Source organism: Lampris incognitus, chromosome 6 (assembly GCF_029633865.1).
Source record: "Lampris incognitus isolate fLamInc1 chromosome 6, fLamInc1.hap2, whole genome shotgun sequence".
NCBI classification, from domain to species: Eukaryota; Metazoa; Chordata; class Actinopteri; order Lampriformes; family Lampridae; genus Lampris; species Lampris incognitus.
Window position 1 is genome coordinate 3,407,912 of NC_079216.1, and position 72,089 is coordinate 3,480,000.

A 72,089-nucleotide genomic window follows, 5' to 3' on the forward strand; every position below is an offset into this window, starting at 1 on the left:
ATATATTGTACATACGTATATTTATATCCATTCCATCTTCCATTCATTATCTGAACCGCTAATCCTGCTCTCAGGGTCGCGGGGATGCTGGAGCCTATTCCAGCAATCATTGGGTGGCAGAAGGGGAGACACCCTGGACAGGCCGCCGGGCCATCTATCTGTCTATCTATCTATATATAAAATACTCTATAGTATATATTGTATTGTATATATCAATATACTCGTAGACTTAAAATATGACGGGAAATAAAAAAAATAGGTTATATCTACAAAATGGTATGTGCAAGGCTCAGCGTTTTCGGTTTTTACCGATTTTCACCGAAAAATACCCAGATTTTTAAACTGGTTTTCACCCGGATTTTATGTTTCCACGGATCCAAAAGTTGTTCCTGTTCGTGGGAGGTTATGTAACAGTGTCCTCTTGTGGTGAAATTCGGCATGCTGGATGGCTTTGAAAAATAAAAACCGAAAACGCTGAGCCTTGGGTATGTGATAGGAAAATTTTAAGGTGATTTTCATGATCAGCTTCTCAAAATCCATAAAATACATCCAAAAGTGTTCAGGAAGCAAAATCTTCGTTGGCCTCAGACTTGGAGGTGCTGACTCTCATCCCGCCCATTTCACACTCAACTGCAAACCGTCCCAGTGCACGCTGGAGGTCGCGTTCTGATGAAGCCAACAAAACTGCATCATCTATGAAGAGCAGAGATGCAATTCTGAGGTTCCGAAAACGGACACACTCCTCACCTTGGCTGCGCCGTGGGAGCCTGTCCATGAATATCACAAACAGAATCAGACACAAGGGACAACCTTGGCGGAGTCCAACACCCACCGAAAACATGTTTGATTTTGTGCCGAGAATGCGGACACAGCTCTCACTTTGGTTATGCAAGGACCGGATGGCTTGTAGCAACTGCCCCTGTACCCCATACTCCCACAGTAACCCCCACAGAGTGCCTCGGGGTACACATTCATAAGCCTTCTCCAAGTCCACAAAACACATATAGACTGGCTGGTCAAACTCCCATGCCTCCCTCAGCACTTCCTAAAGGGTAAAGAGTTGGTTCATTGTTCCACAGCCAGGACAGAATCCACATTGTTCCTCCTGGATCCGAGGTTCGACCATCGGTCGGAGCCTCCTTTCCAGCACCCTAGAGTAGACTTTCCCAGGGAAGCTGAGCAATGTGATGCCCTGATAATTGGAGCACACCCTCCGGTCCCCCTTTTTAAATATGTCCAGAGCCTTCAGCATCTCAGGGTGAATCTCAACCACACCCGGCACCTTGCCACCAAGGAGCTTCTTAACTACCTCAGAGACCTCTTCCAGGAATATGGATGAGGCTTCCCCCGAGTCTTCCGATTCTATCTCCTCCACTGAAGACGTGTTAGCCGGGTTCAGGAGCTCCTCAAAGTGTTCTTTCCACCGCCTGACAATATCCCCAGTCCGGGTCAGCAGTTCCCCTCCCCGGCTGAACACAGCCTGAGTCAGGCCCTGCTTCCCCTTCCTGAGTCACTGGATGGTCTGCCAGATCCTCGTTGAAGCCAACTAAATTCCTCCTCCATAGCCTCGCCGAATTCCTCCCACACCCGAGCTTTTGCTTCCGTGACTGCTGAAGCCACAGCCCTTCTGGCCTCCCGGTACCTGTCTGCTGCTTCAGGAGACCCCTGGGCCAACCAAGCCTGAAAGGCCTCCTTCTTTCAGCTTGACGACTTCCCTCACTCCCGGTGTCCACCAGCGGGTTCTTTGGTTGCCACCTCAATAGGCACCAATGACCTTATGACCACAGCTCCTGCCTGCCGCATCTGCAGTAAAGGCTTTGAACACGGCCCACTCAGACTCCATCTCCCAAGCCTTCCTCGGAATACATGAGAACTTCTTCCGGAGGGGGAGAGTTGAAGACCTAAGACAGGGGCCTCTGCCAGACGTTCCCAGTTCACCCTCACTACACGTTTGAGTTTGCCAGGTCTGTCCAGCAGCCTTCCCCACCATCTGATCCAACTCACCATCAGGTGGTGATCAGTTGACAGCTCTGCTCCTCTCTTCACCCGAGTGTCCAAAACATATGGCCGCAGTTCTGATGATACGACCACAAAGTCTATCATTGATCCTCGGCGTAAGGTGTTCTGGTACCAAGTACACTTATGAACTACCTTATGTTTGAACATGGTGTTTGTTATGGCCAGTCCATGACTCGCACAGAAGTCCAATAACAAGGCACCGCTACGGTTCTGATCGGGGAGGCCGTTCCTCCCAGTCACGCCCCTCCAGGTTTCTCCATCGTTGCGGACGTGAGCGTTGAGGTCCCCCAACACAGCTCCCAAGATCACCAGGACACCCAAACCCCTCCAACACGTTAAGGTGGCGATTCTCAGATGGGTGAACAGGCACTCCTTTATTAATAATCTCAATAATTAAAGGCGTGAAATTCAGTAGATGCCAGTTAGGTATTTCAAAGCAAATTAAGGTAACTTAACAGCTCAACAGAATACCAATAAAAACTATTGACTTTAATGTAGAGATATGCGATAGGCGATATGTGAAATTAAATACCTCCAGGAGAGATCATTGACGTCAGTCAATAATGTTATTGTGCTGAATGGGAATTTCTTGTGTAGTCAGGATTTAAACATGCAGTACAAGAGACGATAAAAGTTAATAGTAAGAGCAGCTCACACTTAAACCCACATGTAAACAACGTGTATACCTTTACGTATGAAGGTATACGTATATAAATGAAGAGATGCCATTGCATATAACTCGTTGCAAAATTCATTAGTACAAAAAATGCTGTATTACATGCAGAGGGTCAAGACGGTAATAAGAATTGAATGAGCCAATTTGCTGCTGTACATTTTTCAACTTAAAAACAAATCAACCTAGTCAGCGTTTCCAAGAGCTTTTTTACATCTTTCTAATTACACACCGGTCACAACATCCGTCCATTATCTAAACCGCTTATCCTACACAGGGTCGCGGGGATGCTGGAGCCTATCCCAGCAGTCATTGGGCGGCAGGCGGGGAGACACCCTGGACAGGCCGCCAGCCAGCCAGACCACCACAGTATAACTACTTAATATCCCAGGAGTGATGGATGCTTGGGAAGATACGTATTAAAGGCTTGGTGAGGCGATGTATCACCAGTTTACGCTCAAACAGAGGTAAGAAGTCATTTGCACTTGGAGAATAAGGTCGTGAGGCCGGAGGGGTGAGTTCTTACTCGGTGGATGGAGACTCCGCTGCCACACCGCAGCCCTCCGTTTTAGCGGGTGATATTTAAATGGAAATGACGTAGTGGGTAGTCTGCGCCAATACTGACGGAGAGGGGGGGCGTTTCCAACTATTTTGTTACAAACACGAATCCGGAGTGAGGAGTCTTTTTCCTGGGTATGTAACAGCTGCTTAACTCAAGTAATTTATCTCGATTTCCAACCCGTCGCGTAACAGTAGTCGTTAATACCGCGCGTTACGCGTCGCCCTGTCTTATCGCAGATTTGTGGCAGATTTGCACGTAGAAGCCAAAGAAACAGGCGCAACAGACCACGGGTGATCGCCAAAGCCAAGCTGTGTCGTATATCGGTTTAATAAAAAAGACTACATGTGGCGTGTGAAATAACACATATGGAGTAACGCTGCCTTCCGGGAGTCCAAACGTCTGTCTGCAGTGTGCAGTGTGTGTGCAGTGTGTGTGTGTGTGTGTGTGTGTGCATGTAGCGTGCTTGCAAATGGATCGGTAGGGGGAGGGAGTTGTTGTGCTGAGACGGGTTTACAGACATTTTACTCGCAATATTCATGTAAACAAAAGAACAGCGTTTGTAACCCGTGTGCGCGCCGCCCGGCTCGCCGGAACGGGGCTTCGTCCGCCGCTGCGTTGCGGGCCGTTCTGAATGGCGTGGTCGCTCCCGGTCCTGCAGACGCGATAGTTCCGTTCGGTTTGACTTTGGCATTGTTTAGTAAGGGCACCCGGATCGGGTCGTGCCGCTGAGCGAAAGATGCGATGCGAGCCGCCCGGGCCTACTTCGCCGTGTGCACTCGTGTTTGTACACAACTGGCGTCCCGGCGATATGAACCTATTTGTTTGGCCAGCTTCTTTTACATGGAGAGAGAGAGATGAGAACAGGTCGGACGACGGGTGATCTCTGCAGCCCTTGGCGCGTTTTGTTTCTTCGTGCTTTTTCATAAAACTTACAACAACGTCTTAACATTGACCACCGGACCGAGCTGATACTCTGCGGCGTTCAGTGTGTTTATAGTCGGTTGCAGAGCCGCTCGCTTCGGCATGTAACGAGTCCAAGCGGAGGAATATAGTGTTGAACCTACGCCGAAGGAGTGTGGATGGAGGGTTCGTGCATAACCGGAGCCGCGGCTGACCCGTCGCTGCCGAATGCGAGTCCTGCGCTGTGGGGCTGGAAGGAGGAATCCCGGGTTTGGGTTTCAGCTCCGCCTCTCGTGGGCGACGGTTTATTTCGGAGGGTCCTCCTTGTGGGGCTTTGTAAGAGGAGTCTAAGGCGCTGAATGGCTGCAGCGCAGAGGAGAAGGAGGGGCGTACGTCTCTCTAGAATCCCGCCCACAAAGTCACGTGGTCGCTAAACTCCAGGAAGTGGGGAAAGCTGCAAAATGCAGGATAAAAGTGACAAAACGAACGCCAAGATGTTCTCCGTTTAAACAAGTCTGAGCACAGAACGAGTGATTTTACACCGCTCTTAAACAAGGGATCGCTGCAAAGGTGTACTTGTGTGTTGGGGTATAACGCGCTGGCTTCGCGTGTTTTACCTCCTCAACTTTAGACGGAGCCGTCTCCCGTCCGTTACTAATAAAAGGTTCGGCTCAGTAAACCCAAGTCGTTGTTTGGTTCGTCGTGCTGCTGCGGATCCGCTCGGTTTCACCGCTATTGTCGCGCTTCAACTCAAATGGGTGTGCAAGTGGGCCGTCCGGGAAATCCGTGACTGGCATTTGGTGTGCGCAATCCGATTATTGCGGAACGCCCCTTTACGGCTCCTCTCCTCACAGCGGCCAATAGGATCTCAAATGGGGCGGGGTCAAGTAGTGAAGCCACGCCTCTCGTATCCAGCTCGTTGATTGTTTTCCTCTCAGAGATTTTCACTTTACTGTCCGGATCACGGCTTATCATTTTTAAAATTGATATAAAAAACAAAAAACCACAGATAAGTGGTTAATCACACACACATCTTCAATATATTCGATGCGGATCGGTTGGTTGAGAACTTAACTGAGGTGAAAATCAGGGAATAATCTTCGGAGTTCAGCTGGTTGGAGGGGGTGAGTCCAGCTAGACCCATTCAGAGGGCTAACTCTAGCTAGCCACTGTTAGCTTTAGGTTTTTCTTTTTTTTTTTCAAAAACAAAGAGGGCTCTCTCCATTCATTTCCATCTTCTCCAGTCGTAACTAGCCCCAGTATGATAAGTAGGTAGGTAGCGTTGGGTAAAATCGTGCGCACCGGCAGCCGCGGACTGGAGTGCTAGCGCGTTTAGCAGCATGTGCTGCGGCGATAGACTCGTGTTGTTTACATGAGCTAGCGGCTAATGCTAACGCTAACCTGCCATCAGCAAACAAGTCAGTCGGCAAGGTAACCAGCATCTCTGTCTGATTAATTCTTGGGGAGGGCTACTAAACCAGCTAAACGGCAAACCAGCGCTAGTTCACACTTGCATAATCTGTTGCTATGAAACAGTGAAGTGTAATTGGCAGCCCACCTGCGTCCCGCCGCTCTGAATGGCGGCCGGGGAGACTGCGGCGTGTCGGAACTCGAGGTCGGTGCGCAGTAGGCCGCTCGACCAACTGGGGACAGTACTAGTCCTGTGGGTAAAGAAAGCTGCACATACAAAGCTGGATAGATAAAGAAGTATAAATACAAGGACTGATCGCTAAAGATAAATACAAAGATGGATAGATAAAGGAAGATAAATATACAAATATAGATAGATAATAAAACGCCGTTGCTACCCGGGGAGGGTTTATTTTGCACGGCAGCAGGACGGTATACAGTAATAGAGCTAGAGTACGAAACCTGAACTGAGATACGGCAATAGAAACATTAACCATTTGCAAGTTTAAAAGACTCGCCAAACGTTCCAAACAATATTGGTCTGCTCAACATGCACTTTGTTGTGATAGAATGTAATAAATAGGAAGAGTTGTCGTATAAACGAGGCATCAACTAACATATGTAAATGTTAGTAATAAGACATGTGCATGGTAAAACCGGAAAGTGATACCTGCTTTGAGGCTGAAAACCTTTAAGTGACAAAATGCATTTAGAGTCAAGCCACTGATTGTTGACTACTAGCAAACCACGTCGGTCTCAACAGCACTACGCTGAGCAGGAGGGAATAAGTAAATTGCAGCGGTTTCGCTCTCCAGCGTTGTAATTAGTTGACTTTAAGCTGACATAACACTGGATGCAACTCCTTTGTACTGGAAGTGTTGGAAGCACTCATGTTGGTGAATATGGGAGTTTCAGTTCGAAGTGTTTGAAATGTCAAACATGGTTATTGTCTTTTTGTAATTTAAGGCTTTATGTTCTCTTGCTGGACAGCTTTGCACTCTCATTCATTCAGTGCCTCAATAGTTGTTGCTGGCAGGAGGAGTTGGAGTGACAGGTGTCCACGTTTCACCAGCATCTGTAGTGGTAATTGAGAGTCTGTAGATTAATTTAGGGTTTACATGTTGTGCATATTAAATTTGAAATATTATGTAGTGATAAGTAGCGTTTCTAATGTGCTGGAAGAGGTTATAATGTTACATCTTTAATTTTTAAGGTGACCTGCTTGCTTTAGCAACAGCATGATACTGTCAAGTAAGTTAGTTATACGAACTTTGATGAGAAGTGATTACAGGTGAGCAATAAAGTGTTTATCCACATAACTATTCCTTATCCAATTCTGTTATTACTATCCACAGTCTGATTATTTCTTAATCACAAATCCAGCTCCATCACAATAACTTCCTAACTCGCAAGATTCCAGTGCTAAAATCTAATTGGTCCCTTATAAATTGACTTCTTTCTTCTCCCTGGCTTCCATACATGAGTTAGTATGTCATACTTTTGCTGTCTGCTCAAGTTAACTGATCCTTCTCAATGCAGTAGCTCTCTGGGTGTCTGTGAATGAAAACATTCTCAGACATCTCTCTGGGTAACATTACATTCATAAAGGTTCACGCTAATGAAAAAAAGAATTTCAAGATTGTCAGATATTTTCTATGAAATGATTGCCTCCCACCAACAAGCTGATTTTTTTTTTTTTTTTGTGGATGATTCCTCAGAAAAATCGGTGTTGAATGAGCTGTTTCTCCATAGGTCTCTCATCTTTCATGAATATGAGTTCATAATGAAGCGCCGGCTGGAGGAACAGGAAACGGTATTTGCATCTCAGCAGCGGCGTCTCCCGGGCAACGCCGAGGCTTTCCAGCATCGTGTCTTGGCCCCGGCCCCTGCCCCAGCCCCGGCCCCGGCACCAACCGTGTTTGAGCCGGTGTCAGACAACATGCAGCCCACGGCAGGCGTTCAGTACTCCGTCCCCCAAGGATATCAGGTAAACAAAGGTCAACATCGAATGAGGTCTTGTGTGTGCTTTAACTCTGTTCTGGGAAGTTGTGGGTGTTTGATTAGTTTAGGTCACTTGGAAATGAGACGACAATTTTAAAACAGTCACAGCTCTATGCTATGGTTGAAGGTCGCTTTCTCTCACTTCACTAAGTGACTGACTCTTTGGAGACCAGATAAGTCCACTTGGCATACTTTGGGTGGCTCTTAAAGTGGCTCTTATTTTTAACATTTTGAAAGATCAGTCAGGTTTTTGCTCTAAATGTTTTGAATCCTAAAGCAAGATGGCATGTCTGAGTCATGAATTTACTCAATGGGGAAAAATTAATAGGTTTTTCCACAACAAATCATATAGCTTAAGGTCTGTAGTCTGCGAACGCCTATTAGATTTCGTCATTTTATCTTGTGATATAAAATCACATACTTAACCTTTATTTTGTAAATTCTGAACTATAAATGGAGGATAACAAAGCCAAGTTTATAATAAATGGATAACTTGCACATATGCACTGTTACAAAGATTTGCTTCATGTTAGTTTTTCCACTTTTATCAATTACGCACTGGAATGATTAATACAACGCTATGATTAATAAAAAAAAAACTGAAAATCAGTGATATTTCCCTTTTTAAACAAAGCCGCATTCATAGTTCCCATAGAGGTGAAAACAACAGAACAGAGTGGACCTCGGTGTTGTCCCTGAACTGCTCCATTCATCAGGGTTTGTGTGTTTCATTATGGTCTATGTTCTCTCAGGTCCCCACCGTGACCCAGAACAGTGGGGGACACGGGCACACCTCAGGCCCTGCCATCCACGGAGGGTCCCACCACCACAGCCCGGCAGTCCAGACCCATGGCCCGCCTGTAATGGCAGGGCACAGCCACACGGCAGCGCCCCCATCCTCGGCACAGGGCCAGCAGCAGTTCCAGAGGCTCAAGGTGCGCTTTGATAGATTGCTGTTATTCACTGTAGTTAGCGTCCAAAAAGTAGCCGTGATAGTAAACATTTTTATATTTCTTTATTTTTTTTTTAACTGTGGTATCAAAGCCTTGTTTGTTGTCTACCTAGCTACCTCAGTATCAAGCTCGCAGACACAAGACATCCAAATTAGACACCCAATTTAAGTGACACAAGACAAGACATCCAATTTAAGTGAAAAATTCAATTAAAACATTTCATCATGCAGGGACAAATTTGGTGATGGAATAGTAGTGAAAATGTAAATGAATATCATTACTTATAAACTGTTAGAGCCAGGACAGGAACAGACTTTTCCCACTAACAACAGAGATTGGATCTCTAAATTCAACAACAACTTGGACTATTTTAACAGGTCACACCATGTTTTTATAATGAAATATTAATTTTTTGTAATCCTGAACTCTATCAAAGCATGCAAGACAATGCCAATAGAAAGATAGTGGATACACAGCAGATTTACGGACATCTGCCATTCTCTTAACTCTTCAGAGATGCTTACTGGAAGTTTGATTGAGCATTTTTTCAGACGTACCGCTACTTCCATGACACTTCTTTATGAGCTGTGTCAGTCTTCCTCCCCTAGGGTGAGCAGGGTATAAGTTGACGATGTAGCGCAAACCGTGATGTGATTGGTTGATGTGAATATCGGGGGGGGGGGGGTAAGCTCACTGTTAAATTTGTCTCGATCGATCAACAAATGTGAGCAAATCCACATGATTTGATATTCACAATTGCAGATTCCATCCATCCATCCATTATGCAAACCGCTTATCCTGCTGTCAGGGTCGCAGGGATGCTGGAGCCTATCCCAGCAGTTATTGGGTGACAGGCGGGGAGACATCCTGAACAGACCATCATAAAATGTAAAGATGTTATTTAGAATAATTTGATTTAAATTTAAAAACATTTGTAGAGACGCACCAATCAACTTTTTTTAAGTTCCGATTCTGATACCTTAAATTGGATACCCGCCAATACCAATACTGAACGATACCAAGACCAGAGCTCTTTTTTTTTGAATATTATTGTTGGTGTTGTTGTTGATGTTGGTATTATGTGTAAGGTAACCCGGGGCTGTAGTAAACCACACACCACTTCTTAGTAAAAGAGCAAAATACATACAAAAATGTATTAAATTTAAATTTATTCCAAAGCCGTTTATTTCACCTGTAGTTTAAGTAGGCGTCACATACAAACAGGTGTAGAAGTGCAAATTGCTGTGGCAACTTCTTTAATGTGTTAATTGACTTAAAGAGTCAAACTGCTTTTTTTCCTCCCCAAAATAATTCAATATTTTCTAACTAAAAGACCTATTCTGTAGTCATTCCACATTACAATGCCAGAAAGATTAATATTTTTTTGTTGGTGAAAGACATAGAACAGCATCGACTAAGTGGTAATCTTTAAAACCAACTGGAGATCTGTTGGTCCTGACTGACCTGGTGTTAAGGTATCCGATGATATACATCCTGTCTAGCCCGGCACCACTGACCCTGTTCCATGTGTACTAGAGCTGTGTACTGGGGAGAATCTGTCGATACGCTACGTATCACGATACAGGGGTTATGATTCAATATATCGTGATACTGTGAGAAAGGTGATATATTGTGGTGTCATAGGCCTGTGTTCTTTGTGCTTATGCTACTTCCTGCCTCAGTTTACGTTGTTGGGTTGGAGTGGAAGAGTCAAATTGCTGAAGATAGATTACAACACTGTTATCTAGTGGTCATGGGGTTACACACAACACAACATGTTTGTCATGAACCTTTACATGTAACCCATTAAAAATTAATGTAGTGGTTTTGAGAATCGATATAGTATCACAAAAGATAATATCGCGATATTCCAGTGTATTGATATTTTCTTACACCCCTAACAGTTACTTCGTCATCTACGGCCATTTCGTCTTTTCTGAACTACTATGGAGTTTAAGAGACTCCAGGTTCACATCAGGAGTTCGACGTTAATGTTTTTTTTCCACTTGTCGGGCAAGTGGGTCAGAAATCTACTTGCCTGAAATCAATTCTTACTTGCTCCTATACAAATTGTTTTATTTATTATCCATTCCATCCATCCATTATCCAAGCTGCTTATCCTGCTCTCAGGGTTGCGGGGATGCTGAAGCCTATCTCGGCAGTCACTGGGCGGCAGGCGGGGAGGTACCCCGGACAGGCTGCCAGGCCATCACAGATTATCAAAGAACAACAAAGACTACAGTTAATTGTCATGTTTAATCACACAGTGTGTCATAGATGCGTAGCAACAAACATTTTTGCATATTGAAAATGGTATGATCCGTCCGTCCTTCTCCCCAGAGATGGACTCATTAACTGTGAGTGATTGAGTGAGTGAACTTAAGCGTGTGTGAGTGAGTGAAAGAACAGGCTGTAGCAGATGCTTCGCATCTAAAAACCTAATGAAACCACACAAATACAAATCTTAATTACACCGAAGTGCTCTCTGCCCTACTGACAGCCATCTTTGTACAACACGCTCCGCATCAAAATTGGCAATTGCTGGCCCCTAAATGCTAATGTATAGCAGTTTCCACAATATATCAACTGAAAGGTTACTCCTGTCAATCTGTTTTGCTGCGCTTCATGGCACCGAAGCCACACTCACAGTCAGTGGTGGATAGTGGGACAGGGTTTTTCCTGCATAGAGAATTACGAGGCGGCCGCCTCTGTCAAATCCCGTCCCGCCTCCAGCTCTTAACAGGGGTCTTAATGAAAAACACTGTTTACTACTGAGTGTTGCACTCGGTGGATTTGTCATTTTTAACTGCAGTTGTGGCATTACGCCGTCGCCGACGTGGTGGCGCTGTATCGTAATCAGCACAGTGCACCTGGAAAAGCGCCGCGAAAACTGCCAAAGAGGAAAAAATAGCTGCAATTTTCCCAAGTTTCCAGTTGTGAAAAGTGTAAATTAAAGTAAAGGCTTTTATGTTATTTATGTTCAACTACACTGCAAGAGGGCCCATGTGAACTTTAAATGACAACGATAGCTTATGTTACATTTGATTTAATTTTAAACAACTTTGCTGTTAAGTGTGTAAATTAACACAATACAATTTACGTTGTATTTAATTTAATGTTGAACAGCACACCTTTATTTTATTTTTTTTAATAAAATATGCTTTAATGTGAAAATTGTCATTTTCTTCAATCATAACATTATTAGAACTCCTAAAATATGTTGCTTGTAAAAGAAATTTTTTTTGCTTGAGCCAGTTGAAGGCATGGTACACATGCACGTGTGTGCGCATGATCAGGACAGTACCACCTCCGCCTTAATTTGAACCAGGAAAAATGCTGTGGGAGCACGAGGATCAGCTCAACCTCCATCAACAGGTTGGGGAAGCTCTGCAGCCTATCAGGGTCTATTAAAAAGTCTGCCCATACCTTGCTTTGTTGGACCTGGGGCAGCGTTTTCATCACCACTTTTGCGATTGGCCACTCCTGGTGTCTTGCCTGACCCTTGTCACAACCCACCCTATCCAGTATGTCAGCAAAGTGGTCTGTGATGACATGGAGATGGTCTGCTCCGTAACTGGCCAGGTCTGCCTTCTCTGCAGGCCGCTCCCTTGGGTCCAGCAAACTCGCAGCTGCCGGAAGAATCTTGTCACTCTTCAGGTCCTTGAAACGGCTCCTCATGCTTTTGATGACTGCATCAACTTCCACAGACAAGATGGTGGAAAGTGACTAGGAAGGCAGCCAGTATGAATAAAGCCTCCTACAGACTGTGCGATTTGGGCCGTCTCAGATGAAAGATGACTAAACGTGGCGATATCTTTGGTCGTGGCTCCAAAACGGTGGTCCTACGTCGCACTGTGAGACAGACGGTTCAAAGATGGCCGTTATTATGGTCTCGCGACCGCAGACAACCTGGAACAAAAGTCTGACATTGTCAGAAATTTAGGACGACCATCTCACAATGTGACTGCTGCTACGACCTACGTCTACTAACCAACCAATAGAAATGCAGCACGAAATGACTCGCTATCAACGCCACGCACAATCTTTGCTGGCGCTAAACACAAACAAACACACTGTTAGCTTCTGTGACCCAAATGATTCAACAAAATGAGCAACATCCATCCCAACTGTCAGGGTCGTGGGGATGCTGGAGCCTATCCCAGCAGTCATTGGGCGGCAGGCGAGGAGACACCCTGGACAGGCCGCCAGGCCATGATATTCAACAAAATGCGCTAAAACAAACAACAAAATGAGCTGTGGCGACTATTGAAAGGACTCGATTCCTGCTTGGCATCATGTTGCTCTACCGTAGATTGATTACGCGTGCTAATGCAGCACGCACGCTGATGATCGTACATCATCATCATCAACCTTTATTTTAATAGGCAAGTTAATTAAGAGCAAACTCTTATTTACAATAACGGTCTATGTTGGGGGTAAGTGCCCCCTAGGGGAAGGGGATGGGGAGTAAAATAAAGAGAGGTAAAAACAAAGAACAGCAGTGACATGAAAGGCCAAGTACACAGATGTGGACCTCACAATCAGTACAACAAAACATTCATAGTTGTCATACTTACGTGTGCAGAGGAACAAGGCTGACATATAGCAACAGGTAAGACATAGCACACACGTTCACGCACAGTAGAGCAGTAGCAGCAAATATGGAATAACCCAGGAGTTGGTTAATACATGTAAGCAGTGGTGGCAACATACAACACATCCAATGGCAACATACAACACACACATAAAGCATTAATGGTATTGGCAGCATACAGTATCTGCAGGATTAGACAGTGGACAGTTAATTACAGCAGACAGCACAATTAATGGGACAGTATAGCAGGCAGTACCCTGCAATTCAGTGGGGTTTATCGTCATACAGTCTACATACATCAAACTTGATGTCGTACCCAAGTTTATTAGATCCATATTGCACAGTGTGGCTTGCAATAAACTTATAGGATTGCTGAAACCGCACAGTCTGTAGGAGGCTTACGACTAACGTTGTCCTTTAAAAAAATGCTTGATGTAATGAGCTGCCATCCCAGTGCCCCCAGTCTTACTGGCCGTGTGCTGAGCTGATGTGACGTCAGAGTATTTACACAAGACGTCCAGGAGATTTCGCTGACACCTTAAGGTTCAACGTTGTCATGTGTACTAGAATACAATGAAATGTTTGTGCTCTGGCTCTTTCTGCCTTAACACAAGGGACACAAGGACATCCCAGAAATAGACACACCGACACCATCCCAAAAAAAGACAACGCTACAGACCCACATAGCCTATGTACACAATGAATTTATACATTATATACATATTATACAGTACAGGATAACACAACAATGTAAGGTGCATATGAGTGCATCAGCTGTTCAGCAGCCTGACTGCCTGTTGTGAAAGAAACTATTTCTGAGACGGCTGGTGTGTGATTTGATGCTCCAGTAGTGTTTTTTTAGAGGGAAAGAGTGAGAACAATGTGAGCGGGGTGGCTGGTGTCCTTAATGATGTTTTGGGGTTTCCTTTCACAGCGAGTTGTGTATTATGAAGTTTGGTAGTTCCATGCCAATGATTTTTGCTGCTGTCTTGACAGTCCTTTGCAGCAGTCTGCAGTCCTTCCTGAGCAGTCAGGTTGCCAAACCACACTGTGATACAGCCTGACAAGACACACTCGATGGTACTGCTGTAAAAGTTCATAAGAGTTTTTGTACTCATACCAAAACTCTTGAGATGCCTCAGAAAATACGGTCTCTGCTGTGCCTTCTTCAGGATGCAATACGTGTTGAGAGACCATGTGAGGGTGTCTGTGATGTGTAACCCGAGAAATCTAAAGTCCCATAATTTACATGAGATCCTCCATGATGAGGACAGTCTGACTCAAAACTAACTTTCAGAGATGTATATATCCAGTTTCTAGTTTTATATCCATTTTTATGAGCTCTTTATTTTCACTCATTTACATGAATCATTATTTTTCAGTATCTTCTTTTTCCATGGGTTTACTTTTCATGTAATAAGGCTGAGCGACCAATTTTTATGCCCCCCCCCCCAGTCATTGTCTCAGGCTGGCGAATCTGTCATCAACCTTCTCTCTTTCCCTTGCCTAAAGGTGGAAGATGCTTTGTCTTACTTGGACCAAGTGAAGTTGCAGTTTGGCAACCAGCCTCAAGTCTACAATGACTTTCTGGATATCATGAAAGAGTTCAAGTCTCAAAGGTAAGGTCACTTAAAGTTAGCATGAGGTATTAAGTTTCATGTACAGCTCCTTACCCACATTACAGGTAGGACAGTCAAGGTAGCAGTTATCACACTAATCAAATATAAAGAAATATTTCGCCATCTTTTCTAACTGGTTGCAGATGTATGGGGGCAGTGTTTGACACAGAGGAGCAGTCTCGACCATTTACTGCTTTTAATTTCTAGACAGACCTACAAGATGGTTGTGAAACCAGTTATGTCATATGGTTTAGAGACAGTGGCACTGACGAAAAGACAGGAGGTGGAGCTGGAGGTGACAGAGTTGAAGATGCTAAGATTTTCATTGGGAGTGACGAAGAAGGACAGGATTAGGAACGAGTATATTAGAGGGACAGCTCAGGTTGGATGGTTTGGAGAAAAAGTAAGAGAGGCAAGATTGAGATGGTTTGGACATGAGTGGAAGAGAGATGCTGAATATGGAGCTGCCAGGAAAGCAGAAAAGAGGAAGGCCAAAGAGGAGGTTTATGAATGTGGTGAGGGAGAACATGCAGGTGGCTGGTGTGACAGAGGAAGATGCAGAGGACAGGAAGAAATGGAAACAGATGACCTGCTGTGGCAACCCTTAACGGCAGCAGCCAAAAGTAGTAGTAGTAGAATTTTTAGATAAAACTATTCTTTTGTGAGAAAACCTAAGATTAATTGGCAGTTAAATTAATCTCTGGTAAGCTCTGGTAGCTTTGGATTTTAATTTCCCATCTCTGTCTTTTCTTTTTTCCAGTATTGACACCCCTGGGGTCATCAGCAGGGTGTCACAGCTCTTCAAAGGTCACCCAGACCTCATCATGGGCTTCAATACCTTCCTGCCTCCTGGCTACAAGATCGAGGTTCAGACCAATGACCTGGTCAACGTGACCACGCCAGGTCAGATCCACCACATCACCCCGCACGGGATCTCGGTCCAGAACCTCCCCATCACGGGAGCCCCCACACCGCACCAGGCCCCTCCCACTGCTACCACAACCACCAGCGCCCCGCCCCTTCTCACACAGCCGACTCCACCCAAAATGAGCAAGGTTAGTGCCAAGTGAGCTATTGAAACTTATCAAATGTTGGTAAATTTTGATTGTGGCTTCCTCTCCTGCCAGACACTCAGGTAGATGACTGACCAGGGTCTGTTGTCTGTCCAACTTTGCCCTAATCTTTACTTAAAGAAACAGTTGGCTGTCGAACTTCAGTATTAACCATCCACTGTGATTTATGTTTCACCTTGATGTTGAACTTCCTAGTGTTATAATGTTGATTTAAATAAGTATGGTTAACTTGCCAGATTGTACAATTTCTTATAGTTATTTTATTTAACCAGAAAAAGTGAGACAGTATCACCACAACTCTAAAATAGACTGATGTGTTTCTATCTTTGGATAAGACTTTTTGGTAAAAAATTATTTCCATATATGGAGACTCACTCATGTATGGATTTAGAAAACGTCAGAATATGTATTTTGGGGGCGGATCATCTCTTTAAGTCTTGATGCATGCTCAATAATCCAGGTAAGAAAATCACAGAAAGTTGAATCAGTTCATCAGGACACAACCTTTATGGAGAGAAACGTTTCATCACTCATCTAAGTGACCCCTTCAGTCTCACCTGACTGCAAGTATCCCTACCCCTTTAAACAATACAGTGGACAAACTGGGCGTTTGTCAAAGCCAGAAAGACGTACTGTCTCTTTAAGAGACCTCAGTGCTGATGATGTAATCTCGTGAAGTCTCGCAGGAACAAGGTAATCTCGCGGTAGTTCGCAGTAGAGGATAAGTGAGAGCATGGCAGATCATCTCCTTAAGGCTTCAGTATTCGCCGACATCCTGCTACATTTCAGCCTTTGAGGGTATTGTCGTTTTACTGTTTGGTAACCCTCATGCGCCCTGCATGAGCCAACAGACCGATAACTCCTCCCCCAATCACCACGGTGACGACGACATTCAGTTCAACTTCCTTTAAAGGTGAATTAGAGGTTGGAGTTGTCTGATTCAAATGTCTATGATCATCTCATTTAATTTCCTGGTGTTTCCGTGTTCCTTTGTAGCCCCTGCAGTCTCAGGCCTTGATCCCAAGCAGCCAGAGCAATCCGTCCATCCCAGCATACACTTCTCCACGCTCGCCGCCCCTACAGCTCCATCCCCCGCTTAGTGGCACCCCAGCTGGCCCGCCCATACAGAACAACCAGCCGGTGGAGTTCAACCATGCCATCAACTACGTCAACAAGATCAAGAATCGCTTCCAGGGCCAGCCTGACATCTATAAAGCCTTTCTGGAGATTCTCCACACTTACCAGGTTGGCAGCCTCAACTATGGCCTTGAAATCTTTTTATCTGAAAGACATTTTTAGAGTTTAGGATAACTGGTGTTACTTAGGTAATATATACGTCATTAACCTGCCAGATAGTACAATGTCTTGTACAGTCTGGCAGGGTTGTGATTTAGAATCACATTTCAATACTAAAACACAGTGAATTGAAAGTTTGTGAGGTATAAAGTTTTATGTTCGGGGTTTTGTTTCTTTCCTAAGGTTTGTTTATAGTAGATATTTCCTTTGCTTATTCTTAAAATATGGACTAGAGAAGTACATCAACTCTCTCCTGAAGTTAGCATGTTCGCTCACACTGCTCTTGATGACCCTAGATGGAAAGAATTGGTTACAGACTATAGGTTAATAGTATGTTGTTGTTATTTTTTCAAATACTGACTTACAAGTGACATGGCAGGAATACCCATCATATTTTCAAGTGCCAAGTTTGTCAAATCCAACAGTAATGCACAGTTGCTCTGAATGATGACATTTTAAAAAGAGAGGAAGCCAAAAAAGGAGTGAAAGATGAGATAAAAGTATAATGTAAGCTAAAGATGATGATTTAGAATAAGAGCCAAGTATACTTTCATCCTCTGCAGAAAGAACAGCGGAATGCCAAGGAGGCAGGGGGTAACTACACACCTGCGCTGACGGAGCAGGAGGTGTATGCTCAGGTCGCCAGGCTCTTCAAGAACCAGGAGGACCTGCTCTCAGAGTTTGGCCAGTTCCTCCCTGACGCCAACAGTTCTGTGGTAAGATAACGAAACCAAACGTTATCTATGTTTCCTACTAGTCTTTTTTTTTTTTTTTTTTTGGATACTTTTTGATGGCCTGGGTTCGATACCTCTTCCATTCCCAGAATCCTGAGGTTTATAAATAATAAAATAATCCCGAGATTTATAAATAATCAGGTATTTGTGAAACTGGCTACCGGGGATTGACACAATTTTAATGCTTTAACCTTTCAACCACTGGCTCCAGCTCTACAGCAAGGCACATCATTACTCAGTCAAGTTTGTAAAAATGGCCAATAGTATACCTCTTAAGGCTCTTTTCCATTTCATAAGAAAAAAAGAAGAACCAGCTGCTCAAATGGGAGTTTCGGTAACTGCCACTGTTTTCTAGTTTCTGTTTCCATTGGCTTTGTCTTGACACTGAAAGTGTTCAAAGAATGCAGCGGAAATTGTATCCAGCCAAACATGGTGGTTGCCAACAGTCCCTTGTGTGATGCAACGTACATAACCAATCAAGGATAAACAGTGCTGCTAGTCCCACCCCCAAGGTCCTGTTTGGTACGTTAAGTCCCACACCTCAAACAGGTGCCAAAAATCAACAAGAACTCTGCAGAACAGAACCAGGACTAATTGAAACACTAAAGTACCCATTTTATAATGCCAAAAAGGTGCAGTACCTAAAAAGTTCCAGTAACATTTGCACTGGAAAAAGGGTCTTAAAGACCGCTTCCAGTCATGTTTTAAGACATGTATAATGCTGTGTTTGATATAATAGATAATGATGTGTTTTTTCTGCAAAATAAGTTCAGTTATCCTGTTAAAATCCTTAAAATCAGACCTACTCATTAAAAAAATCCCGAATTTTATGAATATGCAAATTGTCCCTGCCCTCAATTCAAATCTCCCCACCCCTCCACCGCATGGCAAGTGGTAATATAGGAGTAATTCAACCATACTATATGTACGAACCTGAAACCGATTCTGAAGAAGAACAATTTGACAGGCTCGTGTACAAGTGGACCTATCAGAATAGTAATTTATTTTATGTATCACTCCAGACAACGTTAGAAACACAACAATAATCAATAACATGATAACTTGACTACGTTATCAATTAGTTAATCAGTGTGTTGCTAATGTTAGATAAACCTTGGGCCCGCTCACCAGCTCTGACAAGACCTTGTGAAGATCAGATGTTCTGTTAGGAAGAAATGTTTGAACAACATAAAAAGTCTCTGTCACACCCTCCATGTCCACCTAGCCTGCAGCCAGTCTCTGTCTCTCTCGCTCGCTCGACCTACATTCACCTCACTGGCTCGTCCACACACTTGCGTTCCATCAAGCTCATCAACCCCAGCAGTATAAGTATATGTGACGTATGAAATCCTGCCTGACTGAATCTGTTTTTTTGAGTCTTTCACTCAAGTCGTTCACACTGCACTTTCAAAGCAGATGTGCTCAGCCATGGCGTTGACTGCTTATTTTGCTCCGGATATGTCTTGCAACATTATCCTAACACCACATGAACGTGTTAACAAGGATAGAAACTTGATTTTCATTGGAGGGGGTCTTGAAATGACTACATCTCTCTGCAACCCAACCGAGCGATCCTTCCTAGGGCTCATGTTGATGCCACATAACAAGCCTTACTGTTGGGGCTCTACCACAAAAACAAACTGCTTTCTCTTTGTCAGGTTGATTTAGATAAACAGGAGTTTCAATTTCTACATGCATTAATATGATTACAAAAATCTGGTTGGTTAAATAGATTTGTGTATTGACTATAAACATCCTTTGTTGTATGTCCACAGCTGACCACAGCGGAGAAGGCGGAGTCTGTGCGGAATGATCACGGCGGCACAGCCAAAAAGTTACAGCTTAACAACAAACAGAGACCCAATCAAAATGGCTGCCAGATCCGCCGGCACCCAACCCCTGGGACCACTCCTCCAGTCAAGGTATAAAATCTTTTAGTGATGAGTGTGCCTTTTATCTGCATCTCCAGTCAAATACTCTCTACCTACTACTGTAAGCACAGCTTGTCAAATGGCTAATTTTTCTCCCTCCCATTTGGCGACTTTACAGAAGAAGCCGAAGTTACTGAATCTGAAAGATTCTTCAGTGGCAGAAGCTGGCAAACATGGAGTCGGTACAGAATCATTGTTCTTTGAGAAGGTGAGTTCATGTCAACTGAACAGAAATGTTCTCTTTATTCAGTATTTACTTGTTTTTTTGTCCAGTGGACTGTATAAAGAAAATGATAAGAGGGGGAGAAGTTAGCATCAACATAGCCTTGAGATTCAAACTGGCAGTGCAGAAGGTGCCCAATGTGTGTACTGACCAGCTGAGCTGAATGGAAGGTCAAATGTTAACCCTAATGTGTGTGAACAGTTTGTACATTAGTTTATAAAAGACTAAAGCAAAGTCATTAACAACAACCACGAAAAAGACAAAACGCTTAATGTACATGGTAGTTATAAAAATATCTACTACTACTACTTTTGGCTACTCCCGTTAAGGGTCGCCACAGCAGATCATCCGTTTCCATTTCTTCCTGTCTTCTGCGTCTTCCTCTGTCACACCAGCCACCTGCATGTCCTCCCTCACCACATCCATAAACCTCCTCTTTGGCCTTCTTCTTTCCTGGCAGCTCCATATTCAGCATCCTTCTCCCAATATACCCAGCAGTTATAACAATATAAATATGTTTAATAAAAACACCTCACCTCTAAACAAACGTGGCCCTGGGCCTTCATAAGTGACTGTGTTTACATCCACAGTTAAGTCGAGCTACGGTTATAACTCGATTAGGCCATGTAATTGGACTGCTGTCGTTGTCCCAGTATAACAAGAACCGGAGGAGAATTGATTTATTGACGGAAGTATGTCTGACCCCGGTACGTTAGGTGGCGATATGCCCCTTTTCAGCTGGTTGCTGTTGGACCTTCTTCTGGTTGACCTATTGCTTCACATACCATACTCGGGGGTTCTTTTAAATCCATCTTTGTCCAACTTTTCCTCCAGTTTCTCAAATAGTTCGCCATTCCACGTTCTCCTTCCATCCATGTACTTTAGGATATTCAACTCCTTTAGCTGACACAACATAGTTGGTCTCCTCGTCTGTCCAGAAATGTGTGGTTCTCGCTGTAGCACTCTCCATGTTGATACTGTTGATACTACACTGTTCAACTTCCGGGTTGAAAGACCGCCGTGGGAACTATGGATCATGTGCAGAATGCCTAGGCCAGTTCGGGGCCGATTGAAGCGTATACATGCCAGAGTAAATCCATCCCCAACTGCATTAGCTAGGTGTGTTAGTCCCACTTCGAGAAATTTGATTTAGTACGATTTCAGTCAGACTAACACGTTTACATGTATTTTAAAAGTCCAGTTTTAGTCAGACTAACACAATAAATCAGCTTTTTCTAACATCATGTGAACATAGTGTGTTCTCAGTTCAAAGGATAGGTTCATTCTTTTTGAACACACTTGATGAAAACATTGTTGGACACAACATTGTACAGAAAACAAACTTCACTGATGGTGTCAGTCTTCAGAAGTTTTACACTTTACCGAATCTTCTCACTGGGCTTCAACAAAGTCCACTGGGGAGACCTTTTAAGATATCAGAAACCATACTTCTCTTTTTGAAAACATGAACAGAACTTTGAAGCTAAGCTGCTGATCTGTACGTTCAACAACATTTTAATGGAACTCAAAAATGATGAATTTGAAGAGAATACTAATTTACTCCAACCGGCAGCAAGGTTTCTTTCTGCAATCATGACTACAAATACACATAAGAAAAGGGTGTCGAACCTAATTTGACTCTATAAATCATATTTTCAGGTGCTTAGTGGGAGTGGGAGTAAAAATACTGTCAAATTAAAGCAGATGGTGAGTCCTTCAGGGTTTTGAGCTTTGACATTAAGCAGAGTGTTGCTTTGTGCTTAAAGGGGGGAAAAAAATGTTTTTGGACTTCTTTTTTTTTTTACATGTTTTGACATCGAAACATGTTGGTATGGGTCTAGGATGGTGGAACTGATTGGCCTTATGATAAATTCAACAAAAGTTGGACACATCACACCTCCATCACTGTCCTCTACAGCTACACCACCCCCTTTATATCCTTTATACATGAACACCTCCACTGTCATCCACACCCTTTATATATGGACACCTCCATCGCTGTCCTCTACATCTACACCCCGTTATGTTCTTTTACACATGACAGAAGACAGACAGGCGGAAAACAAGTGCTTTCTTTCTCTTTTAAAAAGCTAACTGTCGATGAAGCAAACTGTCGAGTGTGATGTACATGGCAGGGATGGAGATCTGTGGAACCCTGGTTATCTCTGTCAGGCAGTAGCCTGGAGGGGAGATTGCGTTTTTGTGTGTGTGTGTGTCCCCAGCTAATCTCACATACTGCTGGACCTATCAGCCTAGTATTTTTTGTGCAGTTATGACTATGATCAAGAACCTGTCGTGGTTGCAGTGATTCAAAACCTTTGAAAAACGTTTGTTCTCACTATCCCTGCTGCCTGTCTTCATTCACTCTCTAGCTCACTCAACCAACGCTGCTCTCTGTCGCCGCCCGATCTGAGATAACTGCTCAAGTGAGCCGTGCATGTGCACAGTGGGCAGCGACAGTTTCAAAACATTATGTATTTGGGTATGATTCTTAAAAGTAAACGAGTAGTCGATCGTATTTCACAAGTCAGCAAATCACGGCAGGGATCTGCACTATACTGAAGGCACTCTTGTAGTTACTGATTGAGACTGTATCATATTGTATTGGATAACGTAAACCTCTGATAAAACCTGTCATGAACTTGTCTTTGTCTTTTTCATAGGTGCGCAAGGCGTTGCGAAGCGCAGAGGCCTATGACAACTTCCTGCGGTGTCTAGTACTCTTTAACCAGGAAGTAATCTCCAGGGCTGAGCTGGTGCAGTTGGTGCTGCCGTTCCTGGGGTGAGATGATTTGTATCTTCATGCAGATCTTCATCCTGACTTGGTCATATCACAATGTATTTGTAATATGCTCATATTTTCTCGTCCACTTTGAAACCTTCCCAAGACACCTTAGAAGCTCGGATTTACTCATTAAAAACACACCTCAGTCTGTCTGCTTGTCGTGACCCTGCTGCCATTTACTCTCTTCAGTAGCTTCGTTGCATTTTTCTTTTTTTTTTAGTTTTGTTTTATTCCTTTTCTGTTGTTTACCAAGGTTTTTTATTATTATTATTATTATTCTAAAGCATGTTTGTTTGTTTTTTTGTTTTTGTTTTTATTATTATTTTTTTCTCTCCCCAATTGTATCCGGCCAATTATCCCACTCTTCTGAGCAGTCCCGGTTGCTGCGCCACCCCCTCTGCCGATCCGGGGAGGGCTGCAGACTACCACATGCCTCCTCCGACATGTGGAGTCGCCAGCCACTTCTTTTCACCTGACAGTGAGGAGTTTGGCCAGGGGGACGTAGCGCGTGGGAGGATCACACTATTGCCCCCAGTCTCCCCCCCAACAGTCGCCCCAACCAACTGGAAGAGGCGCTATTGCAGTGACCACGACACATACCCACATCCGGCTCCCCACCCGCAGACACGGCCAATTGTGTCTGTAGGGATGCCCCATCAAGCCAGAGGTAACACAGGGAATTGAACTGGCGAGCCCCATGTTAGTAGGCAACGGAATAGACCGCTACACCACCTGGATGTCCTTCTAAAGCATGTTTGAGCATTTTCATGTAGCCAGACTGTAGTATACGGCCCAGGCTAGTTCAGCAGTTCAGCGGATGATGTCCCTCCTGTGTGTGAGCAAGTGTCAAGAGATTTCCGGTTGGGTGAATGCTGGCGTGTTGGCTGCTGCTGCTCATTCAGATCCTATTTTTTCCCCCCCGGCTTGTTTTGTTTTTAATACTGGCTTGTCTTACCAAATACTGGACCTAAGCTTGAAATCATGGTAAACCTCAAAATGCCATCATGGATCACTTTTTCTACCGTGCTATCCTCCCATCGCCACTACTAACCAACTAAGATACTCACTGCATGAACTGTACCAACTTCAGTCACACTACGAACCTCCAAGAGATCTTTGGTTCCATCGAAACATTCTTCTCTCACGTCCAAGGTACATTCACCGTTGGATCTCATCGTAACTTCAGTTTTGGTGGTGGCAACGCTTAGAATGTCAGCTGCTTCTGGTCAGCAGGTTCGCGCTGTCCGAAGAGCTCTGACTGGTGTGTAGCCCACAGTGCGCTAACTCCACTAGCTAAATCAGCTGTTTATATGTGCATGACCTGTCATAAGTTTGGCCTCTACAATATCCGATGTGTCACCAACAAAGCTCCTCTGGTCAATTACTTCATCACAGCATAAACTGGGCTACTTATGTCTCACGGAACCCTGGCAGTCACAATGACTTTCTACAGCCAAATTCAGCAACTCCACCAGGATTTGTTTACATACGCAAACCTCATTCTTTGGGCAGAGAAGGCGGCCTTCTGCTGATCTATTGCGATAGTATAAAACTAACGCCACTTTCTCTACTTGGTCAATCTTCCTTTGAACTGCTGGCTGTTAAGCTCTATGGACCTTCACCCATCATTGTTGCTGCTCTGTACAGACCACCTAAGACATCGAATATTTGTATCACTGAACTCTCGAAAGTTTTAACCACGCTTAGTACACTGTCTCCGGATATAATCCTAATGGGGGATTTAAATATTCATTTTGATAACATTGTAAATGTGTTCACCAATGATTTTAAAGCAATTTTAGATTGTTTTGATCTAACACAATATGTCAGCTTTACAACCCACACCAAGGGTCATATCCTTGACTTCGTTTGCTGTTCCGGCATCGTACCATATAACATCACCTCTGCTGAACTACCCATCTCTGACCATAAAGCTGTGTTATTCAACACCAACCTACTGCTCAGTAAATCAAGGGTGCATCATACCATATCATACTGCAACATTAGATAAATTAATCCAGATGATGTCAGCAGTTTAATTATGTTGAACCCCATTTCTGCCACCACCTCCTCACTCTCTGTCCCTGAAAACACAGGTTGTCGAATTACCCATACTGCTTCCTTGTACACACCTGAACTACCTCAGCTCCAGGCAATAGGTCGGCACCTGGAGAGGCTTTGCACCAAGACTAGCATTGCTGTTCATAAACAAATGTATTCTGATCATGTGCTCATTACAAAAATGGTCTTTCAACATCTAAAACATTCTGTTATGCAAATATCATCAGTACAGGTGAAGGGAATACTAGAACTCTTTTCTCCACAGTGAAAAGATTACTCAACCCACCTGAAGCCAATATGAACAGTAACCTTTCTAATGAACGATGCTGTGCTTTTTGGAAATTTTTCAACTCCAAAATTAGTACAGTTCATGAGCAGCTGGCCTCTGCTAACACCATGCAGATTGACTTACCATCAGCAAGTGCCATGAAACTGTCCCCATCCATTGCCCTATGTCTAAATCACATTTTTGAATTTACAGGTAGTCCCCCGGTTATGAATGCCCGACTTAGGAACACCCATACTTACGAACCGACCTCCATAAAGTCCATTATTTTAAAAAAAATCGAGTTACACACAATGGTTCGTACAAACTGACGGACTACTTTGTGCGACGCTCAAAACACTGCGTGTTTTAGGTGGTTTGTCGGCCTGAGGGAGAACTATGCCATCGTTGCCATTTTAAGTCGGATTGCGTAAACGTTGTGTGCGTTGTGTTTTAATGTACATTTTTTGTGTGTTTACCCTTGTAATCATGGCTTCAAAGTGTAAATCTGATACAGGTGATGGTGGTGCTTCGAAGAATAGGAAAACAATCACGATTGAAATGAAAGTGGACATAATAAAGCGTTCGGAGAGAGGTGAAACACATCGTTTTTTCACTTACCCGGTGAGCCCTGAGCGGGCTCTCCTTTCTGGCATTAAAACAGTCGGCCTCCACTGGTCGTGACCCGTTTTCGGGTTAGTGGCAGGTGGGGAGTTTGAAATGTATGAAATTTTTCTTTAATGTTTTTTTATACATACGTGTGAATGTGAAATGGCCGGGATGAGAGTCGGCACTTCAAGTTTGAGGCCATGGTTCTCTACCCGAAAATGGTGGCTTGCTTACTCCGGGTTGGGGATGAGTTGTTGCCTCAAGTGAAGGAGTTCAAGTATCTCAGGGTCTTGTTCACGAGTGAGGGTAGGATGGAACGGGAGATTGACAGGTGGATTGTTGTAGCATCGCAGTAATGCGGATGTTGCACCAGACCGTGTGGTGAAGAGGGAGCTGAGCCGGGAGGCAAAGCTCTCAATTTACCAGTAAATCTTGGTTCCAACCCTCACCTATGGTCATGAGCTTTGGGTAGTGAACAAAAGGGTGATATTGCGGATACAATATACAATATGAGTTTCCTCCGTAGGGTGTCTGGGCTCAGCCTTAGAGATAGGGTGAGGAGTTCAGACATCCAGAGGGCGCTCAGAGTAGAGCCACTGCTCCTTCGCGTCGAAAGGAGTCAGTTGAGGTGGTTCAGGCATCTGATTAGGATGCCTCCTGGGCACCTTCCTTTGGAGGTTTACCGGGCACGTCCAACAGGGAGGAGACCGCGGGGTAGACCCAGAACTCGCTGGAGTGACTACATGTCCAATCTGGCCTGGGAACGCCTTGGGATCCCCCAGGAGGAGCTGGAGGATGTTGCTGGGGAGAAGGACGTCTTGAGTGCCCTACTTAGCTTGCTGCCACCATGACCCGACCCCGGAGAAGCGGCTGATGATGAGATATGAGATGAGACATTCAAAGCTCTTCATAATCTAGCCCCTGCTTATCTCACAGACCTCCTTCAGACTTACACTCCCCCTGGCTCCCTGTGGTCTTCATCAGCAGGTCTGTTGGCACTACCAGCCATCAAGCTCAGCACAATGAGTTTCAGGGGTTTCTCCTATGCTGCGCCCACTCTCTGGAACTCCCTTCCCTGTCACAGCCGCAAACTTGACTTCATTACGGAATTCAGAACTGCTCTTAAAACCCACCATTTTAAGCTAGCTTACTCACTTTAACTGCATCAACTATATCTTGATTTAACTCCTTGCTGAGCTATGCTCTGTTGCTAATTGTGTGTTTTATTGTTGACTGTACTCATGTTTTTTTTTTTTTTTTACTGCTTTGTTGTTTATTGTATATGATGTAAGCTGACCTTGCATGTCATGAAAGGTGCCATTAAATAAAAAGCATTATTACTTTATTATCTTGATGAACAATTTATATTGAAATTATTATTATTATTATTTGGATGTTTGACAGAGATTTTTGCTTTATTCCACCCTGCAGAAAATTCCCAGAGCTGTTTAACTGGTTTAAAAACTTCCTGGGATATCGAGAGATGCCGGCCCAAATCGAGACATACCCCAAGGAGCGGGCCACTGAGGGAATCGCCATGGAGATCGACTATGCCTCCTGTAAGAGGCTCGGCTCCAGCTACCGGGCCCTTCCCAAGAGCTACCAACAGCCCAAATGCACTGGGAGGACTCCGCTCTGCAAAGAGGTGAGGAGAACTATGAAAATAAGATGGATCACATGACCTGGAAATGTCATGGAGCTTGATGTAAGGTCGTGTAAATTTATCAGTTTGTTTATAATCTGTTTATTTGCTGCAAGTAAGGTATTTTATGTCAATCTGAGGTTCTGGTTAATTTTTAGAATTTCTCCCATTTTCATCCCAGTTTAGCTTGTGTAATTTCCCCTTCTTCATGGTTGGATATCGTTACGGATATCAATATCCCCTATTGATGCTAATGCTTGCTGGTATGGCTATGGTACCTTTTTTCGTGGTGTAAAAATAAAGAAAGGTATTTATTGTTGGGGGTGGTGTAGTGGTTAGCGCGGTCGCCTCACAGCAAGATGGTCCTGGGTTTGAGCCCCGAGGTAGTCCAACCTTGGGGGTCGTCCTCTTTGTGGAGTTTGCATGTTCTCCCCATGTCTGTGTGGGTTTCCTCTGGGTGCTCCGGTTTCCTCCCACAGTCCAAAGACATGTAGTTTAGGTGAATCGGGCGTGCTAAATTGTCCCTAGGTGTGAATGTATGTGTGTGTCAGCCCTGTGATGGCCTGGCGGCCCGTCCAGGGTGCCTCCCCACCTGCCACTTAATGACTGCTGGGATAGGCTCCAGCATCCCCGCGACCCTGAGAGCAGGTTAAGCGGTTTGGATACTGAATGGATAACATTTGCGCAATTACTGATTGTAACTCATTAGTATTCGCCTTCTTGGGTTGTGTCCTGGATAGGGCTCCGCCTCAGGACTCTATAGTTCTGCTGGAGGACTTCAATGCTCACGTGGGCAACGATGGAGAAACCTGGAGGTGCATGATTGGAGGAACAGCCTCCCCACTCTGAACCCGAGCGGTGCCTTGTTATTGGACTTCTGTGCGAGTCATGGATTGGCCATAACAAACACCATGTTTGAACATAAGGTAGTTTATAAGTGTACTTGGTACCAGAACTCCTTAGGCTGAAGATTGATGGTAGACTTTCTGGTCGTATCATCAGATCTGCAGCTGTATGTTTTGGACACTCGGGTGAAGAGAGGAGGAGCGCTGTCAACTGATCACCACCTGGTGGTGAATTGGATCAGATGGTGGGGAAGGCTGCCGGACAGACCTGGCAAACCCAAACGTGTAGTGAGGGTGAACTGGGAACGTCTGGCAGAGGCCCCTGTCTGTGAGTTCTTCAACTCCCACCTCCAGAGGAAGTTATTGTATATCCTGAGGGAAGCTGGGGGCATGGAGTCAGGCCATGTTCAAAGCCTCTATTGCAGGTGCGGCAGGCAGGAGCTGTGGTCATAAGGTCATTGGTGCCTGTCGAGGCAGCAACCTAAGAACCCGCTGGTGGACACCAGCACTGTCAGGCTGAAGAAGGAGGCCTTTTGGACTTGGTTGGCCCAGAGGTCTCCTGAAGCAGCCGATAGGTACCGGGAGGCCAGATGGGCTGCCACTTCGGCGGTCGCAGGAGCAAAAACTCGGGTGTGGGAGGAGTTCGGCAAGGCTATGGAGGAGGACTTTCGGTTGGCCTCAAGGAAGTTCTGGCAAACCATCCGGCGACTCCGGAAGGGGAAGCAGGGCTTGACTCAGGCTGTGTTCAGCCGGGGAGGGGAACTGTTGGCCCGGACTGGGGATGTTGTCAAGCGGTGGAAAGAACACTTTGAGGAGCTCCTGAACCTGGCTAACACATCCTCAGTGGAGGAGATAGAGTCTGAAGACTCAGGGGAAGCCCCACCCATATCCCTGGCAGAGGTCTCTGAGGTAGTTAAAAAGCTCCTCGGTGGCAAGGCGCCGGCTGGGTGTGGATGAGATTCGCCCTGAGATGCTGGAGGCTCTGGACATTGTTGGGCTGTCTTGGTTGACACACATCTTCAATGTTGTGTGGAGATTGGGGACAGTACCTGTGGAGTGGCAGGCTGGGGTGGTGGTTCCCAAGAAAAAGGGATCCCCCAGAAGGAGCTGGAGGGGCGTTGCTGGGGAGAGGGACATCTGGAGTAGCCTACCTAGCTTGCTGCCTATGCGACCCTACCCTGGAGAAGTGGATGAAGATGGATGAATGAATGAATGAATGAATGAATGAATGAATGAATGAATAGTATTAGTCAGTTTTCTCAGCTCAGCATCAGCCACTTCTTCAGGGTCTGGTCGCAGACAAAACACATGTAGACTGGCTGGTCAAACTCTCATGCCCCCCTCAGCACATCCGCAAGGGTAAAGAGTTGGTCCATTGTTCCACGGCCAGGACAAAATCCACATTGTTCCTCCTGGATCCGAGGTTCGACAGTCGGTCGGAGCCTCCTTTCCAGCACCCTAGAGTGGACTTTCCCAGGGAGGCTGAACAGTGTGATGCCCCAGTAATTGGGAACACACCCTCCGGTCACCCTCCTACTCCGATATTAGTCAATTTTCTTTTTTTTGATTGATCTAACACATTGTTGTCATTGAAGTAAGTCATTGTCCTTCCTGTTTTGTTACAGTACTCACTGATTCCATCCTCTGTCAACTTAAGTAGTACATTTGGTGTAACATTCCATTAACTTGAATGGTTATATAACTACTGAACACCAAATTAATGGTTGATACATTTGAGACTCATTTTATGAGACTGATTTGTGTGATTGATTTGATTACTTCATCATTTTTAGTAGTTTAATTAAACACCAAAATAAATGTTAAGAAAATTGGCTCTGATTTTATGAGACTGTGTTTATAACCCTTTTGCACTCACAACACGCATATAACCTACATATGTCGAAACATAAGACCTAACTTACATACACTGGCCCATATACTTTATTGTATCTACATTTTTAGACATATTCATCTACATGTGTTCACATATCATACCAATACTCTACCAACCTACTCACAATACAATAATGTGATAACCGTATTTGAATCTTAAAATTTTGCAATCAACATTCCAACTGATGTCTGTTCTTAATTGAGTTATTGTAGTGAATTTCATAATTTGATAGTTGTAAAAATGAAAGTCCGTCTTCCCATTTCAGTTTTTTTTTTTTTTGTTGGTTGTACATGATTTTCGTCTCTTGATACTTGATGTATTTCACGTACCAATAACAGTTTGTCCTTAACGCTAACTGGCTTTTTACTCTTTAGAATTTTTGAAATTAGTGCAATAGAATGTGGTCTCACATGCTGTACTACTGTGGGCCATCACTCACTCGTTTTTCAAACCCGCACCTTAAGACCATTCTTGCTGCCATGTTTAGTGTGATCTGCAGTCTCCTCCTGTCTCTGTGAGTTGTACTGCCCCACACGGCACAGCAATACATAATGTGACCGTAAATTAGACTATGAGATATTACCTTAAGGATGTCTTTTGGTTGGTTCTGCATTTAGGCCCTGAATGACACCTGGGTTTCCTTCCCCTCCTGGTCTGAGGATTCCACGTTTGTCAGCTCCAAGAAGACTCAGTATGAGGAGCACATCTACAGATGTGAGGATGAACGCTTCGAGGTGAGCCCAACCATTCGGAGACTATGAAGTGACTGGTGATTCTTAGTTGCAGAGCTGGTGGTGAACAGACTGCAATCAGGACTTACCCTGAATATGTGGACAAGTTTACATTTCCAAAGGAAAATGCATAGACTTAATTAATGCATTTTTTTTGTTTTGTTTCACTTTTGGATTCAACCTGTCTATTTCAGTCTGCATCAACCAGCTTATACAGTCTGTCATGGTGCACAAACATTGGTTATTGTCATTTATTGTAGTGAATGTTAATCGGAAGACTTGTTTTAAATGGGCATCACTGGTATCCAGTCTGCTTGTTTATTTGAAAAAGTGTTGAATAAGATTCAGTTTTACATGTTCTAAAACCTTGAACCAGGCAGGAAAACCGAACAAGTCATGCACTTGCCTTCTTGAACAACTAGTATTATGAAGTAACTGAGATATGGGTTTACCCCCAAATACTCTTGTTAGATTTAGTGGCCAAAAATACAAACCCCAATTCCAATGAAGTTGGGTCATTGTGTAAAACGTAAATAAAAACAGAACACAATGATTTGCAAATCCTTTTCGACCTATATTCAATTGAATACACTACAAAGACGAGATATTTGATGTTCAAACTGATAAACTTTATTGTTGTTTTTTTTTGCAAATATTCGCTCATTTTGAATTTGATGCCTGCAACACGTTCCAAAGAAGCTGGGACAGGGGCATGTTTACCACTGTGTTACATCACCTTTCCTTTTAACAACACTCAATAAGCATTTGGGAACTGAGGACACTAATTGTTGAAGCTTTGTAGGTGGAATTCTTTCCCATTCTTGCTTGATGTACGACTTCAGTTGCTCAACAGTCCGGGGTCTCCATTGTCGTATTTTGCGCTTCATAATGCACCACACATTTTCAATGGGAGACAGGTCTGGACTGCAGGCAGGCCAGTCCAGTACCCTCACTCTTTTACTACAAAGCCCCGCTGTTGGAACACGTGCAGAATGTGGCTTGGCATTGTCTTGCTGAAATAAGCAGGGACGTCCCTGAAAAAGACGTCGCTTGGATGGCAGCACATGTTGCTCCAAAGCCTGTATGTACCTTTCAGCATTAATGGTGCCTTCACAGATGTGCAACTTACCCATGATGCCATGGGCACTAACACACCCCCATACCATCACAGATGCTGGCTTTTGGACTCTGGGCTGATAACAATCTGGATGGTCCTTTTCCTCTTTAGCCCGGAGGACACGACGTCCATGATTTCCAAAAACAATTTGAAATGTGGACTCGTCAGACCACAGCACACTTGTCCACTTTGCGTCAGTCCATCTCAGATGAGCTGGGGTCGGGCCCGGAGAAGCCGGCGGTGTTTCTGGGTGGTGTTGATATATGGCTTTCACTTTGCATGGTAGAGTTTTAACTTGCACTTGTAGATGTAGTGACGAACTGTGTTAACTGACAATGGTTTTCCCAAGTTTTCCTGAGCCCACGTGGTAATATTCTTTACAGAATGATGTCGGTTTTCAATGCAGTACCGCCTGAGGGGTCGAAGGTCATGGGCATTCACTGTTGGTTTTGAGCCTTGCTGCTTACGTGCAGAGATTTCTCGGGATTCTCTGAATCTTGTGATGATATTATGGACTGGAGATGATGAAATCCCTAAATTCCTTGCAATTGTACATTGAGAAACGTTGTTCTTCAACTGTTGGACTATTTGCTCACGCAGTTGTTCACAAAGTGGTGAACCTCGCCCCATCCTTACTTGTGAACGACTGAGCCTTTCGGGGATGCTCCTTTTAAACCCGATCATGACACTCACCTGTTTCCAGTTAACCTGTTCACCTGTGGAATGTTCCACACAGGTGTTTTTTTGAGCATTCCTCAACTTTCCCAGTCTTTTGTTGCCCCTGTCCCAGCTTCTTTGGAACGTGTTGCAGGCATCAAATTCAAAATAAGTGAATATTTGCAAAAAACAATAAAGTTTATCAGTTTGAACATTAAATATCTTGTCTTTGTAGTGTATTCAGTTGAATATAGGTCGAAAAAGATTTGCAAATCATTGTATTCTGTTTTTATTCACGTTTTACACAACGTCCCAACTTCATTGGAATTGGGGTTTGTAGAAAAGACCTGAGGCCTGTACTACGAAGCAAGTTCAGCATACCCAGGATGTCTTTTCATTAGCTGGCTTTACTAAGCCTACAAATGCAATTACACATAAGCGGTGTCACGACGGTGTTTATCAACTTGTTCAGTCAACCCAGGTTTTCCCAATCTAGCTTGAGCGTGTTCGCGTAAAAGGGGCATTATTTGCACCATATGACCATTCTCAACCATGGACAAGTGTACTAGAGGAGGAGGGAAAGCTGGCAAAAAACTGCTGACTGGGAATACCTAAGTTTAATAGGCTTATCGATATCACTGCCCCATTAAGGCATGAGTAGATCCGACTATAATTACAACTGTGTATTCCATTAAATTAACGTGTTGCTTAGATATATTCTTATGTCATGCAAGACAATTTTAGCCTTATTCTTTCAGCTGCAAATCCTTAGTGTCCATGCAGCCAAATGTGCCTGTATGACCAAACAATGAGAATCCTTATCTATCCTTTACCTGAACGTTGATGCTGTGGATGGCCAAGCGGCCTATCCAGGATGTCTCCCCGCCTGCTGCCCAATGACGGCTGGGATAGGCTCCAGCGTCCCCGCGACCCTGAGCAGGATAAGCGGTTTGGATAATGGATGGATGATGTTGGAGAATGACTTGTGATTGACAAAATTGTGTCATTCTCACATAAAAATGCTGTGATGGGAATATGGGTGCAATCTATGGCACCGGTCACTCTGGGGAACCCTTAAGCTGCATTTAATGTACAGCAGTTAAGATCATAGAGTCTAGAATATTTATAGATCAAGTAGTCAACTAATGTTATTGTCTACCTGCTATTTCATAAGACTGTGAGGGCAAGTGGCCAGAGAACACAACGAACACATCAAGTAGCTCTGTTAGAGCAAGAACCACCTTGCGAATTGTGCAACTGACCGTGATTTTGCTTAGGTTCTCCGCATCACCCACAGCATACATAAAAGTACCTGTAGCAAAAAAAACACAAGCCGATGCATGCAGTCTGCGGGACTGTAAGCGCACTACTTCAGCATGTTGAACTGGCAACATATGGCTCAAGAAGCTAACAAAGATATCCCTCCGCTGAGAATCTTCATCATTCGTATAGATACTCGTCAGAGAAAGCCAAAGGGTTTTGTCATTCTCTAAAATCTCTTGCCTTCCTCAGAGACCCTCTCACTATTTGTCCACCAAGGTCCACGGGATCTTGGAGGAATGGTGATGCCATTTTCCAAGAGAATTAATTTGTCCGTAGGCGGCGCTTTTATACATGTTCATCTGTTGTCTCAAACATAACCTGCTCCATAGCAGGTTAGGTGTGCAGCATAAGTTACCATAGCAATGTACCCCGGTAAAAAGTGAACCACCATTGTGACACTGAAAACCCAGGGTTAAACCTGAAGTTACCTTGCCAACCCCAAATCCTGCTTCGTAGTATAGGTGTCTGAGGTTGTTTCATATCTCTAAAATGTTTACAACACTCTCTAGACCGATAAAGGGCCACAAATCACCTCTTGTTTGCCTGCCTCTCAGCTTGATGTGGTATTGGAGACCAACCTGGCCACCATCCGAGTTCTGGAGATGGTCCAAAGGAAGTTGTCCCGCATGTCTGCCGAGGATCAGGCAAAGTTCAGGCTGGATAACACGCTGGGTGGCTCCTCAGAGGTGGTGCACCGCAAAGCCATTCAGAGGATATATGGAGACAAAGCCCCCGACATCATCGACGGTCTGAAGAAAAACCCCGGTGTGTCTGTCCCCATCGTCTTAAAAAGGTGGGTGTTAAACACCAGTCCAAAACCCAAGCACATCACAAAAGGAAACTGTTCGGTGGAGGTTGAATCAGTTCATCTGGACACAACGTTCTTTGATTTTCTTAACCTGGATAATTGAGCATGCATAAAGACATAACTGTTCAGTGTTCATGTGGGGTTAACTCCCTTGTTGATTTTTACCCCTGGAACATTTTGATGACTATGAATGTAACAAAAAAGTAATTTGAAAGCATCCTTTTAAATTGTTGTGTTTAATTGGAAGTCTGTATGCCTGGAATGAAACCATAAATATTGCCTGTCGGAATTGGCTGGATTTGTAATTAGTCAAAACCAGTCACTTTTCGAGGAAAAGATGTCTGTTCTTTTTAATGTCATGGTTAATTTCATTTTCATATTAGTTAATTAGTTTTTGGGATATGTATTAATCAAAGCCAAACAGGATAGCCCTGTAACAAGACATAATTTTTACCTGCAAGAATCCAAGTGCCAGTCCTGACAAAGTGTGCTCTAGCAAGATTCACAGGCTTGTACCCTTTCCCAAATCACTCCTTACCTACGACCACTTTATCACCAAGAGTCACTCCATATTAGGTGAAACTTGCAGTTGTGCTGTACACTTAGAATTAAGGGGAAGCACGTCAAAACAACTAGTTACTGGGGGCGTCCGGGTAGCGTAGCGGTCTATTCCATTGCCTACCAACACGGGGATCGTGGGTTCCAATCCCCATGTTACCTCCGGCTTGGTCGGGCGTCCCTAAAGACACAATTGGCTGTGTCTGTGAGTGGGAAGCCAGATTTGGGTATCTGTCCTGGTCGCTGCACTAGTGCCTCTGGTCGGTCAGGGCGCCTCTTCGGGCAGAGGGGGAACTGGGTGGAATAGTGTGATCCTCCGACCTACTACGTCCCCCTGGTGAAACTCCTCACTGTCAGGTGGGAAGAAGTGGCTGGCGACTCCACATGTAACAGAGGAGGCATGTGGTAGTCTGCAGCCCTCCCCGGATCGGCAGAGGGGGTGGAGCAGCGACTGGGACGGCTTGTAAAAGTAGGGTAATTAGCCAGGTACGATTTGGGGAGAAAAGGGGGGGAGGACAACAACTAGTTACTATGCGATGCCCTCGCCGCTTCGTCCACCGGAAGCAGGATGTTAATGTTGCGATGTCTCCCATGAACATCTCATTCTGCTGCATCGCTAATGTAGCGTAGCAGGGTGGGTAGTGGTATTTAATAAATCCACATCAATGTAGACTCACCGATAGAGGTTTTCACAGGCCACATCCCCTCTGCCCTTCAGAGTGGCAGAGGCTTCACGTGAACACACAAAAAAAGGTGGAATGAATAGGGGTAGTGTGTAGGTTTTTTGCAATTGACCCAAAGACTTGCTGAGGACATTGATACCCCTTTTCCACCAAGGCAGTTCGAGGGCTGGTTTGGAGCTGGTGCCTAATCTCGAACCAGTTCATCACGTTTCCACAGCCAAAGAACTGGCTCTCAGCAGGAACACTGGTTCCAGAGTGGCACCAACTCTTTGCTGGGCTAGAAGAAAGAACCCTTAACGTCGGGGTGGGGGAGGGATTATCATGACCAACAGAAGCAATAATCGGTTCTGCCGAATAATGCACGCACTCCCTAACACTTGGTAATGAATCTTCAAATCAAAGTTTGATAGGATCAGTTGGTTTTATGAGCACATACTTTATTTGATCAACTTTGACAGAGTGAATTTGACACCCCACATTGATCCCCACACACACACGCACACACATTTAGAACCCTCATTTTAGCTGTCGGAAATCCTATGCTTGCAAACACAATCACAAACAACATCGAAGAGTTTGCTCTAAGAAATATTGAGAGCTTAATCAAGGAAACATTGTAAATTTCAGACCAATCACCGCACAGGAGAACAAGGCAGATAATCACTGGTTCCGTTAATTTTATAATGGATATTTGTGTTGTGATATTTAAACAAACCATCCGTCAACAGGGAATTAAAAGCCTCTATGAGGTCGGTCTCTTGAGAGCGCTCCAGCCAGCTCACAGCAGGTTCTGTGAGCATTTCTAGCCAGCTGGTCGGCAGATGTGGAGCTTCTGAACTCCAAAAATGTTGGTGCAAATTTTCGATTTGCCATCAGTTTTCGTGAAACTGCCAATATTCGAAATCTACACATTTGAATTCTCGCCTCATCTTGTTGGGAAAGCGGAGACGTAGACAGACGTAGACAGACGTAGATGGTGATGTAATGATGTGGCTCTCTAGCCAGCTCTAGCCCATGGAAAAGCACACTGCTTCTTAAAAAGTTCGCAAGTTGAACCAAATGCGAACCGGCACTAGCACCAACTCAGAGCTAGAACTAGGTTTGTGTTGGTGGAAAGGGGGTATGATTCTCTTCTTGTTCAAATTTCTTAGATTAAAATTCACTGGTATTTGTGTTTGGCTTACTTTTGCCCTTCATTGTGGTTTTAAATAATATAAATACATTTAGGTCTCACCATTACACAACCCTCTATGGTGGTTTGGGAAGACGTAGACATCCACATGCGTCCTCTGATGCACGTGGAGTCACCAACCCTTTCTTTTCACTTTCCAGCTGCAGTTTTCTCCAGGGGAACATAACACATGTACAAACTCACCCTATTTCTTCCCACAGCTGTACAGATGCCCCAACGCCTATAGGAGGTGCTATTCATGATGGGGAGACATTACCCCCTACCACCTCCTGTCCCTCCTATCTTGGAACTCTGCCCATCGGGCTTCTTGTGACTTTTGGCTGAGTCAGAGGAAGCAATATGGTTTGAACACCCGTGTGTTAGTCCACTGCACCATCAGAGCACCTGTGAATTAGTTGGACTAACCGTTCTCTATCTCTGTCAGGTTAAAGACCAAGGAAGAAGAGTGGCGGGAAGCTCAGAGGGGCTTCAATAAGATCTGGAGGGAGCAGAACGAGAAGTATTACCTCAAGTCTCTTGACCATCAAGGCATCAACTTCAAACAGAACGACACCAAAGTGCTCCGCTCCAAGACACTGCTCAACGAGATTGAAAGCATTTACGATGAAGTAAGTTTTTTACCCTCCAGCCTCCCTTTGTCGGCCTGTGTTTTTAGCCATTATTACTCCACTGGTGAAGGCTGCCTAGGTAATGTATAAAACCACAATTTAACTTAATTTTTCAACCTTATTTATTGTTGCTCCCTTGGTTATTTTACTAAATGGATAAAAAGTGACACCATCAATTCAGTTAGGATACTGCTAGTCACTTGTAGATGTGGCACATCTTTTAACCATATTAGATCCACCGTGTTCTCATTGACAGGTTGGACACTAGAGATGTGGAAATTTCTTGATTCTAATTCCGATAACAAACGAGACTCCGGCATGCTAACTAGCTACACGGCCCCGGGCTTTGGTGTTCAAATTCTTAGAGGCTTTCAGCCACCCAAGATTGAGCAATAACAGGTCTGTGATGCCCTTAGATGTCCAGGACTGCACGCGTGCCACACTGAGTGGGTCAACGTGTGTCTACCCTCCGTTGATCCACGGAGCATGAGCAGGGTTCAGCTGGGCAATGTTACGAATTTACAATTCTATAAAGATGGAGAGTCAGTTCTCTAAATTGATTCAACATGATTAATTTAGAGAAATGAACTACTGGAAGGAAGAAAATGCACACAAATGTTGTGGAATGCACTTAAACTTTTATATATATATATATATATATACACACACACACACACACACACACACATATATATATATATATATATATATATACATGCACACATAATTTTTTTTTTTTATCCACTTGTTTTGCTTCTCCAGTTTAGGGTGCAGTTGGGTGGGTGGCAGGTGGGTTTGGTTTTCATGGAGTAAAACTCACAGGCACATTTACATTTTGTTCTGTTTGTCTTATAAACCTGTGCCAAAATGCAATAAAAGCGTTATTTAAAAAAAAAACTACAAGAACAACCTTGGTGGTCATTTTGACCGTTTTGGATTTTCAAAGTTTAATAGTGTCGTGAAGAAAAAAAAAGAAAAAGATACAGACCTGCCACTCCCTGAATGCTGCTAAAATTGCATATATTTGCATTAAAATGAGTTTTAGATCAATTGCACAAAAAAAGGTGATGATAAGATCTACCTAAAATGACCATGAGCAGTCAAAATGACCCCATGGGATTTGTACATCATGGTGTGCGTCATGTCACTATTTATGATGTGTGTTGTTTGCATAATTTCCTTCGCAACATTCAGTTCGTTTTATAGGCCTTGTTAGGTTTGTTAGATTAGCGGTGTGTGTTCTCCGTTTTGTGTTTCAGGTAATATTTCAACATGTCTGGCTACAGCCGCCGTTTCAGACACACCGTGACTACTACTGAAGTATTGCAGTATTTACAGACGTTGGACAGCGGCCATTTTAAATTGTTTGAAACAATCACGCACATGGATGTGTAGATTCGCTAGCCCGTTGGCTAACGGGTTGGACCCTTTAGTCGACTGGTTAGCGCAGGTTCACGTCTGAGCTGCGGCGGACTCCCGGCTGCCTCCTGAATTTGCTACAGTATTAAAGTTGTTAAAATGTTAATTTTGGTGTTAGTCGTTTCCCAACAGACATACTAACATATTTAATGCATTAGTATCTCAATTGAGTATTTATCTTGACAGAATGTAGTGTTTAAAAAATGGCGGTCATTTTGACCACCCATGGTCGTTCTAGGTAGGAGTGAAGTCCCAGTTGTTCTAGTGTTAAATAACACACCTCGCGAAATGGGGAGCGTCTCAAACGGCGAATACCATATCAAACGATTCGAAATTCGATCCAGCATCATCCCACCCCTAATATATATATATATATATAAAACTTTGTTAAAAGAAACACTCAACGGTAGGGAAAGTGCTCAACAAATAAGGAGCAAAATAATCCACTGAGTCAAGTAAATTCTTTGTGAGACAGTACAAGCCTGTTTCATGCCATAAGCTACCATCAGCTGTCAATATGTATGTGTGTATATATTTTTTTAACACACACACACACACACATATACACACTAGTCAGCGAAACAGAGCTTATTTTGGCTGTTAGAGCTTATCGGTTCACAAAAATAATATTGTTCAGGAACAGATGTGTGAGTATCTTTTATAATCCAGAAATAAGTGACATCTGTCAAGGCGGTTGAATACTTTTGCAAGGCACTGTTGCATGGTTGTTGATCAAGAATTGGTCTGTGTTGTTGTTTTTTGCTTCTGTGCAGCGCCAAGAGCAGGCCTCGGAGGAGATCGGCACCCTGCCCAGCGGCCCCCACCTGACCCTGACTTACGAGGACAGCCAGATTCTGGAGGACGCGGCCTCCCTCATCATCCACCATGTCAAACGCCAGACCAGCATCCAGAAGGAGGACAAGTACAAGATCAAACAGATTATCCACCACTTTATCCCTGACCTGCTGTTCGCCCAGCGTGGTGAGCTCTCCGACCTGGAGGAGGAAGAGGAAGAAGAGGAGGAGATGGAGTTGGAGGATGGAGCCTCCAAAAAGCCAAATGGCGTCGCGGGCAGCAGGAGCCCCTCCAAGTCCAAGCTGCTGTTCAGCAACACAGCAGCACAGAAACTGCGTGGCTGTAATGACGCCTACAACCTCTTCTACGTCAACAACAACTGGTACATCTTTCTGCGCCTCCACCAGACGCTTTGCTCCCGTCTGCTGCGGCTCTATGGGCAGGCAGAGCGGCAGATTGAGGAGGAGGTGAGAGAGCGTGACTGGGAAAGAGAGGTGCTGGGTCTCAAGAGAGACAAGAATGATAACCCGGCCATCCAACTAAGGCTGAAGGAGCCCAGTGAGTAGACACTGTCTTTCCTCTCACACACACAGAAACAGGGTTCATAATCAGCCAGGGTCAATGTCAACCACTGTGACCCAGGTCTGATTCTGTCCCAACACTGATCAGCGGCACATACACATCAACACACATGCTATTTACCAGTACACAGGATGTGACGTCACACTCCAGTTAATGCTTGCTCTAGAGCGAATATTCACTGCGAAGACCAACACACTCATTTATTAATCCATCAGGCTACGGCGTCATGAATCTAATGGTCTATATCACGAGCAGCCTATCACCTTGCCTTCCTTTCCGGCAGCTGCCATCATCGATACTTCCTTAAATTCAGCTCACAAGAAAGAGCAGCCTTCTTTTCACTTCCATCTTTAAGAAGATGTAGTTTAATATTCACACCCCTGGTACACTGAGTTCTTAGACTTTGCTAACGCAGCTAACTTTGAAAACTGCTAGGCAGCTTCCAGAATAAAAATTCAAGATTTAACGCAAGAGATAAAAAAAAATGTATCGACATGGACTAAACCAAAATACATTATAAGTGGCAACATGAATTCTGTCTGTTGTCGACTGTTTTAAGTGGAGTCTCTTTTGTTTTGACATTCTGACACTTCTTGTCTGTAGCAGTAAGAACCGTGTAAACGGTTTTTCAGTGATTCATTTAAGTGAAAACTGAAATCAAGGAATAGTAAAATGTATTTCTCATCTTTTAGTGGATATCGAGGTAGAAGATTATTACTCGGCTTTTTTGGAGATGGTCCGGAATCTTCTGGATGGGAACATGGAGGCGTCCCAGTACGAGGACTCCTTGAGGGAAATGTTCACTATCCACGCTTACGTCGCCTTCACCATGGACAAGCTGATCCAAAGCATTGTCCGGCAGGTAAACACCCGCTCACTCTTCCTCACCTTTCTTCATCTGAAACACCTGACAGAACTGATGTTTCAGTAGGAATTCAGCCCCTAACCCTGCCACTGTCTGAATAACCAGTCAGTTCACTGATTGGTCACTTCCGGTTCTTCACTTCCTGTGTGTCATATTGATACCTTAAAGAACATTCTCATTTACTGTGTCGTTTTCAGGGTGTTAGATATTTTTCATTTAAATTTCTTTAAAACCTAATTTGGCTGTTGTTTACACAAATGCAAAGGATAGGATTTTATAATCGCAGTGTTACACTCGAGAGTTTACACAATCCAGTTCAGACATAATGGAACCGTTCAGCAGTACTGTCACTGTTTTTCTTCTTCACATACTTGATTTTAATTTACTCAATAAGGGTACAATGTCCTGCTGCTAATGTCCTGCTGGATTCTGTTACATTCTAAAACTCAAGTCTTTTTTTAGCAAAACAAAACTGTAAAATGTGAGTTTAGACTTCCATTGGGGTTTGCCGTTTTATTATGCGAGGGAGTTGGAGTATAAACATCTCCGTTTTGTTTAGGCCAGTTGTTCCATTCGTGGTTTAAAAGAAACTCATGGTTTAAAAAAAAAAGGCAATGAAAGAACATGTGTTCCTTGGTAATTGAATCAAAACTAGATGGCATGCATCAATATGCAACCTGCTTTTTTATGCTCCTCAGTTGCAAATCAGAAAAGTGGAAAATGAGATTTTAACAACTTCAGTTATGGGGAGATGAGCCATGATTATATAGAACATTTCCGGTATGTCTGACTGATGCATCTGTCTGTCCATCCAGCTGCAGCACATGGTGAGTGATGAGATCTGCGTTCAGGTAACAGACCTCTACCTGGCTGAGAGCACCAACGGAGCCACCGGAGGCTCCATCTCCACGCAGGCCTCCAGGAGCTCCTCGGAGGCCCTCTACCAACGCAAAGCAGAGCAGCTCATGTCTGACGAGAACTGCTTCAAGGTACATGCCATATTCTTATACGTGAAACCCTGGACGGGTCATGGACTTGAACTTGAGTCTTGAATTCATCTTTTTGTTTCTGAGTTTGGAAACAAGCACCCCTCCATCAGTCAGTTGGTTCTGTTAGAAAATACTGTGTTAATATAACTGTAATAATGAAAGACTCTATTAATATATAAACTACTGTATTAATATAACTGTCCCTCCTTCCTCCCCTCCAGTTGATGTTTTTGAGGAGCAGGGACCAGGTCCAGCTCACTGTGGAGCTTCTGGACTCAGAGGAGGAGAACTCAGACGAGCCCATGGAGGCTGAGGTAAGCTGAGAACGGTTCTCCTCTCCTCACAGAGTGCCGCCGACTGTTTCCACATTCTGATGCTGAGCTCTACAATTCACAACACAGCTGGAAACTTGAGTCTGTGTTGAGCATCACCGGAAAGAAGTCAGGTGCCTGCACAGAGTCTAGAGGGCCACCTGTCCATAGAAAACAATGAGTAAAATAAAGACAACTATCGTGTTACGCTGTCTCCGCTGGACACAGTTGGGCTTTTTTAACCACGAGTCACAGTGGCTGATAGATTTTTGAAGAGATCTGACTTTTTCCAGATTTATCCACAGAAAAAGAACTTCAGATAATGGTAGAATCAAAAATGGTGACACGGGCATCCGGGTAGTGTAGCGGTCTATTCCATTGCCTACCAACATGGGGGTCACCGGTTTGAATCCCCATGTTACCTCCGGCTTGATCGGGCATCCCTACAGACACAATTGGCCGTGTCTGCGGGTGGGAAGCCAGATGTGGGTATGTGTCCTGGTCACTGCAATAGCACCTCCCCTGGTTTGTTTGGGCGCCTGTTTTGGGGGGGGGGGGACTGGGGGGAATAGCGTGAAACTCCTCACTGTCTGGTGAAAAGAAGCGGCTAGCGACTCCACATGTGTCAAAGGAGGCATGTGGTATTCTGCAACCCTCCCTGGATCGGCAGAGGTGGTGGAGCAGCGACCGGGACGGCTCAGAGGATTGGGGTAATTGGCCAAGTACATTGGGGAGAAAATTCCAAAAAAAATAAAATAAAATGGTGACAGCATGTGTCAGCCTGCTGCTGGGACTGGTTTGTTAGACAGACTTGTTATTTTTTTCCCTTTTTGTCAAAACAGTTGGGGGCGCTCAACCTACTTCTCGTTTTACTCTCATTGCCAGATGTGGTTCCAATAAAACGCATCAGGGAATACCTGTACATGCAGAACTTTATTATACTTATCAGAGTTAACGTCTTTGCACCTTATTTTTAAAAGAACTTTTAGTTTTCTTGTGAAAATTCAAGAGTTTAGCATTCAGTGCATATTTCCTCTCATACATTTTCCAGTTGTCAGGTCCACTTTTCTTCAATGCGGGGCCACCTCTGGGTTAGCTATGGTCTGTTACTGAGTACACCTCTGGATTAGTTCTGGTCTGTTACTGAGTACAGAACAGTGTTTTGGCAGTGTCTGAGCTGAGGTTGTCTGGTTCAAACTTGTGGTCTGTGTCTTAAGATCTCCTGCTTTGTGTTTTCAGCGGTGGTCTGATTACGTGGGACGATACTTAAATTCCGACTCCACATCTCCCGAGCTGCGGGAGCACCTTGCTCAGAAGCCCGTCTTTTTACCAAGGTCAGTCTGTCCAGACCTGAAATCTCTTGTGATCTATGCTCTGAAATGCAAACAGAAAAAATGACGTATCTGAAAATGGACTTGCCCTTCATCATTCATTCTTGCTTTCTGGAACCCAGGAACCTGCGGCGGATCAGGAAGTACCAGAAGGGGCGGGAGCAGTTGGACAAGGAGGAGTGCGAGGGTGGGAAAAAGACTCCGGAGAAGGAGAAGATGGAATGTATGTTCAAGCTCAACTCTTACAAGATGGTTTACGTGTTTAAGTCAGAGGACTACATGTACCGACGCACCGCCCTGCTTCGCGCTCACCAGGTACGCCCTCCTGTCACCTTTTACAAACGACCATAATGCTAGAGGTCAATTGTAAGTGTGCAAAAACTTGACACGCCATTTACAAAACTATTTTTAAGTTCCATCCCCTCTGTGTTTGGCCAGTAGTTTGATGGTTTGGCTTTAAAGATCTCTCCTAAGAAGTGAATGTCCTTCTTCTTCATCTCTTCTCCACTGAGAAGGATCTACTAGGGGATCTTGGGTGGTCACGGCTCTGTGTGTTGGTTCACCTGCTCAGTCTGTTTCAGAGAGGAAGCATTGATAGTCTCTATTATCCCTCTGAGTTTGACTGTACCCAATTTAAACTCATTTAAATTGTAGCTATTTGGGGCGTCTGGGTAGCGTGACGGTCTATTCCGTTGTCTACCAACATGGGGATCGCCGGTTCGAATCCCCATGTTGCCTCCGGCTTGGTCGGGTGTCCCTACAGGCACAATTGGCAGTTTCTGCATGTGGGAAGCCAGATGTGGTTGTGTGTCCTGGTCGCTGCACTAGCACCCCCTCTGGTCAGTCGGGGCACCTGTTCAGGGGGAGCGGGAACTGGGGGGTATAGCGTGATCCTCCCACACGCTACATCCCCCTGGTGAAACTCCTTACTGTCAGGTGAAAAGAAGCAGCTGGCGACTCCACATGTATGGGAGGAGGCATGTGGTAGTCTGCAGCCCTCCCCGGACTGGCAGAGGGGGTGGAGCAGCGACCGGGACTGCTTGGAAGAGTGGGGTAATTGGCCGGATGCAATTGAGGAGAAAAGGGAGGGGGAATTCCCCCCAAAAAATTTATATATAACTCCAGGTGTGTTCTACCTGTTACATACATTAATATTGTTAAATAATAAAACAGTTCCTGCAACATCAGGTTTTGTTTTGACGGGTTAGCAGAAACTGTCAGTCCTCACATCCCAAAGCAGCCTGCTTACTACTGGTGTGATGCAACCTGCTTACTACTGGTGTGATGCTGGTTCTTCAGGTTGTGTGTCCAAGGAACACCTCACTCACCACTCAGTAACGCCTACTGATATTTACTAGTCACGCTGTGGTATTTACTAGTCATTTTGTGATGTTTACTGGTCAGGATATTTGTCGTAGTATAGTTACTAGTCATATTGTGATATTTATCAGGTATGCTATATTTACTAGTCTTGCTAAAGAAACATTTGCTGGAGAAATATTCCACTTGAATCATAACTGACTCCGCTGGGAACCAGGCCTGTAATGGTGGAAGTGTCGGTGTCATGTTTAATGACAGGCTTTTCTCCCTCCCTCCTCTCTCTCCTCCAGTCCCATGAGCGAGTGAGCACGCGGCTGCACAAGCACTTCCAGAGTTGGGTGGATGCGTGGGTAAAGGAGCATGTCACGTGCGGCATGACCACCGACACCAGCAAGTGGCTGATGGGCGAGGGGTGTGAGGGACTGGTACCCTGCACCACCGCCCGCCAGCCTGAGGTCCTCCACTTCAGGAACATCAACAAGTACCGCGTCAAGTACAACCCCCCCTGCAAGACGCCCTAACCCACCAGAAACTCGGGAGAAGGGGAAGGGGTTGAGGTTTTTTGTTAAGGCGGGGGGGGGGGGGCAAACAAGTCTGAGGTCAGGGGTTGGGGTTGCAGGTGGGGTCTTCTCAGTATGTTTTTAAGGCTGACATGGGAGCACAACTAAGCTAGCTACCGTGTCTGTTTGTTGCCTGGGCGGCAGGATTCACTCATTTTTACCAGCGTTTTTAGCTGGGCCCAGTTTTTCCACAAGGGCCTCTGGTGCCAAAACATAGGAACTGTCATGTCCCTGTTACAGAGCTGAGCTCTCACCAGCACTCTGAGCGACACCTCAACTAAGACTCCCTCGGCCCCGCCCGCAGGAAAGAAAGGGCTTCATGGGGCTCAGTTAGTCGGTCTTCGGATGTTGTTCTCGGTCACAACTGGACTCTGGTTGACTGACCGCTGCTGTCTTACCAAAAGCCACCAGAGGAGGCGCTCACCCTGTCGCACAAACAGGGAGTGTTTCTGATCGTGTTACACCGCGGTATCCGTGGAAACACATTTGGCAGACAAGTGCACTTATTTTGAAAGAGGACTGCGTTGTTACAGAGTCCGTTTGGTTCTGTTCTCTGTCCCAGGCTGAGGGCCGGGAAGGAGCTCCGTAAAGGCCGGTTGCCTTCCTGTCCCCGCCAGACCGAGCTCGTGTAGCAATCCCTCAGACAGACGCAGCATCACATTTCCCTTTTCTAAATCCAGCAGCAGCATTACTACACATCACACCCGGGTCCCAGGCAGTGTTGTCGGGTCGGAGGTGAAAAGCACTGTCGCATTTTATGTATTAAGACAAATGAGCCTCACAACACTGTTTGGACTCGGTCTGTAAAATTGTATAGCTTGTGAATGTCAGTTACTGACATGTATTCCAGTCTGTGTTGTGTAAATAATATATATATAGTTCTATCAACACAACAGATCCTGGCCGCCCTGGTACGTGACCTTTTAAAAGAGGAAAATGAAATTAAATAGTGTCCGGCAATGCCCTACGCCAACACACCAGCCTGTACACACAACACACACACACACACACAAACACACAATCTCAGAGTGGACTGACCACGCGCCACTCGCCTTGTAAATACACTGTACATAGTCTGAGACTTTTTATGAGCGATACGTGTTGTTGTGGTAGTAATACTTTCCAGGCTTACCGTGGACTTTAGTGGTAAATGGCTAAAGTTAGTATGTATATGAAATAGACAAATGAAAACCATTTCTTACCGTTTTTACCAAAGGGAGTTGATATAAAAAAAATAGCTGTTTTTTCCCTTTGTGTGTACTTTTTGTCTTTTTAATTTCTGTAGTAAAAAAAACTGTTGGAAGTAGAAATGTATCCAGGTCTTAAAGTTTTTATATATGAAAAATAACTGTCCCCCGAATGTGACACAATTGGCTGGTTCGTCTGTTGACATTAGCACTGCCGCTATGACTCACTCTCGAATGACCGGGTAACAGAGCGAACTTCCCAACAGCATCAGTCTGAGATGCACGCTTCCTCCCCTGGATAGATTTCTGCTGAAAAGTCACCCGACGCCATATTTTTGATAAGTGAAGAACTCACTCAAGCATGTCTTTAGCCCTTTATTTAGAACCTTATTTAAAGTAATAATAAAAATGACGTTTGTAGCCTACGCACCGCTGTGTGTGACTGTCTACTTCATTTTCCTTCCAGCTCTAACCTTTGGTTGATGCTTCCTTTGATGGCAGGAATTCTTCTGAAAGATGAGTCACTTTTAATTGATACAATGTCATCACATATTGGCAACAATCTGGTGGCATGGTGCCACAGTGGTTAGCGCGGGCACCTCGCAGCAAGAAGGTCCTGGGTTCGAGCCCCGGGGTAGTCCAACCTTGGGGGTCATCCCGGCTTGTCCTCTGTGTGGAGTTTGCATGTTCTCCCCGTGTCTGTGTGGGTTTCCTCCGGGGGCTCCGGTTTCCTCCCACAGTCCAAAGACATGTAGGTCAGGTGAATCGGGCATACTAAATTGTCCCTAGGTGTGAATGTGTGTGTCGGCCCTGTGATGGCCTGGCAGTCTGTCCAGGGTGTCTCCCCGCCTGCTGCCCAATGACTGCTGGGATAGGCTTCAGCATCTCCGCCACCCTGAGGGCAGGATAAGCAGTTTGGGTACTGGATGGATGGATGGCAACAGTCTGTCTGTAGAGTTCTTGGTTTGTATTAATTCACTCTGCATCACATGACAAGCAAGGCGGTAAGGAGGAGTAATACACAGATGCAACACGAACACTACACCGTTAATGCTAAATATGTATAGTACTTATTGTTGAACTAAATATGTTTCAATCCAAGATGGAGTTCTGCCACAGTAAGAAAGATTTCCTTTTCTGTCCAGCAGAGGGACCCTCGTACCGTCCTCCAGTGCTGCTGTAGTAGTCAGGTTAACTGGGACGTCATGAAGGCCTGCGCGGCTCTGATGGAGCCAGCATACCAGCTGACTGAGCAAATCACTTCAGAAAGAGAGTGTTGTTCAGGTAGTCACGTGTTTCACAACTGATCGACAAGCTTTGGCCAGCTGATTAGAACTGCAGCTGGTGTCCTTTGGTTTTACACAGTAAGACCAGTTCCTGACCCCTGCAGCTGTCTGACCCAACCTGAGAGCAGTTTAGCTGTTATGTTTCTCAAACCGCTGCCACCTCCAGTTTAGGCAAAGATCAGTAATACCCCAAATCAGGCGTGACCCCTGAGTTAGTGGACAAATATTATCTGGTAATATTTTATACGGTGTATAAACTTAGATTCAACAAGTGTCACACTGACCTGGTGATTTACTCTATTTAGGTTTTTTTTTTTTTGTGGAATCCCCCCCCCCCTTCTCCCAATTTATATCCGGCCAATTACCCACTCTTCCGAGCCGTCCCGGTCTCTGCTCCACCCCCTCTGCTGATCCAGGGAGGGCTGCAGCCTACCACATGTCTCCTCCCATACATGTGGAGTCACCAGCCGCTTTTCACCTGGCAGTGAGGAGTTTCACCAGGGGGACTTAGAGTGTGGGAGGATCACGCTATTCCTCTCAGTTCCCCCTCCCCCTTGAACAGGCGCCCCGACCAACCAGAGGAGGCGCTAGTGCAGTGACTAGGACACATACCCACATCCGACTTCCCACCCGCAGACATGACCAATTGTGTCTGTAGGGACGCCCGACCAAACTGGGGGTAACACGGGGATTCTGGTTCGAATCCCCGTGTTGGTAGGCAACGGAATAGACTGTCACACTACCCGGACACCTAGTATTTAGGTTTTTAGAACAAAAGGTTACTGGCTAGGAGTTGCTGTTAGCTAACCTTGACGTCTATAATCTGAGTTTGAACTGTTGGCTTTCTAATGATGAAATATGATGAAACATCACACACTGAGACTTCACCACCGCTCACCTGTGGGATCAGATGGGCCCGTTGCTTTCAGGTTAGGTAACATCTGCAGAAGCTCCTGCAGTTCGTTTTACCTCCATGGAAAGATGGGTGGAATTTACCACATCCAGATCCCGGAAGATGCTATATGTAATCCAGACTTTTACTGCTCATTTCATTGTTTCACACGGCAAATCCCACCCACTTAGCACCAAACAGATGAACAGGAGAATTACTAAGTTTACATCGGCACCACGAGTTCGCTGTGAGCATGTGTAGTCGCTCCTGTCAGGTCTCCATGGTGATGCTGGTCACATGGCTCAGGTCCTGAGCTGTTGCGGTGGTGTCTGGACACTGCTTGGCATCATCCTCCTCATATTCTTCAAACATCTTATAATTCCATTAATAATTCTGTTTTCCTCATTCAGTGTTGTGTAAATTGTGTAAACACAACATCATTGCACGTTGTTCGTCTTGAGAGAGAGATCCTCCTCTGTTGCTCTCCCTGAGGGTTCTTCCTATTTTTTCTCCCTGTTAAAGGTTTTTTTTTGGGAGTTGTTCCTTATCTGGTGCGAGGGTCTAAGGACAGGATGTTGTGTTGCTGTAAAGCTCCCTGAGGCAAATTTGTGATACTGAGCTACAAATAAATTTGACTTGACTTGACTTAACACAGCCGCACAGTGGCTCAGTGGTTAGCACCGTTGCCTCACACCAAAAAGGTCCTGGGTTCAAACCCCGGGGTTGTCCAACCTTGGAGGTCATCCCAGGTTGTGTGTGTGTGTGTGTGTGTGTAGCAGCCTGACCGGGTGTCTCCCCGCCTGCTGCCCAATGGCTGCTGGGATAGGCTCCAGCACCCCACGACCCTGGTTAGGATAAGTGGTTTGGATAACGGATGGATGGATGACTTGACACACATGAACTGAAGAAATGAACTGTGACGGTAGCGTTGGTGTTGTGTTCATATTTTTGTGGATTAGTACAAAACCCAGATCCAACTAGGGGAGTGCGCTTATTAGACTGCAGATCTTGCCAGGTGTACGAAGACTTGTGCAGCTCCCAAGTCAATTGAACAGGAAATATAAAAAAAGTTAATATGCAGTGCTCAAGCTAACAAATGTCGCTAATAAGACGTGTTGCCTGTCAGTGTGAGGATGTGCAGCCTCCTAGGTGGACCCTCACACGAAAACAGCCAAGTCTGACATGAAATGACAGGTCAGGCTATCATAATATAGAGCCTTATTAAAAGACTTCACGTGTGTTGAACCGTCGTGGTTTCACAATATAAATGAATGAAGGTGAACGGCTGCTCTGCTGACTGACTTTCATTCATAAAACAGCGGGAAGAAAACATAGCCCAGCCATGGGCATGTTCTATTGTAGCTGCTGAGATGACTTCCAGCTGTGACTGATTAATCCTACTCTTGACGTTGTGTTTTTATACACAAGGTGAATTGTTGCTTGTTCTTCAGTGTTCCTCCAGTTCTCTGTGCTGAGATCAGCTGTGAAAGATTTGCTGGATTGTGAAATACGATCGACTTCTTGTTTAAGACTCATACCTGAATACACCATGTTTTGGGTCTGACACTGTCGCTGCCCATCCATCCATTATCCAAGCCGCTTATCCAAATCAGGGTTGCGGGATGCTGGAGCCTATCCCAGCAGTCACTGGGTGGCAGGCGGGGAGACGCCCCGGACAGGCCGCCAGGCCATCACAGGGCCGACACGCACACATAAGGACAATTTAGAATGACTGATTCACCTGACCTACATGTCTCTGGACTGTGGGAGGAAACCCACACAGACACGGGGAGAACATGCAAACTCCACACAGAGGACAACCTGGGATGACCTCCACGGTTGGAGTACACCAGGGTTTGAACCCAGGACCTTCTTGCTTCTTGTTCTTCTTGTTCTTACTGTTGCTGCCAGATCTGACTCATCTGTAGATTTGAGTCGTGCATGCGCACGGTTGACTAAGATCGGACAGTGACGGAGAGCAGCGTTGGTCGAGCGAGCTGGAGAATGAATGGAGAGAGAGAGCAGAGCTAGAACAACCGTTTTTCAAAGGTTTTGACTCACCCAACCACCAGAGGTTCTTCATCATACAGTCATAACTGCACAAAACATTAGGCTGATAGGTCAGTAGTTTGTGAGATTAGCCACAGACACACACACACACACTACTAAACGCATCATGAAAAGAGGTCGGGTAAAAGTCACCTCAAGTCAAATTTAATTTATGAAACATATTTCACACTGAAATTATCACCATGTACTTTTACAAAGCACAAAAGTAGTCAAGAAGCATAAAAAGACCCAACATGTTTAAATATTTTACATGAATTTCTACATGTTTAAAAAACTGACAGTTGAATTTTTTTATTTTTTATTTGGCAATGCTAAATGTGCAAAGAAATGAGCAGGAAAACAAGGTGCAACTTGATAGAAACGGTGTCAGTCGCTGGCAGCCTGCAGGGTCGGACTGACACCTACACACATTAACGGATACCAGATAGGTGACAGACAAGACACCTCCACCCCAACTCCACAGCCCTGACCATATACACACATATACACATAGAGAAGCTGCATTGGCTGCTGGGTCGTACGGCAACGTCACTGCCATATTGGACCGGGCAAGACTGGCCTATAAACAGATAGAAGTAATGGGGGCGCTGTGGTTTTTCTGGATAAAAAGCACTTTGTTTACATTTCTCAACCGGTTTCAATCAGTCGTGTTTATATTCAAGGGTTTGTGAGCTATGTGGACTAAAAGTTTTGTTTGCAGTTACTCAGAATCTCTGCCTTGATGCTGCTCAATAATGCAGGTGAGGAAATCAGAAAAGGTTCAATCAGTTCATCTGGACACGTTTATTGACAGATATGTTTCATCACTCATCTAAACAATACAGTGGCATAACAACTGAAACCAACCACCAGTTTCATATGCAAATATGGTGTGACCACTAACGAGTTACAATGGTTATGTGTACTATTCACAGAGGATTGGGGAATGTTTGCAATCACAGCATTGTAAGATGGTGACAGATGTACTCTTAGCTATCCCCTGGTTCAGGGATGGTCATTCCCTCTTCACATATATGACCTCTTTGACTCCCTGTTCAAACCAGCGTTCCTCCCTGTCAAGGAGGTGCACATCCTCATACTTGAAAGAGTGGCCACTGGCCTGTAGGTGGTGTAGACTGTGGAGTCCTGGTCTGTAGATGGTGTAGACTGTGAAGTCCTGGTCTGTAGATGGTGTAGACTGTGGAGTCCTGGTCTGTAGATGGTGTAGATGATGTAGACAACGTCCAAGACCCATGCATCATCGGGCTGGACCTGCTGACCTGCTGGGGAGCCCGTGTTAATTTATCGAAGGCAACCATCACCTTCGGCATGACGACCATGGCACTCCAGTCCAGCCGGGGGAGGAGTGGGCTCAGGGACCGGTGAGCCAGTCACTGAGCAGCCACTGCTCAGCAGGCTCAGAGCCCCCGGTGCAGCATTGGAGTGCTGCTGCTGCTGCCAACTGCAGGAGGAGTGGGGCCAGATGACGCCGACAGTGGCAGCCGTCCAGACCACCACCAACGAGGAGAGGTTGTTCCTGTTGACCACGCAGCAACTGAGGCAGCAGCAGGAGGCAGACATGACCCTGGTGCTGGTGAGGGGCTGGCTGGAGACAGGGCAGTGCCCCGAGTTGACAGAGGTGTCAGCGCTGGGGCCCGAGGTAAAGACCGACTACTCTCAATGGGGCAACTTTGAGCTCCGCGACGGATTGGCGTACCGGAGGTGGCAAGCTCCCAGACGAGGGAGTGGCCTCCTGCAACTATTGGTGCACCATCGCTGCATCCCCAGGTTCTCCAGATGGTCCATGGCTCGGTGGGGGTGAGGCACTACGGGAACGCCAAGACCCTTCACCGCCTCAGGGGGTGATTTTACTGGCCTGGCTGTCGATGAGACATGGAACTGCACAAAAACTGCTGTGACTCTTGCACCCGCCGGACCCGGGCCGGCTCCGGCGTGCGGCAGAAGAGAGCCTATGTATCGGGTAGTGGGTTCATCGGGGACGACTGACCCCTCAGGTGGGGGCTATGTAGCGACCGGTGGAGGCAGTCACTCCGACTGTCGGCGGCTGCGCGCCAGGGGATTAGGATTTATGTGTTTAAATGTGATCATGTTTTGGTTATTGTGTTGTTTGTTTGGGGGTTTGACTCGGACAAGGTAGAGGACTTAGTGACTTGACTGACTTGGACTGTGACTAAGATTAATGTCCTCATAGTGACCTCGTTGGGGGGAGCCCATAGGCGTTTCTAGCCCATTTTTGGGGGTGCTGCAGCACCCCTAAATTGAACGACAGCACCCCTAAAATTGAAGAGATTTTTTATTTATTTTTTACTGTATGTCCATGTTTAATAAGCTGAAGAAATGTCAAAACCATATCCAGTATATGGTTTAAACATAATATTTTAACAACAAAAATACAGCACCCTCCCATGCTTCGAAAATGGTTTGATCCACCCCCCCCAAATTTATCTTGCCTGGCCGGCCAGCACTCTGGGTGCCCAGCACCCCTAAAGCTCTGATCCTAGAACCGCCCCTGGGAGAGCCAGTGTTGGGCAACCAGTGGAGAAAGCACAAGAAAAGAGCACTCCTAGGGTCGTGGTGTATGGGACACGGGAGCTGCCGTTAGAAAGAGATCTCTGCCTCTCGACTCGTTCTTCTACGCCGGCTCACCACTATTATATAGGAACGATTCCACAGGTATTAACCAACGAAAATAAGCCAAGTTGATGCTTGAAAAACTTGAGTTTTTATAATTCCTTATGACAATGAATTTCCCACCACATAAGTAATTCAGTTCCTGTAAGACTAATGTTAATACACACTCCCAGGGGAGATTCTAGGATCAGAGCTTTAGGGGTGCTGAGCACCCAGAGTGCTGGCCGGCCAGGCAAGATAAATTTGGGGGGGGGTGGATCAAACCATTTTCGAAGCATGGGGGGTGCTGTATTTTTGTTGTTAAAATATTACGTTTAAACCGTATACTGGATATGGTTTTGACATTTCTTCAGCTTATTAAACATGGACATACAGTAAAAAATAAAAAAATACAGAATCTCTTCAATTTTAGGGGTGCTGGGGTTCAATTTAGGGGTGCTGCAGCACCCCCAAAAATGGGCGAGAAACGCCTATGCACACTCCTCTCTTAAGCGTCCAGTAGCGATTATAGCCGAACTATTGATAGTTCAACTGGAGACAACACATTTTTGTACTTCACGTAGATCATAACCCCCCCCCCCAAATTCTCTCCAGTTGTACTTAGCCAATTACTCCACTCTCCCGAGCCGTCCCGGTCTCTGCTCCACCCCCTCTGCTGATCCGGGGAGGGTGTTTGAGCTAGTGGTGTGTAAAAACGAGGCATACTCCAAGTTAACAGTTAAGGGGCTTTAGTGTCGAACTGTAAGTATCAACAATACAGAGATGAACGCGTGCCTTACGTAACATTGACTACAGCTAACATCCACTGGGCGGTGCTATAATACCACCCGTAACATCTCCCTTTCCTTTAAGTAAACAAAACACTTCTTGAAATAAAAACTTGTGAACTTCACCCAAGACATGGGTATATAATTATATCTAGATCTCAAAACAATTACACAGCCTGTCCATCTCCCCCCTCCCCCCTTCCCTTCAGCCACTATCCCCAGACTGCCTAAACACTGAACATTAGAACCAGTCCATGTGCGCTTATAGGTTCAGTCTGTCGGGAGGCCGTATCTGAGGGCCATATTGAGAGAGAGCAGGGGAATGGGGTGACGATGGGACAGCAGAGGTGTCCAAGGTCTGTGGTGGGCCCGGAGCCCGTGGACAGCTGTAGAGCCTGCCGGGAGAGGGTCGAGGAGAGAACTTGCATGCCCTCTCGCCCGCCATCATTCACTCTGTGGCTGAGACCCACTGCATTCAGATGAAGGCCCCTCTGCGCCAGCCCTGGGCTTTTGTGATGGCCTTGGCTCTGCCGTACGTAGATCGACTCGATTGCGACGATACAAGGAGCCCTCGACCACTACCAGATATGACCATGGGGCCACTTTCTGCAGACACACTCCCCATCGCCAGATGCCAGTCCTGTCCCCTGGTAGTGGCTTCATCCGAACTGCTTCGTCCACTGCGAGCTCAGGTAAGTCCTTAGCAGTCCTGTCGTAGATGAGTTTCAAGATTTGTTCCCTGTTTATGTACAACATCTGTAACGACGCGTGGCTCAAGAAGTGCATCAACCACTGGCAGAGCTGACTTCAAACGCCGTGACATCAGTTGTTGGGCAGGACTGATGTCCCCAGATCATACACCCTTGAATATAAAAATAACTCATTGAAATTGGTTGTCAAATGTAAACATTATAGTACTTTTTATCCTGAAAACCCGCAGCTGCCCCGTTTACTTGTATTTGTTTACAGGCCAGTCTTGCCCGGTCCAATATGGCGGCGACAGGCCGAAGCAGCCAATGGCGTATGGCCTCGAAGCACTGAGGAGGAACCGAACACACACACACACGCGCGCGCCGAGCCTCCCACCGGCAGAGGTATGGTAATAAGTTCTCCTCAAAAGGAGCTGGATGCGGGTGGAAGAGGAGTTTTCCCAAAGCTCTTCTGCATGATTTAGCCCTTGGAGAGCTCCTCACCTCCTTTTTCCTACTCTCCTCATAACGAGGCACAGAGTAGGGCATTGTGTGCTGTCCCCGTCGGAGGCACTGACACACCGCAATTAACGGACAAAGACCCACCGCCGACGGCCGCTGTCCGGTCCCCTTCCCTCCCACGAGCTGGAGCTGGACAAAACCTGCAGCCCGGGGAAGGACAGGGACGCAGCCAGCGCTGTATTTCAGGTTTCACCCCTCAGCCTCGATGCCACCTCAAATACCATTCACACCTGGCCGACTCTTCATCAATTAAGGGAGTTTTTCTGTCCTCAGTGTAGATTGAAGAAAAAAAAATTTTTTTTTTTAAACAATTATTGTATTGTTAGAGTTGGGTTGTGTTAGCTATGAAAGAAAAGATGTGTGTCTCAGTGAAGACATTTTAATACTTGTTCAGTATGCTGACAATTCAAACGTGCCAGAATTCCACTGTTGTGGGCTTGTCCCCAACCCAGACTTTTTAACTTCCCTTCTATAATAAAGTCATAAAAATAGTTAAATTCATTAAAGCTTTACTTTGCATTTTCTCATAATAATTTAAAAAGACACATGTCACATTCATATGGTTTATATATGTGCATTTTGCATTTTTCATAGTTAAATATCGCTGTCCCTCATACATCTGTCATTACATCACTCCGAACATTTTACAGCAACAACGGTTTTCAACGTCAGCGTGGTTGCCATGGAAACGAGAAGTTCCAGAGACGCGTGAGCAGTCATGGCAGAAGCGTGACTTTTCATGTCACAAATGTGATGTGAAAGTTTATATGTCCTGACCTGACAGGATGGTTATTACACATGTAGTAATGTGAAGGTTTATATGTGCTGATCTGACAGGATGGTTATTACACATGTAGTAATGTGAAGGTTTATATGTCCTGACCTGACAGGATGGTTATTACACATGTAGTAATGTGAAGGTTTATATGTCCTGACCTGACAGGATGGTTATTACACATGTAGTAATGTGAAGGTTTATATGTCCTGATCTGACAGGATGGTTATTACACATGTAAGTCATGTGAAGGTTTATATGTCCTGACCTGACAGGATGGTTATTACACATGCAAGTCATGTGAAGGGTTGTATGTCCTGACCTGACAGGATGGTTATTACCCATGTAAGTCATGTGAAGGTTTATATATCCTGACCTGACAGGATGGTTATTACACATGTAGTAATGAGAAGGTTTATATGTCCTGACCTGACAGGATGGTTATTACACTTGTAAGTCATGTGAAGGTTTATATGTCCTGATCTGACAGGATCGTTATTACACATGTAAGTCATGTGAAGGTTTATATGTCCTGATCTGACAGGATGGTTATTACACATGTAAGTCATGTGAAGGTTTATATGTCCTGACCTGACAGGATGGTTATTACACATGTAAGTCATGTGAAGGTTTATATGTCCTGACCTGACAGGATGGTTATTGCACATGTAAGTCATGTGAAGGTTTATATGTCCTGATCTGACAGGATCGTTATTACACATGTAAGTCATGTGAAGGTTTATATGTCCTGATCTGACAGGATGGTTATTACACATGTAAGCCATGTGAAGGTTTATATGTCCTGATCTGACAGGATGGTTATTACAAATGCAAGTCATGTAAAGGTTTATATGTCCTGATCTGACAGGATGGTTATTACAAGTCATCACCAAACACGTTACTAGCTGAGTATTTTAGTTCAGAAATAAGAAACTGTACTTTATTCACCTATATTAATTGTACATTGTGTGCTAGTTCCTTCTTCAACTTCCACCATTTGATCTTCGGCTCTACCTTCACTCTCTTCCTCTTCTTGGTTTCCAAAGTCATCCTACAGACCACCATCCGATCCTGCCTAGCTACGTTCTCCCCTGTCACCTCCTTGCAGTCTCCAATCCCTTTCAGGTCTCACCTCCTACATAAGTTATAGTCCACCTGTGTGCACTTTCCTCCACTCTTATATGTCACCCTGTGTTCCTCCCTCTTCTTGAAATATGTATTCACCTCAGCCATTTCCATCCTTTTCACAAAATCCACCACCGTCTGTCCTTCCACGTTTCTCTCCTTGACACCATACCTACCCATCACCTCCTCATCACCTCTGTTCCCTTCACCAACATGTCCATTGAAGTCTGCTCCAATCACCCCTCTCTCCTCCTTGGGTACCCTCTCCACCACGTCCTCCAACTCACTCCAGAATTCTTCTTTCTCTTCCATAACACACCCAACTTGCGGGGCATATGCGCTGATAACATTCAGCAATACACCTTCAATTTCCAGCTTCATACTCATCACTCTGTCTGACACTCTCTTCACCTCCAGCACGCTCTTGCCATACTCTTCCCTCAGAATTACCCCTACCCCATTTCTCCTCCCATTCGCACCATGGTAGAAGAGTTTGAAGCCTCCTCCGATGCTCCTGGCCTTACTCCCCTTCCACCTGGTCTCTTGCACACACAGTATGCCTACCTTCCTTCTCTCCATCATGTCAGCCAGCTCTCTCCCTTTATCAGTCATAGTGCCAAAATTCAAAGTTCCGACGCTCACCTCCACACTCCTACCTTTCCTCCCCTCCCACTGCCTCATGCCTTCCCCCTCTCCTTCTCCTTCGCCCAACAGTAGCATAGTAGCTGGTTAACAGTACCGGTGCCGGTCGTTGGTAACCCGGGCCTCGGCCAATCCGGTATGGAAATCTTATTTATGATCCGCATATTGGATTTGGCAAAGATTTTATGCCGGATGCCGTTCCTGACGCAACCTTCCCCATTTATCCGGGCTTGGGACCGACACTAAGGATGCACTGGCTTGTGCATCCTCAGTGGCTGGGGTTTTATTTATTTCCCAATATATTGAGCCCGAATTCTCCCTTTCCTATGAAAATGTATTGTTTGGCTTCTTTACTTGTAATTCTAGCAAAGCAAATCAACATTCTATCATCAATTTGATTTTATTACTTGCAAAATCACATATTTATAAATCTTAAGTTTTCGAATCATGAACCATCTTTTTTAATTTTTGAAAAGAAATCAAACAATACAATTCTATATTGTAACGTGCATGGATTAGTAGGCACGCTGACCGCTGCATAGCGGGCCTGGATCTCTAGTCCAGCGGTTAGCGATGTCTCCTGCGCTGCGGACGATACAGGTTCGCTTCCCGGCCGTGGCAGTTGCTGTGGTTGCGTTATCCCCCGAATTCGCTACAATATTCTAAAAACAGGAAAGCTATTAAAACAATAAATGTACCCTACAACATTTTTGTGTGCTGATTTGTGATTTCTGTTAATGTTCTGACCCCCTGGCACAAACCTTTTGTTATTTACTATGTATATTAAAACAAAACAAGAATCCACGACTGCAAGGCGGAGAAGACGCTTTCCAGCCACGTTGTAAAGCGATGGCGGTGACAGGAAGTAGACGCTGCGTTGAACAAATCGGGTTTCCGCAATGACGCCTCCACGCGGAGCGAAGGCGCTTTGACACCGGAAGCAAATGTTTTATTTGCCCCGTCCCTCGCACAGAATGGAGTAACGCAGAGATATTGTTTTTAATAACGCGTAGATATTGTTTTTAATAACGCATGGATATTAATCCGCGTAGCGGAACGCCAATAACGCCACTTCCGCGCATGCGTGACCGGGGGTTTACGCACACGCCGCAGCCAATCAGACGCTCGTGTTGTCCGTGGCCGCGGCGTTAACCGTTCTGACGGCTTGCCGACCTCAAACGACCTGTGTCGGGCCGGAAATGACCGCAACGGCCTTCCGGAATGTACGTGAGTACGTCTGAAAGTATATATGCTGGTTTTGTAATGGAAAGTCTACTAGAAACGTTATTTACAATAATGTATATGCTGCTTCCCCCCTTTAAATTAGGTTAACGTCACACCGAGCACCAAACGCCATGTGAAAATGGCGGCTACGCGGGAGCCCTGGTCTAGCTAGCTCAGGCTACATCCGGTTAGCGAGCTACACCTGCTTTGTTCCAGCGAGACGTCGTCTCTGTGCCATGTGTCCTTTCTCACTGGAGTAAACTTATTACTAATATCTGTTGGGGGAAAAAGGTTTGGACGCTACCACATACATTTTTGATAAATAATGAAATAAAGATAAAAGGTTTCCTTTAAATGATTACACCGGTTTTACCCAACGAGTCAGTGCAGCCCGAGAAGGTTTGTAGTAACGATGAACCCCTGTTGTTTTTTGTGCAAAACTCAAATTGAGACCATCGCCCATTCATTTTGGGACTGCACCTTTTCCAGAAAACCGGAAGGAACTAAATGCTTTTATTATATGTAAAGTCTAATAATTTGACCCTTAAATGGGAATATGTATTGTTTGGTTTCCATGACTCAAATAGTGAAAGTAACAATAAGTTTTACTTAAATCTTTTTTTTGTGTAAAATTTCACATCCATCAAAGTAAAATTTTAGATAATAAACCATTCTTTCCTGCTTCAATTACAGAAATTGAGAACTATATCTCTACCGTTTCCAGAAGCACAAACAGAAAAGCAGGCAAAACATATAATGCTTGTTTACATTATAACATTTTCACTTAATGTGCACTATAAATTTACCCCCCCCCGGCAAAAGTGCTTTGTTTTTGTTCACCATTACCATCATTATTATTGTTAATACTACAGTTTTCTTTATTTACTTTTGTTATGACCATCGAATGTGAAGATGTAAGGTTGTTTATGTTGATTGGTCTGATGATATATATGTACAATCTTCCTGTGTCGTTTGCATTGTCAAAAATAAAGAAAAAAGATCTGGTTAGCTCACTTTTAGAAGGAATTGTAATTATTACATAATTATGCATCACCCAAAAAAAACCTTTTAACTGTCCAAGATAAACAACGCAAGTCCATATATCGTGCTAGAATTTATTAATTTGCTTTTGATTATCTTACCAAAGAGGTTTAGACATCTTCCAGACTTTGTCACAGAGTCTGGAAGATGTCTAAACGTATTCCCGGCTCTGTGACCAAAGCAGCATGTCAGATCACAGAAGAAGCGTAATTTGGAAACTTGTGAATTGTGAGATGTGTATCAAGGAAATTGGCCACTGTTGTAATCCAACACTTTTTGTCAGACTGCCCTGCCATGTCAAAGAGCACTGAGCTACAGCAGAGGGAGGAGGAAAGAGTCGCAGCAGTGAGGCCAAATCAGAGATGGCATTTCAGAGATGGGGGCTAGCCAGGTAAGTTAGCCCATATAGAGAAATTGATTTTTTGAGTTGAGCTGTGTCCAAATATGACATGTTAACGCTTGGGTTGGCATCTTTCTTTCAGTGTTATTTGTGAAAAATATGATTTTGCATGGGTGGCGCAGTGGTTAGCGCGGTCGCCTCGCAGGAAGAAGGTCCTGGGTTCGAGACCCGGGGTAGTCCAACCTTGGGGGTTGTCCCAGGTCGTCCTCTCTGTGGAGTTTGCATGTTCTCCCTGTGTCTGTGTGGGTTTCCTCCGGGTGCTCCGGTTTCCTCCCACAGTCCAAAGACATGTAGGTCAGGTGAATTGGCTGTACTAAATTGTCCCTAGGTGTGAATGTGTGTGTGGGGGGGGGCTGTTTGATGGCCTGGCAGTCTGTCCAGGGTGTCTCCCCGCTTGCCGCCCAATGACTGCTGGGATAGGCTCCAGCATCCCCGCGACCAGGATAAGCGGTTCGGATAATTGATGGATGATTTCACACTTACAGCTATGAGTAATTCACATGGCCCGAGAAAACCAAGCCTCTTGTTTAACCCTGTTTCAATATTCAGGTTCTCAAATTTCATCTGTAGGCCTTAACCCATCAGAGGAGCTCTCCCTGACCTACTGCCTGTCAATCATTCCCATGCTCAGCATTTCCTGCCATGCTTCCTGTCACTGTGGAGCTTGTAGAGGTGGATAGACTAAATCACGTTCACCATTCATCTTTAAGTACAAAAGTGCTTCACTAACTAAGAGATTTGTTGAAAAAATATTTTTCATGTACATTGATTAAAAACCGTGATACATTTTATTGTCTTCATGGCATTTACATAGATCTTGGATAAAGATCGTCACAAGTTGCCGCCAGAACTTTGGAAATAACGATCTTTAAAAAAAAAAACTTCACCTATAAGTAAAATAGTGCTTCACAACAACAACGATGGTCTAGCTAACAGTTGCTGAAAAAGATATTTTATTCTTGCACAGATTATCCATGACAATACGAATTATAGTTGTCTTTTGGGGTCGGTTATGCCGGTTTCCTCCCATGTTACTTCCTGCAACACAGCCTACAGGAGAGTACGAGCAGCCAGAGCTCTGCCACGACCCAGCAAAGCAAAACTAAGAGAGAATTTCACAATAAAAAGCAATGTGCATGTATGAAGTGGCCATTGTTACTCAGTACGACAGACTGCTGTAGCATCATGTTAGCTTTGTCTGAGCCCTGGAGTGTTTTCACGCTGAAGGAGGGTTGTGGATTTGTTCTCCATTATGTTGAACTGTAGATGACAAGCTGGAGTTGTGTGTCCAGTATGAAGAGAAGGATGGATGGCTGAGAAAATGAAAGCTCCCTATGGACTACACGAGAGGTGAGTAAATCTGAGTTATTAATAACTTAACCTCCAACATCTGTGTCCAGACCTTAATGATTGACCGTTTAGGTCTGGACACACACACGTCCGTGCTTGGCTGATTGGTCTTGATGAGGAGAAAGAGGAGCCTGCAGACCCCCTACTCTGCAGAAGGATTAGTGAAGTCTGGCACTCTTATATAACCGCTGCAGACTCTGAGAGAGAGAGGAAGAAAGAGAGAGAGAGACTATCATATACCATGTTTTAACCTCTGCTTGTCCGTTTTACAGCTGCAGTTTAGAAAGCAGACAGTGAAAAAGAGTCTGCGTTCGTTCCTCTCTGCAGGTTTTTATTTCACTCAACTCTTCCTGAAATCTCAGCACAGGAGAGACACCACAAGCAACATTTAGAAACTCAACAGATCACACGTGCATATTATTCAATCTAACTACAGCAGACCATGATGCACACACTGTGTGTCCTGTCGGTATTGTTTTCATACACAGCGCAGGCTTATTTTATGAACTGCAAGCGTTGCAGTGGGATAATCAATGCGATAAATGCTTGAGACTCCCTGGCCAGCAAGCGGAACTGTGTGAGCATCCATCCATTATCCAAACCGCTTAGGTATTTAAATTACACAGCGCATAGAGGGATTCTGCTGTCTGCTATAAGCGTTACTGTCACGGGTCTTTATTAATGTAGGCCCGTCTGTGCTCTCATGGGGAGACCAAAACAGTCGTCTCTACTGACGTGGCAGCTTGAGACGGTATTTGTTGCTCTACTAGGCTGCTGTACTTCTGGGTGTACTGTTACTGCAGTAGAGATCCGCAGAAGGGCCCCAGATATCACACTGTTGTGTTCTGTGCAGCGGTGCCAGTTTGAATCGTTACAGCTCCCAAAGAAAAACAAGTTTCTAGATGGTAGTCCGGCTCACCCCCTTCACCCTCCTACTCCACACAAGGCTGATTCGGAACCAAACTTCACTGTAATACCCTTTTTACACTAAAATTAGTGTGTGTAAGCGTTTTTTTTGTTTGTTTTTTTTTATGCGGGTAAACCTGCTAAAAAATAGGCAATTGACTCCTTTCACAGTGCCAGCAGACCTGGGTCTGACTGCCAGCAGACGAGCTGGCCTTTCTTTTTTTGTCTTCTGTAGCGTCATCTTTGACGTCATGACGTTCGTGATGTCATGAACGTGCCGAAAAACAGGTAATAAACAGTAGAAAGCAGCATGGAAGCCACGGAGACAGTGGTTAACGTTACTTTTTTATATCTTGTACTGCAGTCTCTCTTTGACACCATACAAACTCAATGCAGACTGAACAATGTTCAAGCGCTGCTTGAACGAAGACGCTGTACCCACAAACAATAAATGTTTCCCTCAGTTGCCAGCGATTTTATGACGTGCGGAAAATGGCGCTACGTCATCGCGCAAATTAGCGTGTCCACCCGGGTGTCACGTTTACATCAATGCCGATCGGAGGTGGAGCCGATAAATACCCATGACTACTACAGAGTCATTTGACCCAGGAGTGAATGCCGATTGTACCTTTTTACACTGACCACCAAAGGCGGATGTTGGCGGATGTTACCGGGTTTTTTGGCCAGTGTGAAAGGGGCTTAAGAATGGGATGATTGGTCAGCTGATACCCACCATTAAAAGGGGTGATTGTAAACTAATCAGGTGCTGTCTGAAGAGGAGGCGATTTGGGATTTGGCAGGATGGGAATGTCTGATGGGAGGTGGGGATCTGTGGTTGGTTAATCTGGAACATGTTCTGTTGTCATCATGTCAGCCACTGTTCTGCTGTTCGACATGGAGGCAACATTTACTGTAGTTTGGAACAAGGCTGTGAACTTCCTCCCCAGTAGGGCTGGTCAGTAGTTCAGTGTTGCAATTTATCGTCTGTCAACAGTATTTTGGATATTGTCGTATTGTGATACACAATTTTGTGGTCTGAATTAATGATAAGCAGAATATTACTTGAAAAGTGTCACAAAATGAAGTGTTATGTATTTGAGGGAGAATTATTAGAAAAATGGTTTTGGTTTCAAGTTCACTTTATTGCCAGCAGCCATACCAACATGTAACCTGGCCCTGCCGAACGACAGAAGCTAAGCAGGTGTGGGTTTGGCTAATACTTGGATGGGAGACCTTCCGGGAAAATGAGTTGCTGCTGGAAGTGGTGTTGGTGGGCCAGTAGGGTGCAGTCTTCCCTCTGGTCCTAATTTTTTTTTAAAAAACCATATCAAATCCTAATGCCCCTGTGCAGTGACGGGGACACTGTGCTGTAGGAGACGCCGTCCTTCTGATGAGACGTTAAACCAAGGTCCTGACTCAATGTGGTCATTAAAGTTCCCATGGCACTTAATTCAAAGAGTAGGGGGTCCCCCAGGGTCCTGGAAAAATGCCCAACCTGGCTCTCTCCATCTGCCCACCTAATCATCCCCCCATGTAATTGGCTCAATGATTCTTCCCTTTCCACCTCAAGCTGATGTGTGGTGAGCATTCTGGAGCAAAATGGCTGCCGTGCATCACCCAGGTGGTGCCACACATTAATGATGGTTGAAGTGAGTTACCCCCTTCACTGTGACGCACTTTGGGTGTCTAGAAAAGCATTATATAAATGTAATTATTATTATTATTATCATTATAATACATACAAAAAGTAACATGTACCTTCAAATGCAGTGAAATGCATGTGCCCTGGCTTTCTCAGCCCTTAAAAACTATGTATAAGGAAATGATAAATAACAAAAACAATAAGTAAGCAATCAGAAATCCCACAATAAAAACCCAGCCACTCAGGAGGCACAAGCCAGTGCATTCTTAGTGCCGGTCCTAAGCCCAGATAAAGGGAGGGTTGCATCAGGAAAGGCATCCGGAGTAAAACCTTTGCCACATCAAATATGTGGATCATAAATTAGATTTCTATACCGGATCGGTCAAGACCTGGGTTACCAATGACTAGGGCAGTCACGATCATGAAATTTCAGTTGACAATTTGTCTTTTTTTTTTTTTTGCCCCCTCCCCCCCTTTCTCCCCAATTGTACTTGGCCAATTACCCTATTTTCTGAGCTGTCCCGGTCGCTGCTCCACCCCCTCTGCCAAGCTGCGGAGGCAGTGGCGTAAGTTTCACTTGAACATTGGGGGGGACACATTTAGCAGGGGGTCCTCCCCCTGGAAATTTTGAGCATCACACGTTTAATTTCCTGCATTCTGGTGAATTTGTGTGCACCAATTTGCTCTTTTCTACATCAATTTAGTGTGGAAATGTCTTATTTATGTAAAAGAAAAACAACTTTCTAGGTAATTCTCTCATCTTACTCTCTTTTTTGCACCAAAAAAGCACCGGATATCTTCTGTTACTTTCGTCTTGCTCTTGTTGACTCTGTGAATGAAAGTAGTGGATGCATTTGAACTAGTACAAAACCCTTGGCACAAATTGGTTTGTAGATGTACCTATTATGTTATCTCATGTGCCCGAAATTATCAGTTCAAGTTCATTTAAGCTAACATAAACGTCTAGGGAGTACTGTTAGCAAGCGCTAGCTAGCTAGTTCGTGAGGGGGTCTGAACTGATAACCCCAAACACAAGTTTTAAACTAGATAAGGCTATAATTCATCCAGAAATACGCAAGAAAATCTAACTCAGAAAGCCCAAAGGTAAGAAAGGGTGGTGTACTGGGCTAGACAAGCAAGCTGGCTAGCTACGTTACTTACACTTGCTTACACCATCATTCATGCTCCGGTCTCCTGGTTGTCAGGAGCAACTGCAAGACAGCAACGAGGTCGGAAATCCCAGTGGCAAGGTTAAAATGGTATGGTCCAAGCATAGGGGTGTATGAAATTGTTGGAAAACAAGTATGAATGACATTTTAAGTAGTTCAACTGTCTGTGTTGTTATTTTACCTTTTTTGGCGAGGGAGTTAACATTATCATTCATGATATATTTTTTGGGGGAAAAATGTCCCCCCTGACCCCCCCATAAGTTACGCCTGTACGCGGAGGGTTGCAGACCATACTACATGTCTCCTCCGATACATTTCTTTGGCTATATACCACGTTACACTGTCTGTTAATGTGCACCATCTGGTACTGTCACGTTTATATTTACCTCTTCAAGAACTACTACCCTGTTACTTGTTCTTAGCACTTATTGTATTCACTCATAAGAAAAAACAAACTCTTCATTGCGCTTTTATTTTAGCACTGGTTTTGCTCTTAGATGCTTGTTTAGATGCACTTATGACCTCTGATGACTAGTAGTTCTCCTGCTTTCCTACGTCAAATGATGCACTTATTGTAAGTCTCTTTGGATAAAAGCGTTGGCTAAATGACTGTAATGTAATGTTTTAGTTACCGGATGGCTGGGCAACCACTGCAGAAATAGTGAGGGAGACCGCTAGGAAGGTACTTGGTGTGTCATCAGGACAGAGGAAGGAAGGCGAGGAGACTTGGTGGTGGAATGAGGAAGTACAGCAAAGTATACAGAGGAAGAAATGAAAAGGAATCGTCGATGGGATTCACTAAGGGGAGGGAGACTGATTTGATTGACAGTCGACAGTCATTTTTATAAGATTCAGTACGTTTACATGTACAGTTAAGTAGCTCGATTAGGCCATGTAATTGGACTACTGGCATTGTCCCAGTATACAAGAACCGGGGGAGAATCGATTTATTGATGGAAGTATGTCCGACCCCGGTATGGTAGGTGGCGATATGCCCCCTTTCAGCTGGTTGCTATTGGACCTTCTTCCGGTTGACCTATTGCATCACATACCAAACAAGCGACAAACAAGTTAGCAAGCGGGTTCCATTGTCGAGCGGTGAAAACATGGACAACTTTACAGCGCTGTACATTTCGGGAGTTCTTTTAAATCCCACATCGTCCGTCTTTTCCGCCACTTTCTTAACTAGTTCACCAATAGTTCGCCCAATAGTTCTCCTTCCATCCATGTACTTTGGGATATTCAACTCCTTTAGCCGAGACAACATAAAGTTTGTCCCCTCATCTGTCCAGAAATGTGTGGTTCTCGCTCTAGCACTCGCCAGGTTGATACTGTTGATACTACGCTGTTCAACTTCTGGGTAAAAGACCGTCGCGGGAACTATGGATCATGTGCAGTGTTCTGCCTAGGCCAGTTGAAGCGTATACATGCCAGAGTAAATCCATCCCCAACCACATTATCTAGGTGTGTTAGTCCGACTTCGAGAAATTCGATTTAATACGATTTCAGTCAGACTAAAACGTTTACATGTATTTTAAAAGTCCAGTTTTAGTCGGACTAACACAATAAATCCACTTTTTCTAACATCATGTAAACGTAGTGAATGTGGACATTGATATGCTATTGGCTAGTTTCAGTTTGGTGCAAGATCGATTGGTACAAGTTGTCTTCTCTCAGTCTCCCTCCCATTCACTGGACATTTCTATTAGCGTAAGCCAGCAAGTGTGGGATGCTGTAACAAAAAATTGCTGTATTTTTCAGGATAAAATCATTGTGAATTTCCAGAATGTTTAAAATAGGTGTAAAAGGATTTACATTGGTTACATTTTTCATTTCATGGCACCTTTCTGGTGTAGTATCTTATCCATAATGAGAATTCTCTTTTAAGGTATTTTTGCTCTGGAGTGCTGAAATAATTTCACAGATAGGGATTATACTGTTGTTGGGGTCCGGTGGCTCTGAATGTGGGTGAAATGCCTGAAAAAAAATGTAGTGGGAGTATAAATGATTTGTTCTTATTTGCTTTGGTTCCTATTGCTCCGCTGTGCTGAGTTATAACAGTAAAAACATGGCAAAGGCGTCGGTCTCTCCCGAGAAAGGCTTTTATTTGGAGTTTAGCCTGACTAAATATATCACAGCATGAAAGTCACCGGGGACATCAGAGGTACAAAGCACTCTGGGTAATTTAATGTGACAGCTACCCCTCCACTCCACACCCCCCTAAAAACACACGCTCACACACACACACACACACACACACACACACACACACACACACACGGCTGAACCTGACCTTTCCCATCGCCTCCAGTCTGACTATCTGATATTTTAGGCTCATATTTAAGTCAGCATGCTGTGTTTTACACCTTCTAGACTGCTCTAGCAGGGTGGCCATAAAATCTCTTAATTTGTCTTGAATTTAATTATAGAAATAAAAGGCCTTAATACGTATTAAAATGTCTTAAATCTGATTTGGCAAATCCTGAAATGATTTAGCCAGTGGTATCAGTGGTATCAGTTGCTCCATTCACATTTGGATAAAACAGAACAACTGGTAGGAGGTGGCAGCGATATTATATTCACTAATAGAATAACTTGTTTATCTCCCTCAAATTGAAAAAAAAACAGCTAGTAAATGAAAATATAATTTTGCTTAGACTTCAGATTTTTTTTCAAAGGGTGGTTTGAATATATCTTTGCTGTAAATTTGATTTTAAATTTCAAAAAGATCTCAAAAAGTCTTGGCTTTGATGTCAGGATACATGCAGACACCCTGTCAAAATAAGTTGATACAAATGAATAAAAGAGATTAGAAGTAAAGAAAAATAATAGTAATTAAAACTTTATTTAGATAGCACTTTTCAAACACACGGTGTCAACATGCTTCACGAAGCATAACATTGATGCAGTTCTTAATGTAGAATACACAAAAATATCTATATGCAGCATAAAACAAGAATGCAATAATCAGGAATCAGGAACACTATTTGTCATTTCACTTCATGTAGAAATGAAACAAAATATCATTTCCCACAGCAGTGCAACAAGAACCCCAAACTAGAACACATATATACAAACTAAGAACACATATAGCCAAACTAGAACATATATATCCAAACTAAGAACACATATGTATATCCAAACTAGAACACATATATCCAAACTGGAACACATATATCCAAACTAAGAACACATATATCCAAACTAGAACACATGTATCCAAACTAGAACACATATATCCAAACTAGAACACATGTATCCAAACTAAGAACACAGTATATCAAAACTAGAACACATGTATCCAAACTAGAACACATGTATCCTACTAGAACACATATATCCAAACTAGAACACATGTATCCAAACTAGAACACATATATCCAAACTAGAACACATGTATCCAAACTAAGAACACAGTATATCCAAACTAGAACACATGTATCCAAACTAGAACACATATATCCAAACTAGAACACATGCATCCAAACTAAGAACACAGTATATCCAAACTAAGAACACATATGTCCAATCTAAACACATATATCCATACTAGGCAACAAAAAAAACAATAGTGTAAGACAGCGAACGCTAGCCAGGATGACTGTTAGAATAACCATAATGATAATAATAATAACCGTAAGAAAAGGCTAAAGCAGAAAACAAAACCAACAAGGCTTTGTATTAAACTTTTATCAAAAGGCGTGCCTATAAAAACAAATGTTTTGAATCAGTGTTTCTAACATAATAATTAGTCTGTGAGCCTCAGATGGTTCTCCTTTTTTTAAAAAAAAGTTCCCACCACACATTCCCCATTCTTCCCCTCTTCAGAAAGCCAAGGGTTTTTTTTTTTCCGGGAGCTCTGCCGACACTCCAAACCCGGCCGGGCCTGATGAGGAACATTGCTGTGACATCAGAACTGAAGAAGAAGAGGGGAACTTTTTATTTTCTTCTTCAGCGAGTGCCGTTGTCCTCTTCTCCGCTCACACAGGGCCTAGTGTTCGGAGCAGGAGGCCCCTTCTCCTCCAAACCCAACAATTCCTTCATTCAACAGCCATCATTAAATTAACATCCCAGCAGGCCTGCAGTCGGGCCCGCAGGCCCTGCAGCATTGTGATGCACTCAGAAGGAAACTCATTCTTTGAGGGGATACCAGGTCAAAAAGCAGAGGCGGTAGGGACTCGTACCGGCAGCCCTGGCAGTGAAGAATGGGAATGGCCGCTGTGCCTCCTGTGTTAGTCCGAGTGCTGAAAAGACGACCTTTCTAATCCCTGGCAGCCATGAAAGACAGAGACAGATTGGCTTTTTTTGTTGTGGTTTTTGATGTCGTGCCATGTTTCCTTGTTAGAGCCGCCATGAGGATTGGCCTGTCAGCTGTGCCAAAGCGCCCCAACCAGCAGTGACGCAGATTTTACTGTCAAAAGGCAAAGGCCGCCCTGGCCACAGCTCTGCATCCATGTGTTTGCACCTGCTTAGAGGAAGTGTGTTGGTTATGTTCCCGCAACATCCCTCTCGTAAAGATATATACACGCATACAAATCTTTACAGTGTGTGATTACATCACCTCTGTGTATATCAGAGATTGGGCCAGATGATGCTGTTTAAAGGGATAGTAAATGTAATGTAAATACATGCATGGGTTGATCGCATATAATATTGAGAGCCCATAATAAAAGTGTGTGTCCTGGGGCATCTGGGTGGTGTGGCAGTCTGTTCTGTTGCCTACCAACATGGGGATCGACGGTTCGAAGACACAATTGGCCGTGTCTGCGGGTGGGGAGCCGGATGTGGGTCTGTGTCCTGGTTGCTGCACTAGCACCTCCTCTGGTTGGTCAAGGCGCCTGTTTGGGGGGGAGAGGAAACTGGGGGGGAATAGTGTATCCCAGCTAGCTGTCACAGGCAAGGTCCTAACAAAGATCATGCTATGCAGGATGGTGAAGCACTTGACAAAACACCTGCTGCCAGAGTCACATAGCAGTTTCAGAAAGAACAGGAGTACTGTGGACATGATTTTCACAGTAAGACAGCTACATGAAAAGTGCCGCGAACAACATCAGGACCTTTTCATGGCTTTTGTCGACCTCTCCAAAGCTTTTGACACTGTGAATTGAGAGCTACTTTGGAAAATCCTGAGGACGTTTGGCTGTCCAAACAAATTTGTGAACATTCTGTCACAGTTCTATGATGGGATGGTGGCACAGGTAGCCATAGGGGGACAGGAATCGGCACCATTTAATGTATGCCTTGTAGTGAGGCAGGGGTGTGTGCTGGCACCGGTACTCTTCAACATTTTCCTCCTATGTCTTATAAAGCTTTTTCATAAAGATCTGGAAGGCAGTAGTGGGATCACAATAGACATTAGGCTAGATGGAAACCTCTTCAACATACGAAGGTTCTGGGCAACCACCAAGGTGTCAGCAGTGCAGTTCCTTGAGCTGCAGTACACTGATGGCTCACACACCAGAAGACCTGCAAACCATCCTTGCCACAGTTGTGAATGCCTACAGCAGGCTGGGCCTATCAGTCAACACCACCAAGACTGAGGTGTTATGCCAGTGGAGGTCCAGCCCCCCACCAACTATGCCTTTCTTCACTATTGTTCCATCTTTTTCATACCTGGGCAGCATCCTTTCCGAGGGCTGCAACACTGATCACGAAATTCACAATAGAATCAAACATATCTCTCTAGCCTTCGGCAAACTCCGACATAAGGTCTTCCAAAACAAACAACCTTCACCTGCACACCAAAATTGCCATTTACAAAGCTGTATGCATCACAACTCTCCTATACATTTGTGAAGCCATGGTCACATACAGCCACCACCTAAGGTTGCTG

At 44.6% G+C, this 72,089-nt stretch overlaps 1 protein-coding gene across 1 annotated transcript; it reads left to right on the forward strand.

Annotated features, from left to right (window-relative positions):
- The first annotated feature begins 3,335 nt into the window (after positions 1-3,335).
- On the forward strand, positions 3,336-45,921 carry sin3aa (SIN3 transcription regulator family member Aa). The gene is made up of 21 exons (XM_056281447.1): positions 3,336-3,385; positions 7,317-7,551; positions 8,318-8,500; positions 14,625-14,731; positions 15,492-15,786; positions 16,801-17,049; positions 17,664-17,816; positions 19,610-19,756; positions 19,884-19,973; positions 22,652-22,770; positions 27,140-27,353; positions 30,707-30,823; positions 34,472-34,710; positions 37,583-37,766; positions 39,959-40,538; positions 41,255-41,424; positions 42,243-42,416; positions 42,638-42,730; positions 43,967-44,061; positions 44,181-44,373; positions 45,669-45,921. Exons 2-21 carry the CDS (start codon positions 7,348-7,350, stop codon positions 45,897-45,899), a joined length of 3,837 nt encoding a protein of 1,278 aa, XP_056137422.1. The 5' UTR covers positions 3,336-3,385; positions 7,317-7,347; the 3' UTR covers positions 45,900-45,921.
- Positions 45,922-72,089: the final 26,168 nt, after the last annotated feature.

Excerpts from the sequence above, each read along its gene's own strand:
- sin3aa (XM_056281447.1), top strand. The coding sequence starts at position 7,348 with ATGAAGCGCCGGCTGGAGGAACAGGAAACGGTATTTGCATCTCAGCAG. Across the intron at positions 7,552-8,317 it reads CCGTCCCCCAAGGATATCAG|GTCCCCACCGTGACCCAGAA; the intron begins GTAAACAAAGGT and ends ATGTTCTCTCAG. Across the intron at positions 17,050-17,663 it reads AGATTCTCCACACTTACCAG|AAAGAACAGCGGAATGCCAA; the intron begins GTTGGCAGCCTC and ends CATCCTCTGCAG.